This window comes from Rutidosis leptorrhynchoides, chromosome 7, assembly GCF_046630445.1.
Source record: "Rutidosis leptorrhynchoides isolate AG116_Rl617_1_P2 chromosome 7, CSIRO_AGI_Rlap_v1, whole genome shotgun sequence".
NCBI classification, from domain to species: domain Eukaryota; kingdom Viridiplantae; phylum Streptophyta; class Magnoliopsida; order Asterales; family Asteraceae; genus Rutidosis; species Rutidosis leptorrhynchoides.
In genome coordinates this window covers 295,079,238-295,151,326 of record NC_092339.1, presented here as the reverse complement: position 1 = coordinate 295,151,326, position 72,089 = coordinate 295,079,238, and the positions used below count along the sequence as shown (strand labels likewise).

The window sequence follows — 72,089 nt, the reverse complement described above, 5'->3', positions numbered from 1 at the left end:
CATTAAATTTATACTAGCACCAAAATCTGCTAATGCTTCTATTGAACTAAGACTACCCAGAAAACATGGAATTGTGAAACTTCCTGGATCAGATAGTTTTTCTGGTATCTTATTCAACAGTACTGCTGAACAATTAGCATTCATAGTAACAGCCGAGATTTCTTCCATTTTCTTTCTATTCGTGATCAGATCTTTCAAGAATTTAGCATATCTAGGCATTCCTGAAATCACATCAATGAAAGGAAGATTTACATTTATCTGTTTAAACATATCCAAGAATTTGGATTGCTCGGCTTCAAGTTTCTCTTTTTTCATTTTACTCGGGTAAGGAAGTGGTGGTTGGTATGGTTTAACATAAGGTTTATCCTTAACTTTGTTATCTTCATTAACCTTCTCAACTACAGGTTCTTTTTCCTTATCTTGATCAGGTTGTGGTTCTTGTGGAGTAGGAATAGCTTCATCAGAAGTTACAGGTATTTCAGGTGGTTTAAGTGTTGTACCACTTCTTATGGTAATGGCTTTAGCTGTTTCATTCCGGGGGTTAGCATTTGTATCACTAGGTAGACTTCCCGGTTTTCTTTCACCTATTAATCTTGCTAGGTTACTTACTTCTTGTTCCAGATTTTGAATAGAAGCTTGTTGATTTCTAAATGCTTGAGCATTTTGTTCATTGGTTTGTTTTTGAGATGTGAAAAACTGCGTTTGAGTTTCAACTAGCTTCGTCATCATATCTTCTAAATTTGGCTTTTTATCATCGGTTTGTTGTGGTGGTTTGTTTTGAAAATTAGGTCTTTGCTGATTGTAAGTATTGTTGGATACTTGTTGATTGCTAGGACCTTGTTGGTTGTTGTATGGAATATTTCGGTTATAGTTCTGATTTTGATTGTAAATAGGTCTTGGCGGTTGATAATTATTCTGATAATTATTTCCAGGCCTTTGGTTTATGTATGAAATATTCTCTCTTTATTCCATTGTTAATTCAATACTGAGACAATCTTTTGTCAAATGTGGTCCTCCACACTGCTCACAACTAATTCGTATTGAGTGAATATCCTTAGTCATCTTTTCCATTCATCTCTCGACAGCATCTATCTTTGCGGAAATGGAATCTAAGTCATGGCTAGAATCGGCTCTAGCTGCTTTAGATGATCTAACGATATCTTTTTCTTGGTGCCACTCATGTGAGTGGGAAGCAGTGTTATCAATAATTTTGTAAGCATCAGTTTCGGTTTTCTTCATAATAGAACCACCAGCTGCTATATCGATGTCTTTCCTTGTAGTGATGTCGCATCCTTGGTAGAATATTTGTACTATTTGACAGGTGTCTAAACCATGTTGCGGACATCCTCTTAATAACTTTCCAAATCTTGTCCACGCCTCATATAGAGTTTCATTTGGCTTCTGTGTGAACGTAACAATTTCTCCTTGAAGTCTTACGGCTTTAGATGCAGGAAAGAATTGTTTAAGAAATTTTTCAACTAAAACGTCCCATGTATCAATCGCCCCTTCAGGTAACGATTCCAACCAATCTTTGGCTTCTCCCTTTAAAGTCCAGGGAAATAACATGAGATATATATGTTCATCCTCAACTTCTCTTATTTTAAATAGAGTACAGATCCTATTAAAGGTACGAAGATGTTCATTTGAATCTTCCTTTGGCGCACCACTAAATTGGCATTGATTAGTCACCATGTGTAGAATTTGTCCTTTGATTTCATAATCTGGCGCATTAATGTCTGGATGAGTAATTACGTGACCTTGGCCAGTGTGTTTAGCTCTCATTCGGTCTTCCATACTTAATGGTTCTGTTACTTCCATAATTGAATTTGTTGAATCGGAATCACTAGAGGATTCTGATTTAATGGTTCGTTCCTCAACAATCTCTGTTTGAATGATTGGTGGTTCCGGAGGAAAATTTAATGGTTCAGGATCTATGAATCGTCCCTGAATATTCTCCGGATTCTCAATTGTGAGGTCGGGTTCAAAAAATGGATTATCAACGGCGACAATATTAGTTAGATGTCTTGATCTAGTTACAGGTGGTGAACGTACAAAAGGTGATGAACGTCTTGCTCGGTGCATTCACTGAATATCCTATTAGTTTTTAAAAGGAAAGAAAAATTATAATAAGTTATCCAATCAATAGACTTTTCTGATTTTGCCCACGTTTCGAATAGCCAAAAGATGCAGCAGAGGGGCAGGATTAATAACCCGGTCCACGTACAAATCCAACTATTACTACGAACCAGAAAATTTTGATGTCTATCAATTTAACTACTTAAAATAAATTTTCGTAATTTTAAGAAATTTAGATAAGAAGTAGAATAAAAATCTATGTCCTAAAAACTAGAATAGCGAGAAATAAGAAAGAAAAAGAGTGCGTCGAAAAAAAAATCGAAAAAGAAAAATAAGAAAGAAAAATAAAAGGCGACGGAAAAATAAAAGAAACTTATAAAACTTAAAAACACTTGACTAACCCAACCTTATCACTACAACTAACTTAAAATTATAATCGCAAATTGAGATTACTAATTGGAATGATAATTGATACATAGGTAAAAGGCGTCTAAAAATATTAAGGCTTATAGGAAAAACTATATTCCAAATGGCAATATCTTAAAAAGGTACTAAAACTTAAAAAGGCGTCGCAAAATTCTAAAGCACCTAAATCTTAGTCTAAAGAAAAAGCACTTAAAGGATTTTACGGCAAAGCCTAAAAATCGAGAAGTAAAAATAACTATGGCAAAAACTATGTTTAAAACTAAATATGAGCTAAAAATACAAATATTACGCTAAAACGATTAAAAAGGGACAAAATATAAAAATATACAAAAAGTTGTAAAAAGTACAATTTTTATAAAAATATTATTTTTATATTATTTATTTAATAAAACTATTAATTTTAAACTTTAAATAAACTAATTAAACATAAAAATACAAATTAAATATAAAAACTAAACTTAAATTATATAATATATAACCCTAATTAGGGTTTAAATATATTAATAATAATAATTACCCGTAATTAATGCAGGCTGCAGTCAACTGTGGCGTGTCAGACGGGCTCATGCGATCGCATGTGCCCTAAGCTACCCGACCATGCGATCGCATGGGCTAGGGTTTCGGGCCACAGAATGGGCTGCTACAGTACCGGGCTCGAGTTTATATATTTCTTTTTTTTTGCTGTAAAATATATTTATAAAATATATTTATAAAATAAATTAAATAAAACTTATATTTTTACAAACTAAAGAAACTTTATAAAACTTAAATATTTACCAAACTCTTAAAAATATTTATATTTTTGTTTTTCTTTTAATATTTTTGAATATTTAAAACGTATTTTTACAAAAGCGTATTTTTTTTTTATATATATATTCGATTTGCGCTTCCGACTTTTAAGCTAGATTGGGTCCCCGGCAGCGGCGCCAAAAATACTTGATGTTAAAGCTAAGGGGTATAAAATACTATTAAATTTTACAAGGAAATACTATTAAATACGATACAATTTTACACAAGATATTTATTTATTTATAGAATGGATATACTTAAACCTTGCTACAACACTTATAGGCAGTGTACCTAATCGTACAGTAGTGTAGTTTTTAGTAAGTCCGGTTCGTTCCACAGGGAAAATCTTTAAACAAAGCTTAACGCTATATTAGTTTACTTTTATAAAAATACAAATGTATATATAAGTAATATTATTATTATTATAAAGGGGGGTTTTTACCGTTTAATGACCGGTTTGTCGATTTTAAAAACTTTAGTTGCAGTTAAAACAAAATATTAAATATTAAATAAATAAAAGACTTAATTAAAAGCGTAAAGTAAATAACGATAATGAAATTGCGAATAATAAAAGTGCGATAAAATAAACTTGTGATAATTAAAAAGTACGATAATTAAAAGTGCAATTAAATACAATAATAAAAATGCGATAATTAAAAGTGCAATTAAATACAATAATAAAAATTCGATAATTAGAAGTGCAATTAAATATAAAATAAAGGAAATTAAATATGAAATAAAAGAATTATGCTTATTTAAACTTCCATAATCATGATGTTTGACGTGTTGATTTTAGTTTTATGCCCATGGGTTAATTGTCCTTTGTCCTGGATTATTTAATATGTCCTTCTGGTTTTTCTCCAGAACAGTCTATCAGTCATAAATATAAAGTGCGAGTGTCCTCGTCAAATTATCCTTATACCCGAAGTTTAAATATTCCAACTAATTGGGGACTTAAACTGTAACAAGATTTTAATACTTTGTTTAATAATTACACCAGGATGTCGACTGAGTGTAACCCAAGGTTTTAATACTTTGTTATCAATTATGCCAATTGTCCTTGTACATAATTTCACCCCTGTTTTAATAATTCTAGTGGCTATTAATCCATTCCCGTGTCCGGTTAAATGAACGATTATTTGTACATATAAATACCCCGCCCATCGTGTCCGATCGAGTGTAAATGGTTATTTATAGGGACGCCCAATTTTAAATCTTTATATTAACATTAACAAACTATCATTTAGTTAAACAAATATAAAGCCCATTAATAGCCCATAGTCTAATTTCCACAAGTGTCGTTCTTTTGTCCAAACCCCAATTATGGTACAAAGCCCAATTACCCAATTTTAGTAATTAGCCCAACATCATGATTACTTCGGATTAAATAAGCATAATAATAACTTAGCTACGAGACATTAAATTAAAAAGGTTGAACATAACTTACAATGATTAAAAATAGCGTAGCGTTACACGGACAGAATTTTGACTTACACCCTTACAACATTCGCTAACATACCCATATTATTAGAATTATAATTAAAATTAAAATTAAAATATAAATTATAAATATAAATATTACGTATGAATGGAGAAGAGAAAGATATGTTTTTATGGTGCACCAAACTGCGAATTTATAGGAGATGTGGCCTAACTTTTCATGCCATGCGATCGCATGGACTTTCTTCTTCCTGGCCATGCGATCGCATGGCCAGCTGGGAGAGCTCACATGTTGCTTGTTTCCTTGTGCCGACGTTTTATAAATATAATATAATATATATATTAATTTTAAGAATTAATTATATATTATATTATATTCATATGCATAGTTGACTTGTAATTTTTAGTCCGTTGCGTAGAGCGTTGAGAGTTGACTCTGGTCCCGGTTCCGGATTTTCGAACGTCCTTGCGTACAATTTAATATCTTGTACTTTGCGTTTTGAATCTTGTACTCTTGTAATTTTGAGACGTTTCTTATCAATAATTGGAACCTCATTGATTGTATTTTGTACTTTTGAGCTTTTTGGTCGTTTGCGTCTTCAATTCGTCGAATCTGTCTTTTGTCTTCACCTTTTATTATTTAAACGAATATCACTTGTAAATAGAACAGTTGCAACTAAAAGCTTGTCTTTCTTGAGGAATAATGCTATGAAATATATGTTCGTTTTTAGCATTATCACAATATATGGGAAGTATCAATCAATTTTCTTTCTTGCTGACATAAATACGAAATAATTGAAAGTTGAGAGTGATAGGATACAGATTTTTGTTAGTATTATAAGAATAATGGATTCCTATGTCGATAATTGAATCAGGAAAAAGGAAGACAAAGCATATGCAATCATTTAAATATATTTGTCCTATGTGTTTATAAGTATTATATATATTTACTGTTATTTCCTTTTATTAAAAATAACTTTCAACATATAATATCTATTACTTTTATATATGTATTCAAATATACATATGATAATAACTATTATAGAAATCATTTATACATAGATTTATTTTAGTAACAACTTATTTTGTATAATATTTTACATTTTTAATTTTACTGAGTTATTAATATTTTATAATTTTTAATACTTATATTTATAATTTTATATATATATCCATATATTTAATTGTTTACAAACAATTGTTCGTGAGTCGTCGAGTACAGTCAAAGGTAATTGAATTCGTAAAAATCAGTTCGAAAATTTTGAGACTCTACATTAGATGCTATTCTTATTTTGTCGAAACCATATAAAGATTAAGTTTAAATTTGGTCGGAAATTCCTGGGTCGTCACAGTACCTACCCGTTAAAGAAATTTCGTCCCGAAATTTGAGTGAGGTGGTCATGGTTAACAATAAAAATATTTTCATGACGAATATGAATTGATAAATAGAGTTTTATCATTATTGATTAATATAGATAAAACGATTTGATTATGTGAAACGTACGAGTGAAGCTGTCACAAAAGATTGAGATAGAGATTTAACTTTTGACGTAGTCATGGTGGATTTTCGGAATTCTAGGAATTTAAGGAAATCTTCTATTCAGAAAGAAAATGTAATCGCACGATTTATTAGTAATTTGTTGGAATTACTGAAGAACTAAAATATCAAAGGAAATATTTCCTTGATATTCTTAGAGCTTAAGTAGAATGAAAGAGTTGTGTAACATGGCACATGATGACGTTATGATCTGTGAATCATCATGTTTCAGTAGAACTTTCAGCATGACTTACTGTAATATAATCACGTTGGCCAAGTGCATTATATTATACTAACTCATGCTTCAGTTCCCAACACTTCTCCACAATTCATTCATAATTTATACATATATTTTACAGAAGTTTCCAATATAATGGAATACTAAAAACACGAAGAGGTAGATAATTTTGGACAAGAATATTTATGAAAATATCCTCAGAAATATCGAAGATATTTATGATGATATTTTGGAGTTTCTAAGTTCGAAAGTTGATGAAGAAAAATTTTTCGCAAGATTTTAACACGACTTCGGAACAAAATATTCTCTAAAGATTTCATCGAATCCAGAATTACCTAGATTCTTTGAATATATAGGGTTTGGTTCTTGTATTTGTTCTTGGTCTCCTTCATGGTTAGCTCAATTCGTTTTTCAGTACCAAATTTTCTATCGAGCGTTCCCAACACTCCATTCTTCATCATCAAATTCTTGGTCATTAAGACCATTTACTACATGCTGCTTCGTCAGCATTTTCAAAGTTACCGAATCTAAATCATTGATTATCAAACTGAGGGGTTTCAAGAGAATTGTGTTTTTAGATGATTAAACGCTGATGGTAATATGGTGAAATATAAAAGGTTCCCCGGTAACGACGGCGAAAGGACAATGTGTATATATCGAGGTTATAATAAGACTAGTCTTTTTGAGAAGTCGAGGTTAACTTGCTGGAGCTGTGACAAAATTGGCTACTTTGAAAAGGAATCGTAAAGTTGTTTTTGCTAATAAATGGTAAAGGATTCAACACGGGTACGTGTTAAACTATGAATTTGGGTTCGAGAGTTTTTCAGGTGCATAAATCTTTTCTTCCGTAGATGAAGTGCGGCTGGTTCATCCTCCCGATCGAGGTCTTTTCAAAAATCATGAAAAGATTTGAACGCAGATTGGAATCGTCAAGATACAAATGAGGTTTAAGATGAAATCAAGTGGCAAACTTGAAGAAATGTTTAGTTTCATATGTTATAATCAATATTTCAATTCATTTTAATTGTCCAATATTATTAGTCCACAGTTAACAGTCCAATAATTCATATATAGTTTAATATATAATATTTGAATTAATTAATACGTATCGTGACCCATGTACCGGTCTCAGTATTGATCACGACTCAAACTATATATATATTTTGGAATCAACCTCAACCCTGTATAGCTAACTCCGTCATTTGCATATAGAGTGTCTATGGTTATTCCAAGATATATGTATAGATGGGTCAATAGAATATGTCGAAACCTTGTATACGTGTCCCGTTATTTAAAGTGCATAAAATAAATACAGAAATTAAATGACGATAAATAAAATTGCGAGAATGTAAATTGCGAGAATCTAAATTGCGATAATTAAATTGCGATAAATAAAATGTAACCAGTTAGCTAGGAACAGTTAGCTAGGAACAGTTAGCGTGGATTCTTAACAATATTTCAATTAGTTAGTTCATTTGTTTCTAACAAATTTTACTTTGTCCGATGTTTTCTTCATTATGCCACTTGTTGGATTTTGATAGGTCAAAATCCAAATATGAAATTGAACGAAAATGGATTCTGTGGTGAACGGATACGTATATCTATGGATACAAGTAGAATAGTGACTGACTATTGAATCAGAGTCGAAGAATGTACAGTACAACTTATTAATGTGAAATCTAAATATTTCTCGGGTATTACCTACCCGTTAAAATATTTTCACCATTAACAGTTTGTACAAACGAATTTTTAATTACAATCTTTATGAAAATATACTTGCATATATATTTTCTTCAGATGTAATCATGGATTTAATGAGTTAATATGATATTAATCTCATTTGATTTACTGTTAGAACAAGAATATATAATCTCTAAAACAATAGAGATTACATAATCGTCATGTATAACAAAGGTAATTGATATAGAACGATATGTAGAACGAAGATAGTCAGTGTAGAACAATATGTAGAACGGAGATCATATTTGAAGTACGGATGGTGATATTGAGGCGTGTGATGTTGAGGCTGGTATTATTGGTGATACTGATGCCGATGCTGGTGGTACTGCTGGTGCCGGTGATGTTGCTGAAGCTGGTAGGTTTTGCACCATATTTTCCAAAGCTACAACTCGCGCGCGAAGTTCGTTGACTTCATATATTATTCCGGGATGAGTGTCGGTTGGAACGAGCGGATAAATAAGATTTAGAATTTTAGATAGAAGATAATCATGACGAGCTACCCTGGAGATGAGGCTAAAATGGTGTTTCGGATAGGTTCACCGGTAAGTGATTCAGGTTCTTCGCCGAGGGTGCAGGTTGGTGGAAGGGATCGCCTTCTTCGCGTCTCCATTGGTTAAGTCGACTACGAACCCATCCGATGAATTGGTTGGTCCATTCCGGTCATACTGCTTTCGAAGCTTGAGTGGGACTCAATATCAGAATCCGAGGGGCTTGAACTAGTGGTAAGTTCCATTTTGCTCGGTTAGATAAAGAGTTTTTGGTATGAAATGAATTTCGGATATCGGATGATATTCTAATTACGTAGAATATGTATATATAGTACAGAAGATCTCGTAGATTATGGAGAGAATTAAGGAAACATGTCAGATAAAGTCTACAGTAACAGATACGCTAAGATATGAATTAGCAGATACGCTAAGATATGAATTTATTTGTACACTATCTATCAAATAAGTGCAGGAAGTCGAGTCTAGACTTATGAATGATTAGCAGGTAATTTTTCCAGTAGGAATGATATACAATACTTATAATATATAACTAAGGTCGAAGTCCAGACTTGCTAATGCATCCTAACAACTATCAGTTAGACACACTAATGCAAGACCTAGTTCGCTAGGACCAATGCTCTGATACCAACTGAAAGGACCCGTCCTAATCCTCCTGGACGAAGTCATCAACATTTGGTCCCATTGCGATGATCGACTCCAAATAATGTCCTTAAAATGAGCAAATGCACAGCGAAAGTCTTAATTCATACCTGAGAATAAACATGCTTAAAAGTGTCAACCAAAAGGTTGGTGAGTTCATAGGTTTATCATAACAATCATTTCAATATCTTAATAGACCACAAGATTTCATATACATAAATGTTTTAATAATAATATTCTAAGTGGTTGAGCACTTGGTAACCATACTTAACATTTAATCAACGTCGCATATTCCCTTTATTATGAAATCTCACTACACCGTACCAAGTATAGTCACCGAAACGAAGTAATGTGCAACCGTTTGAAAGGACCCGTTCATATACATTATAAACGATTCACAATAGTTGATTACATCGCGAGGTATTTGACCTCTATATGATACATTTTACAAACATTGCATTCGTTTTTAAAAGACAAACTTTCTTTACAACGAAATTTGACGGCATGCACACCATTTGATAATACATCTAACTATAATTGACATAATTATAATCTTGATGAACTCAATGACTCGAATGCAACGTCTTTCAAAATATGCCATGAATGACTCCAAGTAATATCCTTAAAATGAGCTAATGCACAGCGGAAGATTTCTTTAATACCTGAGAATAAACATGCTTTAAAGTATCAACCAAAAGGTTGGTGAGTTCATAGGTTTATCATAACAATCATTTCAATATATTAATAGACCACAAGATTTCTGTTTATAAATATATGTACACTCGCAAGTGTATAAAAGTATTCTATAAGTTGTAGGCACCCGGTAACAAGCCTTAACGTTCATGTTTTACCCTCTGAAGCACACTAGATCAGGTGTGTTTAAAATAACTTCGAAGTACTAAAGCATCCCATAGTTAGGATGGGGTTTGTCAGGCCCAATAGATCTATCTTTAGGATTCGTGCCTACCGTACATAGACAAGTAGTTTAATGTTACCAAGCTAAGGGTATATTTCTGGTTTAAACCCACATAGAATTAGTTTTAGTACTTGTGCCTATTTCGTAAAACATTTATAAAACAGCGCATGTATTCTCAGCCCAAAAATATATATAAAAGGGAGCAAATGAAACTCACCATACTGTATTTCATAGTAAAAATACATATAACGTCATTTAACAAGTGCAAGGTTGGCCTCGGATTCACGAACCTATATTAATTATATATATTTATATGTTGGTCAATATTTGTCTAACAATTTTTGGTCAAGTCATAGTGTACCACAATCCTAATGCTCGAGACTAATATGCAAAAGTCAACAAAAGTCAACTTGACCCAAAATGACTTCTAAAATTTATACGTGTTTATTATATAACTTAACTATAGTCGTTTTATATATTTAAATTTATTTATTAGATTTTATAATAATAAAAGTCATTTATTAATAAAAATTTATATTAACGTTTATATATGATAAAATATACTTTTATATATCTTAAGTAGTAAAATTTATAAAGTTCACTTAATATCGTAAAACTATAGTGGTAAGTATTATTAATGTAATTATATTACGCGTGGTGAAAAATATCTTTGTATCCCCTATTTATTTGATAAAATAATATTGATCATAATAATAATAAGTAAAAGTTGTATTATTTTGTAATAATAATTATTATTATTCTATAAAAAAAATAACAATATTTATATTTACTAAAAATGGTATTATGATAAAATGATAATACTAACATAATAGTAATAATGATATTTTATAATAACAATGATATTTCTATTAAAATAATAACGACGATAGTAATAATAATCATTTTAACAATAATACTAAAATTCAGTTGACTATAACTTCTAATCTGTTCATCGAAACCATTCGATATCTAAATGAAAAGTTCTTAATTTTTTGCTAGCTTTCCAATGACATGCATATCATATACCCTATCTCAGTAGCATATGTATCTAATTCAGGATTCAACAAACCTATCTAAGGACAATATCGAATGTACAATCATGCATAATCCTATATACTCGAGCACCAGTCAGGGATACACTATTGATATATAAAAGTTAAGTTATGAGTGCTCACGTATCAATATTGAGATTCAACATTGCAGGAAAGTACGTAGACGCAACGGAGATGATAAACACTAGATTGACCTCACGAGCATACCCATAAACCATACCCATCACCTCCATAGCTATAACCCATAATTTCCTTAGCTTCGACTCATTTAAAAAAAACTATTTTGAAATCACTCGGACATCACCCCGTCGTAATATTTTATGTATACTAATAATATCTTGAAATAATACAGAGCATATATATATATATATATATATATATATATATATATATATATATATATATATATATATATATATATATATATATATATATATATATATATATATATATATATATATATATATATATATATAAATCGATTGAGAGAGTTTTAGAGAAATATATTTTCAAGTTTCTATGAAATAATGAAACCTATTGAATTCTATTTATAATAGATTTTTGAATTATTAAAGTGAATTATTAAAGTATGAATTATTAAAGTGAATTATTAAAGTATGAATTATTAAAATATGAATTATTAAAGTGAATTATTAAAGTATGAATTATTAAAGTGAATTATTAAAGTTAAAGTAAAGTAAAAGTAAAATAAATGTAAAGTTAAAGTATAGTAAAAGTATAAAAACTATGTATGTATAATATGCATATAAATATATATAATATTAATTTAAATCGTTATATATATTTAATAAAATAAAATATAAATATCGTTATATTTATTATACTGGTTAAGTAATGAGTTGTCAAAAGTGATTCTAGATATTTATAAAAGTTATATACGTTTTAATAATAAAGTTCTTTTTAAACTGAAAACGTTTTTGTACGTTTGAAAATAGATTAATAGAATATTATGGAAACCAATTCTCCACTAGCTTTTGTCTAACTTTCGTAAATGACACTTTTTATTTTTATTTATAAATAGCTTTACAAATTATTCCGAATATCGTTAAGAGGAATAGATTTTCTCAAATCATAGTGGACCTCTCAACAGAGACTTGTAATCATAATTCAATATTTCTGATAATTCAATCATTTAATATATTTTATTTAATTTCATCGATAATCATATTGAAACAAATACGTTCATATAAAGCATTATATATTTAAATACTTTGTTGACATTTTCAATTTATAACATATATACATATACATACATATTCATATATGTTCATTTAATGGTTCGTGAATCATTGGAATTTGGTCGAGGTTTAAATGAATGTATAAACATAGTTTAAAATCCATGAGATTTAACTTAACAAACATTGCTTATCGTGTCAGAATAATATAAAGATAAAGTTTAAATTTAGTCGAAAATTTCCGGGTCGTCACAGTACCTACCCGTTAAAGAAATTTCGTCCCCGAAATTTGATAGAGGTGGTTATGGCTAACAATGAGAATGTTATTATGACGTAACGATTATGAAGTTTTATCATGTCTAAGAAGTATGGATAAAATAATTCGATTACTATAAGCGTATGAGGGAAGTTATCGTAAATGAAGGAAATAAGATTATAGTGATTCATCATATCTTTTGACATCATCACAATTGACCTCCGAATTTAAAGAAAATCTTTGTAATCTATGTTGGATTTGATGCTTCGGTGATTAAGGAGATTATGATTCTCTTCGAATTAATACGATATTCCATCTTGATTTCTCTGTCGGGTATTTCACTATAAATCCACCTCCTTCGTTTCCTTACAACTCACACCTTCTATTCTTTCTCCCTCAACTCATATTTTAAAGTATTTGTCAATATGCTTCATCCAGTACTGATTCTTGATATACTCCTCACTTTCATATCTGTCGTTCTTCTTTTTCATCTGCCTCCGGAAGAATCTATTTACTTCTACTATACTCTCAGTTTTATAGTGTTTTTAGTTCTTCCGTGTCTTTGTATTGCTATACGCATTGATATATACGATTTATAATTTTTGGGTGGTTGTTGGGTTTTATATCTTCCCTTATATTTCAAAGCCCCTGCTTTTGTCTTCTATAATCATTGACATCCACAGTTAATGCTCCCTTCTATTTGCTGCGATTTATACTCCAATTTCTATTTTGGAGTTTTATCCTTTCGTTTCTTCTTCTTGCGATTAAGCAACGTTTGTAATGGTCCAGTATTCGCAGATATGAATTTCAGAATGAATATAGTTAATGTTCTAAGAAGGAAATGGTAATGGCACGATCTTGATTTGTTAATTTACCAGAATTCCCTGAAAATACCGAATCATCAAGAAAATATATTCTTGATATTTTTAGAGATTAAATAGAATACAAGAGTCGTGTAACATGGAACATGATGACGGCATGGTCTGTGAATCGTCATGTCCCATTAGAAACTCAGCATGACTTACTGTAATATAATCACGTTGATCAAGTGTCATTATATTATACTAACTCATGCTTCAGTTCCCAACACTACTTCAAAACATTCATAATTTAAACTCGAAAGTTTATAGAATATAGAAACTAATAGTTTCTTATATGATGTAACACTGATAGCGCAAAGAGATAAATGACTTCAGATAAGATTAGTTGTGAAAATATCTTCAGGAATATCGCGGATATTTATAATGAAAGATATGATAATATCTTAGAATTTTTAATATTGATGGATGATGATGAAGTTTTTTCTGTAAAGGTTTAGAATAAAGAGTAAGGTATTCGTTAATGACTTTAGCAGGCACTGAATCATTTGGATTCTTTGAAGGCAGATTTAGTCTTTGTGATTTGTCCACAGCCTCCTTCATAGTCTGTTCAATCCGTTTTCCAGTTCCAAACCTTCTCTTTTTCTCAGCTTTACCACCTTACTATTCTTTGTCATCAAACTTTTTAGTGTAAAGATCGTTTACAGTTTTTGATGCTTCGTCAGCATTTCAAGAACTAGTTTGCAGTTCAAAATATTTTTCAGAACTTCACATTCAAAGTATGTAAGTCCAGGAGATAGACATTTTACGTACACATATAATTGTTGGCGTAGACATGCTGCGAGATTTCAAAATACTGGTAACTGTTTTCCGATGATTCGTATGACAATTCTCGTTACAAGATGCGAATGAGTAAATGATGTGATTTCAATAAATATAATGATTTTTCGAAAAGTCAAAGATAAGTGAAGTTGTTGGTAAGTTTATTGCTAAGGTGGCGAGATATGAAAGGTCCCCAGTAACGATGACAAAAGGGCAGCGTATCTATCAAGGTTATAATAAGACTAGTCCGACTGAAAAGTCAAAGTTGACTTGCTGGAGCTGTGACAAAACTGTCTACTTTGAAAAGGAATTGAAAAGTCATTTTAGCTAATAAATGCCAAAGGGTCTGACACGGATACGCGTCGAAATATGACTTTGGCTTCGAGAGCTTTTTAGGTACATAAATGTGGGTAATATGTGGTTGGATCATCATCTCGATTGTTCATTGTTTGAAGTGTCTTCGAAAACTTCGGAGAGTTTGAACACAGTTTGTAATCGTTAATATACATATGATGTTACACAGTTTTGAAGTCAAAGTATAGCTTTGAAAGATGTAAGAATCTAAGAGTGATGTCTTCTGTTAAATCATGACTTGGATTTTGATTTGTCAAAATCAGAATGCGTAATCAAATTTGGGTGAGAATGGCTGTTTTGATTACTATACAAGAATGTATATTGTTGTGAGATTTTGGGAGTATAGTTGATGATTTGCTTAATCAGATTCGAAAAATGTAACATATTAATTGTGAATTTATATATCTCTCGGGTATTACCTACCCGTTAAAAAAAATTTCACAATTAATATTTTGTACAACAGAATTTTATTACAGTCTTTATGAAAATATATATGTGCATATTTTCTTCAGATGTAACATAGATTTAATGAGTTAATATTAAATTAAACTCATTTGATTTACGGTTGAAACTAGAACTGAATAATCCCTAAAGACTTTAGAAATTACATAACTTTTACGGAGTATTTATTCAATAAAATTGAAATTATGAATTAATACTTCGTTATTTGTTGGTGTTTGTAACCCTTGCACCATATTCTCTAAAGCCACTACTCGAACACGAAGCGCATTGACTTCTTCTATTACACCGGGGTGATTGTCGGTTCGAACGAGCGGATAAATAAAATCTAGAATTTGATGTAGTATATAATCGTGACGAGATACTCCGGAAATGAGAGAGAAAATGGTGTTTCAGACCGATTCACTGGTAAGTGCTTCAGGTTCATCGCCAAGAGGGCAATGTGGTGGATGGAAGGGATCACCTTCTTCTTGTCTCCAATTATTGAAGAGGCTACGAACCTATCCCCAATTCATCCAGAATAGATGATGGCTAATTGGTTGATCCATTCCGGTCACACTACTCTCGGAGCTTGAGTGGGATTCCATATCGGAATTCGAGGGACTTGAACTAATGACGAATTCCATTTCGTTCGAGTGAATAAAGGATTTTTCGATATGAAATGATTTTTCGGCTATCGGGTGGTATTCTAATTACATAGAATATCTATATATATAGCGCAAAAGATTTCGTAGATTACGGAGGAATTTACGGGATATGTCAGGCAAAGTTTACAGTAACAGATACGCTAAGATATGGATTAGCAGATACGCTAAGATATGAATTTTGTCTATACACTATTCATGAAATCAATGCAGTAAGACGTGTCTAGACTAAGAATGATAAGCAGGCAATTTCCGACAAAAATTATAAGCAAAACTTTTGACATGCAGAAACGGTCGAAGTCCAGGCTCACTAATGCATCCTAACAACTATCAGTTAGACACACTAATGCAGACCTGGTTCGCTAAGACCACCGCTCTGATACCAACTGAAAGGACCCGTTCATATACATTATAAACGATTCACAATAGTTGATTACATCGCGAGGTATTTGACCTCTATATGATACATTTTACAAACATTGCATTCGTTTTTAAAAGACAAACTTTCTTTACAACGAAAGTTGACGGCATGCACACCATTTGATAATACATCCAACTATAATTGACATAATAATAATCTTGATGAACTCAATGACTCGAATGCAACATCTTTCAAAATATGCCATGAATGACTCCAAGTAATATCCTTAAAATGAGCTAATGCATAGCGGAAGATTTCTTTAATACCTGAGAATAAACATGCTTTAAAGTATCAACCAAAAGGTTGGTGAGTTCATAGGTTTATCATAACAATCATTTCAATATATTAATAGACCACAAGATTTCCGTTTATAAATATATGTACACTCGCAAGTGTATAAAAGTATTCTATAAGTTGTAGGCACCCGGTAACAAGCCTTAACGTTCATGTTTTACCCTCTGAAGTACACTAGATCAGGTGTGTTTAAAATAACTTCGAAGTACTAAAGAATCCCATAGTCAGGATGGGGTTTGTCAGGCCCAATAGATCTATCTTTAGGATTCGCGCCTACCGTACATAGACAAGTAGTTTAATGTTACCAAGCTAAGGGTATATTTCTGGTTTAAACCCACATAGAATTAGTTTTAGTACTTGTGCCTATTTCGTAAAACATTTATAAAACAGCGCATGTATTCTCAGCCCAAAAATATATATAAAAGGGAGCAAATGAAACTCACCATATTGTATTTCGTAGTAAAAATACATATAACGTCATTTAACAAGTGCAAGGTTGGCCTCGGATTCACGAACCTATATTAATTATATATATTTATATGTTGGTCAATATTTGTCTAACAATTTTTGGTCAAGTCATAGTGTACCACAATCCTAATGCTCGAGACTAATATGCAAAAGTCAACAAAAGTCAACTTGACCCAAAATGACTTCTAAAATTTATACGTGTTTATTATATAACTTAACTATAGTCGTTTTATATATTTAAATATATTTATTAGATTTTATAATAATAAAAGTCATTTATTAATAAAAATTTATATTAATGTTTATATATGATAAAATATACTTTTATATATCTTAAGTAGTAAAATTTATAAAGTTCACTTAATATCGTAAAACTATAGTGGTAAGTATTATTAATGTAATTATATTACGCGTGGTGAAAAATATCTTTGTATCCCCTATTTATTTGATAAAATAATATTGATCATAATAATAATAAGTAAAAGTTGTATTATTTTGTAATAATAATTATTATTATTCTATAAAAAAATTAACAATATTTATATTTACTAAAAATGGTATTATGATAAAATGATAATACTAACATAATAGTAATAATGATATTTTATAATAACAATGATATTTCTATTAAAATAATAACGACGATAGTAATAATAATCATTTTAACAATAATACTAAAATTCAGTTGACTACAACTTCTAATCCGTTCATCGAAACCATTCGATATATAAATGAAAAGTTCTTAATTTTTCGCTAGCTTTCCAATGACATGCATATCATATACCCTATCTCAGTAGCATATGTATCTAATTCAGGATTCAACAAACCTATCTAAGGAAAATATCGAATGTACAATCATGCATAATCCTATATACTCGAGCACTAGTCAGGGATACACTATTGATATATAAAAGTTAAGTTATGAGTGCTCACGTATCAATATTGAGATTCAATATTGCAGGAAAGTAGGTAGACGCAACGGAGATGATAAACACTAGATTGACCTCACGAGCATACCCATAAACCATACCCATCACCTCCATAGCTATAACCCATAATTTCCTTAGCTTCGACTCATTTAAAAAAAACTATTTTGAAATCACTCGGACATCACCACGTCGTAATATTTTATGTATACTAATAATATCTTGAAATAATACAGAGCATATATATATATATATATATATATATATATAAAATCGATTGAGAGAGTTTTAGAGAAATATATTTTCAAGTTTCTATGAAATAATGAAACCTATTGAATTCTATTTATAATAGATTTTTAAATTATTAAAGTGAATTATTAAAGTATGAATTATTAAAGTGAATTATTAAAGTATGAATTATTAAAGTGAATTATTAAAGTATGAATTATTAAAGTATGAATTATTAAAGTGAATTATTAAAGTATGAATTATTAAAGTGAATTATTGAAGTTAAAGTAAAGTAAAAGTAAAGTAAAGGTAAAGTTAAAGTATAGTAAAAGTATAAAAACTATGTATGTATAATACGCATATAAATATATATAATATTAATTTAAATCGTTATATATATTTAATGAAATAAAATATAAATATCGTTATATTTATTATATTGGTTAAGTAATGAGTTGTCAAAAGTGATTCTAGATATTTATAAAAGTTATATACGTTTTAATAATAAAGTTCTTTTTAAACTGAAAACGTTTTTGTACGTTTGAAAATAGATTAATAGAATATTATGGAAACCAATTCTCCACTAGCTTTTGTCTAACTTTCGTAAATGACACTTTTTATTTTTATTTATAAATAGCTTTACAAATTATTCCGAATATCGTTAAGAGGAATAGATTTTCTCAAATCATAGTGGACCTCTCAACAGAGACTTGTAATCATAATTCAATGTTTCTGATAATTCAATCATTTAATATATTTTATTTAATTTCATCGATAATCATATTGAAACAAATACGTTCATATAAAGCATTATATGTTTAAATATTTTGTTGACATTTTCAATTTATAACATATATACATATACATACATATTCATATATGTTCATTTAATGGTTCGTGAATCATTGGATTTTGGTCGAGGTTTAAATGAATGTATAAACATAGTTTAAAATCCTTGAGATTTAACTTAACAAACATTGCTTATCGTGTCAGAATAATATAAAGATAAAGTTTAAATTTAGTCAAAAATTTCCAGGTCATCACACCATTGAATACTGGTCGTCCAGTCCGGTTGGGGTTGTCAGGCCCGATAGATCTATCAACAGGATTCGCGTTTACAATACCCATGTAAATAGTAGTTACCAAGCTACAGGGAAATATGCCAGTGGTACAACTCAACGTAGAATATATTTTTAAGCACTTGTGTCTATTTCGTAAATATTTATAAAAGCAGCGCATGTATTCTCAGCCCAAAAATATATATTGCAAAAACAATTAAAAAGGGAACAAATGAAACTCACCTAATGTATTTTGTAATAAAAATACATATGACGATATTAAACAAGTGTAAGGTTGGCCTTGAGTTCACGAACCTATATCAAGTATATATATTAACACGTATAATATTAATCAACTAAGTTTATAATGTATTAAGATTAACTTTTACATATATAATCATATTACTATCTATATTGTGTAAGATATTTATATATTATGTATCATCTAATAAAAATAATATTTTGTTAAAAATACAAAACTATGTAATATTAGTATAGGTATGTAATAATTATATTTTATATAAATAATATTTGTTGTATTCATAATAATAATAATAATAATAATAATAATAATAATAATAATAATAATAATAATAATAATAATAATAATAATAATAATAATAATAATAATAATAATAATAATAGTGTTGATGAAAATAAAATGATAATTTTTAGTAAATATGATAATTTTACTAATAATGTTATTTTTAACAATAAGGATACTTTTAATAATAATAATAACAATAATAATAATAATAATAATAATGATAATAATAATAATAATGATGAAAATAATGACAATAATAAAATTTGAATGACTACCTCAAAGGTTTTCTTTAAAAAAAATATCTATTTGGCCAAGCCAAGGCTCGAACCCGCGACTTCTCGATTAACCACACAACACCCAGCCGTCCACTCTGCCTTGCTTTTTTCTGATTTAATCCCAGCCTAAATCTATTAAACCCGTAATTACCTGTTCCCCTTTTTATTTTTTTATTTTTATTTTTTACTGACGTAAACAGATGAGCTTTGTGGTCTCGGTCCATTCTGTAGCAGGAGCCCAAGAGAAACTCTAATAGTATGTGGCCCAACAGGCCCACGATGCAACCCTTAAAATCAAACCGTAGCCCAAAGTAAACAAAATAACACGGTTTCCTTGTTTCCTGTATTCGTTAATCTGGCATAGAAACCCTACCACATATTATCAATCATTCATTTATTTTTTTATAATCGTTTCTTTTCTTTAACATCACTCATCATGATCCCTCTTTATTAGCTTCGATGATCATCACCTTTATCTATATCATCGATTTTATAATTGCTGAACAAACCCAAAAAAAAATAAAAAAAAATACAGCAGCAGGGTTTTATCATCATCGTATTTATACACGATTCACAAATTTTCATCTTCAAGATCTACATCGTGATATCTTACTCGCTGTTTCCTAGCTTATTCTTCGAGGGAGATGAGTGAATGTTGATCATAAACTCTCGGTTTACAGTAGTAACAAATAAAGAGGGGTTGCAACAACAATAGATAAGGTTTCGGTTGTTGGAGCAGGAAATAAACTGAATTGAATCAGCAGTGTGGGACAGAAATAGAAATAAAATCTTTTGTTTTTAACGTAAACATAATATTGGACAGCTCATTCCACTTACTGCCTTTTTATAAAGCCAAACATTTGGGTACCCACATGTACTAACTACGGTTCTAATGATGGTGGTCGTTGGAATTAAATAGCAACCAACTGAATACAAGTGGTTGTGGCTCCATGATTTGTTACGAGTAAACAGAAACAAAATCTAATGGCGATTACCGATGGTGATTTTAGCGATTGTAACAAATAAGAACAAGACGTGGGTTAGAGATGGTGGTTGTGAACAGTAAACAGGAAGACAACAGGTTATAACACTGGTGTCGGTGGTGGTTGGTTGCAAGCTTGAAATAGAAAATAAAAAGCTCAAGTGGTGGTTCTCGAATGGTGATTTAAAGAGTGGTGTGAAGGTGTTGATGGTGGTGTTGTGGTGGTTCTCAGTTGAAGATGGTGGTGAGGGTGATGCGAGGGTGATAGTTGTTAAGGTGAGATTATGGTGGGAATTGAGGGTGTCGATGATGGTTGGTTTACGGTTGGTTTGTTACACCGAAGATGGTGATGTTGGTGAATGATAAACTAGAAAACCAAAGACAGTGAGGTGATGGTTTGATGATCGAAACATGAAAGGAATTAGTAACAGAAATATAGATGGAGATGGTGTTGGAAATGGTGTTATTGATCTCGGACAAGAAAAACGGTTAACAACAACATTTCAAATGGGTTTGTTGTAGTAGAAAAATGAGTTCTCGAACGATAGTCTTAGTCATGGGTGATGGTTTTATTACAGTTCTTGATGGGTCACGAATATGGTGATAAGATGGTGGGTCTTCCATTGATGATGATGATCGTAAAGCTAGGAAAGGTGATGGGTTTAAGGTGGAGGTTGTAGTGATGGTTAGAGGTGGAGATGAGGAGGAGAGTGGCGGACAAGGGTGGTGCTAGGAGATGTATATGGTTGTCGATAATGTGTGTAGGAGGTGGGTTGCCAAAGAGTAATGTGATCAATCAATGTTATGGTGATATTTCAATCTTATATGTATACTTATATATAAATATAATTACCTAAGATTTGGTGGAAACAAGAATAAAAGAAAAACAGTAAATGACACAGTAAATGACATATAAATCAAGAATAAAAGAAAAACAGTAAATGACACAGTAAATGACATAGAAATTGAAAGGGAAATGAAACAGAAAGTTGAAGTTGTTGATCTTCTATAACTCTATGTATGTGTCAATATATGGGAAGTATCAATCAATTTTCTTTCTTGCTGACATAAATACGAAATAATTGAAAGTTGAGAGTGATAGGATACAGATTTTTGTTAGTATTATAAGAATAATGGATTCCTATGTCGATAATTGAATTAGGAAAAAGGAAGACAAAGCCTATGCAATCATTTAAATATATTTATCCTATGTGTTTATAAGTATTATATATATTTACTGTTATTTCCTTTTATTAAAAATAACTTTCAACATATAATATCTATTACTTTTATATATGTATTAAAATATACATATGATAATAACTATTATAGACATCATTTATACATAGATTTATTTTAGTAACAACTTATTTTGTATAATATTTTACATTTTTAATTTTACTGAGTTATTAATATTTTATAATTTTTAATACTTATATTTATAATTTTATATATATATCCATATATTTAATTGTTTACAAACAATTGTTCGTAAGTCGTCGAGTACAGTCAAAGGTAATTGAATTCGTAAAAATCAGTTCGAAAATTTTGAGACTCTACATTAGATGCTATTCTTATTCTATCGAAACCATATAAAGATTAAGTTTAAATTTGGTCGGAAATTCCTGGGTCGTCACACAATATGATTCTTGAAACAAATTTTCAAACGTGGTTTAATCTTAGTTACTAAAAAAAGATGAAATCCACTTTTAGTTTTCAAAAACAAGCAAAAGAAAGCTTTGTTTGAAATTCTGGAGAAAGTCAAAGTTAGTAAGCTACACAATTTCTGTGTATTTTCATTTCCAGTTTTTGATGAAAGTTAATTTTCTAAACTTATTTTGTTTGAAATGTGTAAAGTTGATTATTTTAGGATTTATGTCATTAATATTAACTTTTGGTCAATATTACATTGCCAAAATATGCATACCTATTGGTGCAGCTGATACATTGTTAGTTTGTTACCATGACCTAAAAAGATAAAGTTGTGAAATAAAGAGCCCATTGTGTGATACGAGAACCGTAGATCATTAGCTAGTGCAGCTTTGGTCTATTTCTTTTTAGTAATAAAAGTGTCGGTTGTCGTTTTATTATCCAATTTCATACCCTTCCTTCCCCATCTGTTCTAATAGCATTACAATTCTACTGCTTTTTGTAGGTTGGTGTGTAAATTCTTTGATCTGTTTTGAGCATCCTTATGTCAAATGGTAATTTCATACTGTACCATTGCGTTTATTTCTTGAAGTTATTGTGCATTTGGTTCCTTTCGATTCTTTTTAATAATTACTGATTGGTGGCTATGGTATGGTATATGTGTTTGTAGAGTATAGTTATAAAGGTTATGCTATTTAAGAATCTTTAATTTTGTTACCTAATGTGCGATATTGCTAATTGATATTAACACAAGTAGAAAAAAAGAAAGCAAAAAGGGTTTGTTGGTAAGAAATTTGTGTGTGCGTGAGTAGTACGTTAGTGGTAAATATATAATGTTGTTGTTTATGTTTCTTTTTTCATCTGACCGAGGCAACGTGTAATGAGTGGTGTATCTTTTTTACCTGTTTCAATCGCGACAATTTTGTTTAGCATGAATTGTCTTTTCATAGTTAATTGTTTAATTGTTGTGTGCAGGTGTAAAAGTCACTGCTTTTTTTAAGACCGTTTGCAAGCGTCCACCTCTGTTGTGGAGGAACATCGATTAGCATTATGTAAGTTTCCTGTTGTTGCTGAAACCAAAGGCACATCACAATTACTTATTTTGCTTACTGATAAAATAGATGTCACGACATGTTATTTTATGTTTTGCATATTACATACCGCATTAACAATATATGCGTTATTTAAGTAACTGGGCTGAATTTTCCACCTGCCCTCATACGCTCACATTCATCCATATGGTATCTAATAAGCTGCTCAATTCCTCCTTGAAACTATAAATGGGTACACGGATGGATATATGTTCTAAGAAAATTGTTACTATGCTTCACGGTGATAATACTGATATGGTACATATATTTTTGTCTAAATATATGTATCACATAACTTAAACTTATCTTTTTATTGTTTGAAAAATGACTTGCAGGCATCTGTGCTCACACATGTATTATCCCCAACTCCTAACGACGATAGTTTTTTTATTAGTAAACAAGCAGCTAAGCCATTAATATACAACTTTTCAGTTGTGAACATATACATCTTCACATGACGAAAAACACGAAAACAGTAATTTAATTGCCACAATTACAGTTGTTATGTGATTCTGCAAGTTTCTCACCCTATACATGACCATAACTTTTACCTAAACATAAATCATTAAAAGAAGCTCAAAAATGAACGTGGTTAGTATCTTTCGTTCTTGCTGATCACTCCTTATATAAAGACAGATTTATTGATTACGTTTAACACTGATTAGGAATTGAACCATGAACTGTCCAACAAATGTTGGGTGATACACTTTTTGTACATGCTGGGTTTTCATATCAACTTAGAAACTTGAAGGTCAGATTATAAGTTACAGACTTTATCTTATTTTCTTACGTAACCAATTTATAATCGTCAATATTTTATACTTTGTATTTATTTTGGTGACAGTCAATTACGTCAGGTTTAACTCACCTATTTGGTATTCAGATAACATTTAGAGGTATGTTACGCTTAACTATGAATTTACGTTCGTTTAATTATTTGTTGTGAAATTATATTTCATACATATTAGTTGTTGGATGAAATACTTAATGTAAATAGTTTTGTTAGTATTCTATTTAATGTATTTCGTTTTAGATTTGACGATGATGGGCTCGTGGAGTTTTTGTGAGTATGTTGCAAGGAAAAAGATGCAACAGATATTGCAAAGGTAAATTATTGAAAAGGTATGGAAATTATGTTATTTTAGGTAAATTGTTGTATAGTAACAATATCAATTATAAGTTTTTTTTTCTTTCTTTTTGCTCAGGAGGATTTCACAGGTTCGAGCACTTAAAAAGCTTATGAATTTATGTATCTTTGAATGATTAGGTATCTTTGAATTTATGTAGCTCGCTATGGTATCTGCTACTTGAATTAGGAAATGTTCTTCCAATAAAGACAAGTCTAATATTGTTTGCTTTTCAGACAGGTTATCGAGATGTATAGTTTATTTGGAATTTGATTTTTTTATGCATTTCAAGTGTTCGATGAAATGAAATAACTACCGTAAACACTAGAATGTAGCTACTTTATGCTTCATGTTATGGGATATGATAATGAAGTACTCATAAATGGATTTCAATTGAATTTATATTGAATGTGATTATAATTGAGTGTAGGTACATAGAGATCCCGAGACTGGAAGGCTTTTAAATTTGGTGTTTGTTTGGGCTCATGAAGGAACAGAACTGAAGGTCGATGTGCCTGTTGTCGTTAAAGGCGAAGATGTTTGCCCTGGTCTTAAGAAAGGTTTGTATCCTTTATTGTTAATCATGTTTTATTATTATTGTTAATCATGTTTTGAATTCGATGTATCCATTTGCATTGGTAGGTCTCACAATATACATAATTGTTCAAATAGCAAGAGTATCTAACATTTGTGGCATGTCGGATTTTGCTGATTATCAATTGATTTCTTTCTTATTCTTATCATTCTTTAGTACTCATCAGCCATCAACCATATGGTGAGAATGTTGGCCAAGTTATGAACTTAAGACATGCGTTTATTTTTAAATCACCATTAACGCAATGTAATTGTAATCATTAAGATCTTTCTTTATATCATGAATATGTTGTTGCAATATAATCTTTCCATTGCTAATAATTTTAGCTTAAAATGAATTGTTGCAGGAAAGACATGGGAACCTAAGAAGCAATGTTGATATCATTTAATGAGCTACCTGATAGAAGATAGCATAGTAGCATCTTTAATAGACATCAGGTGGTATGTGTTCTTATTTTTGAATATATTATGATCATTGATGGCATCTGAAATCAACCCTAAATAGCTATTTACTGGTTGTTCAACCGGCCAGGATACAATCAGATTATGCAAGCTAATGCGATAGCGGTAAGCAATTTAATTGCTTATTGCTTTCTTTGTTCAATTTAAACTATCATGTATTTCATGTTTGACTTTTTTTTTAAATTTTTTATTATTGAAAGATATGAGGTAAAACTAACATTTAATGGGTTATTGTTAAAGGTATTCATGTTGTGATGCCTTGGGTGAAAAGTATTAATGGACTTTCTTACAGAAGTTTGACCTCATCTATACTATGTTTCAGTCAAAGGTAAAACTTTTGTTCAAAGATTTTTAGATATTTTTATTGTATTTGTAGTGTTACTTAATGGTGGCAATTTTGATCCATTTACTTTCGAGTGGGTCAATTGTTGCAAATTTGATGAAAGTGAATATTTTGCTTATTTATGGTTGGCAAACTACTGTTTCTTGCCTGCTTTCAGTTAGTACAAATTCGTAGCTTGAATGTGCTTTTCTTGTAGCAGCCGAAGATGTTGAAAAGTTGCACATATATTGTGTGCATGATGAATTAGCTAGGTTAAACAAGGTATGATATTTTTTCAATCTTTTATATTGGTTGTTGAAATTTGTAACACAATTTAATTTTGTGCCAACTCGCATATCCAGTAAGACTCACAGTGATATTTTGGTCAGGTGAATTAGGTAGCAGTGTTAATGACTAAGGTATGCTTGAATATGATGTCTATGTATATCCATATTGTTTTGTTTCCAAGTCCATTTTAAAAAGAGGTACGTCTCTTTGACGTGTTTTGGTAAAATATAGTGATTTGGACAAAAACAACGAACAAGCTTCTAACGTAAGTTGACCTTTTAAAACAATAAAGTCAATTAACAGTGAGCAATTTAATTTGACTGAACTTATAAACTAATGATACTATCTGATTTTAATTAACATGTTAAGGTATTTCGATACTTTCTGTTCTCATAACATCGAGACTTTTGGGATAATAACTAATCTTTTTTTCAAATTGCAACTCTGATGATGTTTGATCTAGCTAAGGATTATTGATCATGGCGTTATTAGGTATTCCTACTCATCATGGGAAGCTTGGTTAGTAGTGATGGGAAAATAGTCACCACGGGCAATCTACAAAGCGGAAACAAACATCCGTTTGACAACCATTTCCCGATCCGTATGAAACCGTGAGGATGCTAACAAATAAGCTATACCAAATCCAACCTAAATCAGTCCCAATTTAGTACCAAATCAGCTAATAACAATAATCGAGCACACACAATACACACGAGAATTTTTACGTGGAAAACCTCTCAAAATCGAGAGTAAAAACCACGGGGCTCGTAAGCCACTTAAATTCCACTATCATCAACAAAGAGAACAATACAATAGGTCTCCTCTAGATCATATAGAGGTATACAACATCATCATACTCTTGAACTACAACAATCAACAAGTATATGAACAACCTAAAAGAGAAAAGAGGAATTATCTCACCCAAAAATCTGCTCTCTGTTCCAGCAGCAAGAACACGACCTACAGACCTTATTAGACGAATTCAACGGTTGAAAATGTTGGCACTGATGTCAGGAAGACACAGTCCAAAAACTGTGAAGATTCAACGGTCGGATCTCCGGGGATCGAAGGTTTTCTGGCCTGCTGTCACTGTAGACGGAAATTGGGGTTTTGACTCTTTTTCTTGATCTCTCTTGCACTCTTGAAAATGAGAAAGTAGCTACACTTGTTTCAAATTAAAGATGCCCTCTAATGGTTGACCAAGTCAAACAATCAATTGGGCCTAATTTGTTGGGCTTGGGCTAACCACATAATTGGAAACCAAATAAAAAACCCAACAAATCTCCCCCTTTCCAATTATGAGAAAGGGATCGCCATCCCGGCGATTGAGCAACAAACCTTGAGCTTCTCACTTGATAAAGCCTTTGTGAACATGTCGGAACCATTATCATCGGTATGAACTTTATCAAGTTCAAACAAACCATCTTCAAGACGTTCTCTAATCCAATGATACCGCACATCAATATGTTTTGTCCGCTTATGATACATAGAATTTCTAGCCAAATGAATCGCACTCTCATTATCACAAACAACCACATATTTTGATTTCTTAAACCCAAGGTCTTGTAGAAATCTTTTCATCCACAAAAGTTCTTTGCACACTTCTGTTGCTGCCATATACTCAGCCTCGGTTGTAGACAATGCAACACACTTTTGCAACCTTGATTGCCATGAAACCGCTCCCCCTGCGAAGGTCATCAAATATCCAGAAGTGGACCTCATGTTATCTTTGTTTCCTGCCATATCTGAGTCTGTATAACCAACGATCATCGGCTCTCCTTTTCCAAACGTGATACCCAACTTAGAAGTACCTCTTAAGTATCTCAGAATCCATTTAACAGCTTCCCAATACTTCTTACCCGGATTTGACATAAACCGACTAACAACACCTACCGCATGAGCTATATCAGGCCTAGTACACACCATAGCATACATCAAGCTACCAACCGCTGAAGCATATGGAACTTTGTCCATCTCCTCAACATCCTCCTTTGAAGTAGGGAAATCTCTATCTGTTAGCTTAAAGTTGGTAGTAAGAGGGGAACTAACCACTTTAGCATTCTTCATGTTGAACCTACTAAGCACCTTTTCAATGTATTGCTCTTGTGATATATGTAACATCTTAGCACCTCTATCTCTAGAAATACGAATGCCAAGAATCTATTTTGCTGGCCCTAAGTCTTTCATAGCAAAAGACTTGCTCAATTCTCGCTTCAACTGCGCAATTCTTTTAGTATTTTTACCAACAATCAACATATCATCAACGTATAACAACAATATGATGAAATCATCATCACCAAACCTCTGAAAGAAAACACAATGATCTGAAGTTGTCTTTCGGTAGCCTTGCTTTCCTATAACCGACTCAAACTTCTTATACCACTGTCTCGGTGCTTGCTTCAACCCATATAGACTTTTCTGAAGTCTACAAACATAATTTTCTTTACCCTTAACCCGAAAACCTTCAGGTTGCATCATGTAGATTTCCTTATCCAAATCACCGTGAAGAAAAGCAGTCTTGACATCCATCTGTTAAACCTCAAGATCAAGACTAGTAGCTAACCCAAGAACCACTCGAATAGATCCCATCTTCACGACCGGAGAGAAAATCTCATCAAAATCAATACCCTTTTTCTGGCTGAATCCTTTAACGACTAACCTAGCTTTGTACCTTGGTTGTGAAGTAAGCTCATCTGTCTTCACTTTGAATACCCATTTGTTTCTCAAAGCTCTTTTGCCTTTAGGTAACTTCACCAGGTCATAAGTATTGTTCTCATACAAAGAATTCATCTCATCTTGCATAGCTTCACCCCACTCTTTCTTATGCTCATCTTTCATTGCTTCTGAATAACATTCTGGCTCTCCCCCATCAGTAACTAATACATACTCATTAGCAGAATATCTAACAGAAGGATGATGGTCTCGGGAAGACCGCCTAAGTGGGACAAATGGGGGCACATCTGGTACTGGAATCTCTACCTGCTCCGGAGCATCACCAACATCAGTACCATTTCATCATTATGAACATCATCTCCAACATGTTGTGGAGTAACTGGATCCAAATCAACAAGATCAGTACTAGGTTGAGGAACTGAATCTGTCTTCTCAACATCTTTTAACATCTGATCTTCTGTAAAAACAACATCTCGGCTTCGTACAAGTTTCTTCTGAACTGGATCATATAACCTGTACCCAAAATCATCTTCACCATAGCCGAGGAATTCACATGGCTTAGTCTTCATATCAAGCTTTGACCTTTCATCTTTGGGAACATGAACAAATGCTTTACATCCAAAGACTCGTAAATGACAGTAAGAAACATCTTTGCCGCTCCAAACCCTGTTAGGAACATCAAAACGCAAAGATACACAAGGGGTTAGATTAATAATATGAACTGCCGTATTTAAAGCCTCACCCCAAAAGGAATCGGACAACCCTGCATGTGAAAGCAAACATCTAACTCTCTCAACCAAAGTTCTGTTCATCCTCTCTGCTAAGCCATTCAACTGAGGTGTCTTTGGTGGAGTCTTTTGATGCCGAATACCATTCTCCTTACAATAAGCATCAAATCTGCCAATGTATTCACCGCCATTATCAGTCCGAATACACTTGAGTTTCTTCCCCGTTTGCCTTTCAACTAGTGTATGAAATTCCTTAAACTTTTCAAATACTTGATCCTTTGACTTTAAGGTATAAACCCACACCTTCCTGGAATGATCATCGATGAATGTAACAAAGTAGGAACATCCACCAAGTGTCCTAGTCTTCATAGGCCCACAAACATCCGAATGAACTAGATCAAGTATGTTCTCCATTCGAAAAGGAGAATGACTCTTAAACGCAACTCTGGTCTGTTTCCCTGCCAAACAGTGAGAACACTTACTCAAATCAATACCACTAACACCCAACAACACATTCTTCTTGAACAAGATAGACATCCCCTTTTCACTCATGTGGCCAAGTCTTTTATGCCACAACTCAGTAGAATCAACATTGTCCACTGCGTTAACAATGTTCTGGATGATCTTCGGATGCGTGATGTATAATCTTGAGTCTTTCTTGCCTCTTCCCACTATCATAGAACCAAGAGTTAGTTTCCAAATACCATTACCAAAACCGTTATAATAACCATCATCATCAAGAATGCCTGTTGAAATAACATTAAGTCTCATATCCGGAACATGTTTTACATTATGCAAAACTAACTCCATTCCCGTGTCAAATTTCAAACAAACATCTCTAATACCAACGATCTTTGATAACCCGGCATTACCCATCCTAGCAAATCCATAGTCACCTGGAGTGTAAGATGAGAAGTGATCTCTACAAATTGCAACATGACATGTAGCACCACTATCAACAATCCAACTCGTGTCATCATGAGTGAGTTGATCATATCATAATCAATACAAACAAAGAACTCATCTGTGATAGCGTTAACTTCAACCTTATCATCATCACCACCATCACTTTTCTTTTGTTTATTCTTGTCATATGCCTTTTTCTTCTCATTCTTCAACTTTGGACAATACCACTTTGTGTGCCCCTTTTCATGACAATTATAACACTCAACATTAGCAAATTTGCCTTTGCGTGAGCTGCTACCATGATTGCCTCTTTTACCCTGACCTCTACTATGACTTCTCCCCCGCGTTTCTGTGACCAAGATATCTGACTGTGAAGAGGAACCTTGTGACTTTCTTCTCATCTCTTCATTCAAAATACTACCCTTAGCCAATTCCATGGTGATAGTACCATTCGGTGCAGAGTTGGACAAAGATGTCCTAAAAGTCTCCCAAGAGTCTGGTAATGTACCAAGTAACCAGAGACCCTGAATCTCATCCTCAAACTTGATACCCATACCTGCAATCTGATTTATAATACCCTGATATGCATTTAGGTGATCTGTAATAGGAGTCCCATCATGATACTTCAAAGCCATCATCTGCTTAATTAAGAACAACTTGTTATTCCCAGTCTTTCGTTCATATAACTGCTCAAGCTTTTTCCATAAGGCTTTAGCATCATTCTCCTCGCTAATATGGTTCACAACATTATCATCAACCCACTGCCGAATATACCCACATACCTGTCTATGCAAAAATTTTCATTGAGCTTCAGACTTACCATCAGGCATACCCTCAGTAAAAACAGGTAAATAATAATCTTTCACATAAAGAAGATCCTCCATTTTACCTTTCCAAACATGATAATTTGAACCATTTAAACTAATCATTTTACTTGTATTAGCTTCCATCTTTCACACAAGTCAAATCAAATAACCTAGCTCTTGATACCAATTTGATGGGAAAATAGTCACCACGGGCAATCTACAAAAGCGGAAACAAACATCCGTTTGACAACCATTTCCCGACCCGTATGAAACCGTGAGGATGCTAACAAATAAGCTATACCAAATCCAACCTAAATCAGTCCCAATTTAGTACCAAATCAGCTAATAACAATAATCGAGCACACACAATACACACGAGAATTTTTACGTGGAAAACCTCTCAAAATCGAGAGTAAAAACCACGGGGCTCGTAAGCCACTTAAATTCCACTATCATCAACAAAGAGAACAATACAATAGGTCTTCTCTAGATCATATAGAGGTATACAACATCATCATACTCTTGAACTACAACAATCAACAAGTATATGAACAACCTAAAAGAGAAAAGAGGAATTATCTCACCCAAAAATCTGCTCTCTGTTCCAGCAGCAAGAACACGATCTACAGACCTTATTAGACGAATTCAACGGTTGAAAATGTTGGCACTGATGTCAGGAAGACACAGTCCAAAAATTGTGAAGATTCAACGGTCGGATCTCCGGGGATCGAAGGTTTTCTGACCTGCTGTCACTGTAGACGGGAATTGGGGTTTTGACTCTTTTTCTTGATCTCTCTTGCACTCTTGAAAATGAGAAAGTAGCTGCACTTGTTTCAAATTAAAGATGCCCTCTAATGGTTGACCAAGTCAAACAACCAATTGGGCCTAATTTGTTGGGCTTGGGCTAACCACATAATTGGAAACCAAATAAAAAACCCAACAAGTAGTTTAAGCTTATCATATTTACTTTTAAATACATAACAGTTGTTTTCGTATGAGTAAAGTATTTGAATTATTAGAAATGACATTTATATTTATAAGTCTTTTTGGCATAAATGAAAGATTATTTTATCATTTATGTTAAACTTATTGTTTTGATGATTAGGTCTTATACCATCAAAAGTCCTTTGATTATTAGAAGTTGAAGTTTATATAAAGCATGAGGCCATGATTTGTTCTTCAATGAGTTTGGTATCTAAAAGTGTACAACAATAAAAATGGATTCAACTTGGTTTATGAGTGAGTTAGAAGGATCAAGGAGTGGCCAAGATGATTTTGAAGTGATAGTGTGACTACAGTCAATTATTAGAAGCCTCACAGTTATTTTTTATTTTTATTTTTTTGGCAAAAAACTGAATTATATATTAAAAAAATTTCACAAAAAGTGAAAATTAGAAATACATCCAGCATACAAGGTTTAATAGCCAAAACCACAACAAAAAGGCTTATGGACAAACCCATAAAAACCCATTACACATTGCCAACATAACATGAAACAAAACATACATCTAAAAAATTGAAAATAAAAGACACAGCAGCTTCACTTGATCCTGCTTACTGAACAAACCAAAGACCACGACAGCATATTCCAAACATATAATTGCAAGCTTTCGACTTTGACAGCATTCACCAACCATTGAAAAACTTAAGCTTAAAATGACCCACCACACACACCCAACTTATAAACGAACCGTTAAAAAACAAATCGAAACTAGCTAGCCAAATAAACCAAAACGAATCCGGACCAATCAACCTCCACGCATTTTGGCATTAAAACCCAACCCATGAAAACAATCAAGAGAGAAATCAATAACGGACGCCGGCATAACCCACTCAAAGATCTACCATGAAAATAAACCCGACCAAACGTTACACCTTACTATATAATTGAGATAATAATGTTGTTATTATAAGTGGTAACTTAACACACTAATACTGAAGAATGAAGAGTATGGTGAAGCCAATTTTGGAAGTTTCTTTAACTTTAAAAACCAATAATGTTTGCGGATGAGTTCCCGTGCAACGCACGGGCTCACAAATATAGTTAACAATAAATTGGCAAGTCATTTTTTACTTATTTTTATTTAAATGGCGGTATTAAGATCACTTGCGTGGGTCATTAGACACTCACCCGATTATATCCATGAAGTCACAAATCATGCTCATTTTTTACACTCGTTAGGAGGAAATCTCAAAATATTGCAACAAAGGAAAACCCCAAGAGAACCTTACTAGATATTGGTAAAACCATCATTTGCAAATAACAATGCATTATGAAGATCCTCAATTGAAGCTTGAACTCGAGAACTCTCAAAACCTCTCGAAACCTCTTGGATACTTAAGAAAAGATAGTAACCACCCAGCTTTAACTTATTTTGTTGCTACGTCAAATTTCACTAATTTAAATTTAATTGTTTCCATTTGATCACATATAATTTACCTGAGTGCAATTTTGTATCAAAATGGGATGAATCAATTGTTTTAACACTCTCGTGGCTCCGTGAATAATACCCTAATTGATTTGGAAACTGTTTAAAGGGCGGTTAAAGACTAATCGGGACGAATGATACGGGATCAATATAGGAAAAAAGATAGCTAGCTATAAACATTTAAAAATTTGATTTAAGCCATTTTTATATAAGTAATATACTTCCCCATCCCAAATCTATAGGCAAATATTTTATTTTGTAATGTTACAAATTAATTGATTTCTTCCATAAATGGATAAGAATAATGTGATAAAAGTCTTTTATGTTCCTACTTTATTCATGTATGACAAAAAGATAGATAAAAAATAAGGGGTAAAACTAGAAAGTAAACAAAAAGATACATGTGATAGATACTTTTTCAAGTATATGTACCATCTTTAGGGGAAAGATGTACTACCATTTTTATGTAACTAAACCATATAGGGTATTTTTATTTGGACAAGTGATGTTTTTTTTTTTTGGACCCTTTGCCAACAATCATCAGCAAATAGCTAATGATTGTTGACAATTTGATTGATACTAGTGAAATGATCCGTGGAATCACGGATTTATTTAAACAATATAATTTAATGACATGTTTTCGCTATTAAGTGAATGTAAATGTTAAAGTCATTTATTTTAATGACCCGTGGAATCGCGGATTCCGACTAATAAACTTGTCGTTGTTTTTACATATATATAGAGACATGTATTTTCGCATACATATGTAACATAATTAAAGAGAATCCATACTTAGATGTTAATAATATAATATAATTATTATAATAAAAATTAATAAATAAATAAATAAATATTAATAAAAATAATAATAATAATAATAATAATAATAATAATAATAATAATAATAATAATAATAATAATAATAATAATAATAATAATAATAATAATAATAATAATAATAATAAAGTTTGCTCAAAGTTGAGTATTTATATTTTTAATAATAATTATTAGTAGTAACAAATGCCTTTTGAATTTTTTTAGAGGAATAAAATACAATTATTATATAAATGTTGTACAATATGCTTTAAACATTTGTAAATGGGTGTTCAGTAGAAGATTGTATGATTTGTTTTAAAGTTTGTACATATGGTTATGTGAGTGTTTAATCATAAGGTTGTACATAATGCTTCAAATATTATAAATATGGTCATAGGGTATAACACCCCCCCAAATTACCATCTGACGGCGTGTTAATTCCGGTCCCACAGTTAACAGTTATGCCCTCTATATGAGACGTTTAAAGCAATCGCATTTAATTTTATTCAAAAATTAACTTTCAAAAAAAACATAAGTCAAAAATCCCAAAATAGAAACACTGTTGTGATCGTAACCACAAGCCAACAGTATTTAAACAGTATAAAAGTTTTAAATGCGAAAGTAAATAATGTTCTTTAAAACAAATGCTGACTCCACGGCCAGTCATGCAGCAAACACAGCGAAATCATACCTCTTAAGGACCTGAGAATAACAACACGCAAAAACAGGTCAACAAATAATGTTGGTGAATCTACAGGTTTAAAGTAATGTAACAGTATCTGAAAAACAGTTATCAGAAAAATAGTTTAGTTTCCTTGACCACGAGATTCTATCGTCTGCATAAACCGAGCACCTGAATACTAGCAATGACCCGAGTATAGAAACCACTATACCCGACCTTACCTCGTAAAATGTTATACACTTGTTCAAATGTATTTAATGTTCAAAGTAAATGCACCTCTATTTTTATAGCGGGTGAGGTTGTCAACCTAACGGATCCGTCTATCTAAATTGTGCTTACACCGATGGTGTTAAAACTATTCAAGCTAGAGGCTTTTTGAACAAACTCATTATGCATATGTGTAGTACTCATGTCAATATAAAAGTATTTGAAAATGTAAATATAACAGCGTGTATTCTCATCCCTGAAAACATGTAAAAAGCGGGACTGTAGACTCACCTTTGAATAAGCTCGGAATGAAAAACAAACGACTTGTACGGTTTACAGCTGAGTAAGACAACCTAAGTATACGTATGTAGGTTGGTCAATATATGTATCTTAAATAAGTGTGGTTTCATAGTGTACGTTTTCTTATTGCTCGACTCGACGCGTTTTAAAGTAAAAGTCAACTATATCATGCAAGTCAAACAAAGTCAACCGAAGTCAAACCAAAAGTCAAACTTGGTCAAAGTAGTCAACTAAAGTCAACATCAGTAGGTTCATGCCAAATATTGGTCAACATGTCAAACCTAAGTCAAACAATACGTTTTAGGTCATGAATGATCATTTTCACAATTTCAATTTATCGTCATGCACAAAGTTTATGAACACGTAGCATACATAGCACATTATCTCATAGTAAAAAATTCAAGTAAATATGACAAACTCCAGATCAAAAATATACTTAAAATTGATTCCAAAAAGTCCGGCCAGTGACTCATACGACAATTAAAAGTCAGGAATCAGAAGGGATACATTTGGGGTTTGCCAGGTCAGTTTCTGACCGCGCACTGATTTCATTTTGCCTATAACCGGAGTTAGGAACATGAAATTGATACAATACCAGTGGCCATAGTTCAAGGACAAATCAAAGTAACACATATCAAAAATCTAGCAATGTTTGTTTAGCCAATTTGTACAGTTTATTCGTGCAAGTTGAACATTCAGTTTTCAGATCAAATCAGAATTCACATAAAGTATGGCTCTATTGTGCCCAATGCATAAGGTTTCAGAGATTGACATAAACTAACAATAAGTCACATATAATGTTAAGTTTCATTTCCCAGAAGCATACATGCTCAAACAATTCACATAATCCACAGAGTACAAAACCGTGATCAATTTACAGATTCGATTCTCATTTAGTTAGTCACATTCGCATGCAATTATCCGAAGTTCTAAATACAATTAGCCTATGATATCCACATGAAAGATGAATTAATTTTTGTCTACTTTTCAAATATGCAAATCTTTAATCACAGAAGTTAACACATTCTATCATACAAGGTTATTTTCATGCAAGTGCTGTATAAAACTACATTTACACTAATTCTAGCATATCTCGGGCTATACATAAGCAAAGGACATGATATCCTAGTCTAACTTGAGTGTTTATAAATTATCTTTCCAGTGGTATAAGTCTCACATGCCAATTAGTTTTCTATCAATACCAGATTTCTGATCAAGCAACAAAAACACAACGATAATTCAAATCGACATAACTTAATCATACGGAAACGAAATCAAGCGAATCCAAAGCCTAAACTCAATAGTTTTTCGCAAGGAATGTGATTATGACATAATAATTAACATTTAAAAAACTTAATTTTTCTGATCAAACAAATACAAATTCGTTTTTAAACCCTAGCGCATCAAACAAACAAAATAACGATAACGATTAACACGTACGCATATAGACTTGAGCAATTGACAACATAACTATGAAACTTTAATAAAATTCAGATTTTAAGAATTAGGGTTCATGCAAATATACCTTAGATCAACAATCAAAGCACACCAATACGAAGAGGATAACGCGAATTGCAACTTTTGTTCTTGAGGTTTAATCAAAAATTGAGTTTGCATGTGTGTGTGTGTGAGTTGAGCGACGGCCAAAAGAGGGAGAGGAGAAGATCGACTGGTGCAGATTTTGTGTGAGGGTTTTATCTAATTTAGGTTTAACCTTCTAATTTATACCAAGCCATAAATACACAATTAACACATAAGTCCCTAAAGTTATCAAAAATTAAACATAAAAGGGGGTGGGGAGGGGGGTTCGGCCGAATGGGGCCCTCATGGGGTTCCCGGGCTCTCGTTTTGCAATCCCGTATAATCGTGGTCCGTTTTAAGTGCCGTTTAGTCGTACCGAAGGCCCGGAATGCTAACCCGATCGTTAAACGCAACCAATTGTTTAATTTAATAAAAACCCAATAAATTAAATATTTTAAAAAGTTAATAATTAATAAAATTAATTATTAAAATAAACCAGAGCGTTTCGTTGCTCAAAAAGCTATTATCAAAATCGTATCGTTTTTATCGTATTTCATTATCCGAAATATTTATTCGAATTAATATCAACTCATATTAATTATTAAAACCCTCCGAAGATCAAGTACGCATTTAATACACGTAAACACATAAAAGTTAAATAATCGCCGTTAAATAAACTAACGGAAGGTTAACAAAAGTAACGGAAAAATCAGGTTTGTTACAGTGGTCGTGGTCGTAATGGTTACGGTGGTCGTGGTCGTGGACAAAGAAATAATAATCCACAAAATTATAAATTTCAGCTACCATACAATCCCACAAATCATAATGTTGAAGGAAGGTCTTCAAAGAATATTGAAGATTCTTGTTATCGATGTGGTAAAATTGGACACTGGTCTAAGAACTGTCGAACAAATCAATATTCTGTTAATCAATATCAAGAATCCCTAAAGGGAAAAGGAAAAGAGCCAAACCTTGTCGATGACCTTGATACAAAAATCACTGAGCCAACAAGTGACTACTTTAATGAATAAATTTTCTATTATATGTCCATATCAAATAAATGGATGTAGATTTACGATCTATACCATATCTACTTTACTATATGTTTCCTTATTATGTACTTTCGTTTATAACATATTTTGAATGTAATATATTGATGAATTATGTACTCATTATTTGTTTCTCATATTTTGAAGTTCATGATGTACACTACTGGAGTGCAAAATCAGTCAAACGGTGGGGATCTTTGTATTGCAGACAGTGGTACCACACACACTATACTCAAATCTAAAAAATATTTCACTGATTTTAAAGCAACAGAAGGAACGCTACATACTATATCAGGTCCTGCGAATTTAATAAAAGGAATGGGAAAGGCAAAATTCATGTTACCAAATGATACACATTTTCTGATAAAAAATGCCTTATTTTCTCCCATGTCAAAGAGAAATTTGTTAAGCTTCTCTGACATATATCAAAATGGATATGATTATCAGTCAGTGACTACAGAAAATGATAAATACTTAAGTATCACTGACAAGAAGCATGTGATTAAAAAACTACCAAGACTTAGTTCTGGTTTACATAATACATATATAAATGTACCAGAAGCACACATGGTAGTTAATGAAAAGGCATGTGATCCTGTAATGATCAATCTATGGCATGAAAGATTAGGCCACCCAAGATCAACAATGATGAAAAGAATAATTCAAAATACACATGGACATCCATTGACGGATCAAAAGATCCCTCATGATGCACTTATCCCATGTACATCATGCTCACTTGGAAAATTGATAATAAGACCATCACCTCCTAAGGTTGAAAAAGAATCACCATTGTTTCTTGAAAGAATTCAAGGTGATATATGTGGACCAATTCATCCACCATGTGAACCATCTAGATATTTCATAGTCCTAATAGACGCATCTAGTAGATGGTCTCATGTGTGTCTATTATCAAGTCGAAACATGACATTTGCAAAATTTCTTGCTCAAATTATTAAATTGGGAGCACATTTCCTTGATTATACTATTAAAAGGGTGAGATTGGATAATGCTGGTGAGTTTACATCTCAAGCATTTAATGATTTTTGCATGTCTATTGGGATTGTTGTTGAACATCCTGTTGCCCATGTGCATACACAAAATGGTTTAGCCGAATCACTAATCAAACGATTGCAATTAATAGCTAGACCATTGATAATGAGAACAAAACTCCCAGTACCTGTATGGGGTCATGCAATTTTACATGCTGCATCATTAATTCGCATTAGACCAAGTGCAAGTCATACATATTCTCCCTTGCAACTTGCTTTTGGCCATCAGCCAAATATTTCCCACCTTAGAACATTTGGTTGTGCGGTTTATGTTCCTATCGCACTACCACAACGCACTAAAATGGGTCCTCAAAGAAGGATGGGAATATATGTTAGAAATGAAACATCTTCAATCATAAGATATATTGAACCCATGACGGGTGATGTTTTTACAGCACGTTTTGCTGATTGTCACTTTAATGAAACATTGTTCCATAGATTAGGGGGAGAAATAAAAAATAAAGAAAATGATGTTTCATGCTGTGAACCTCAATTAATGTATCTTGATCCTCGCACAAAAGAATGCGAGATCGAAGTTCAAAAAATAATGCATATGCAAGAACTTGCGAATAAATTGCCTGATGCATTTACAGATACAAAAAGAGTGACTAAATTATATATACCAGCAGCAAATGTTCCAGGTCGAATTGAAATTCCAAAAGCTGGCAACAATGTCACTCTTGAGTCTTTGCCACGCCAGAAACGTGAAAGACCAATTGGTTCCAAAGATAAAAATCCTCGAAAAAGAAAATCAACTGATAATGAGGTAAAGAGGCAAACCTTGTCGATGACCTTGATACAAAAATCACTGAGCCAACAAGTGACTACTTTAATGAATAAATTTTCTATTATATGTCCATATCAAATAAATGGATGTAGATTTACGATCTATACCATATCTACTTTACTATATGTTTCCTTATTATGTACTTTCGTTTATAACATATTTTGAATGTAATATATTGATGAATTATGTACTCATTATTTGTTTCTCATATTTTAAAGTTCATGATGTACACTACTGGAGTGCAAAATCAGTCAAACGGTGGGGATCTTTGTATTGCAGACAGTGGTACCACACACACTATACTCAAATCTAAAAAATATTTCACTGATTTTAAAGCAACAGAAGGAACGGTACATACTATATCAGGTCCTGCGGATTTAATAAAAGGAATGGGAAAGGCAAAATTCATGTTACCAAATGGTACACATTTTCTGATAAAAAATGCCTTTTTTCTCCCATGTCAAAGAGAAATTTGTTAAGCTTCTCTGACATATACCAAAATAGATATGATTATCAGTCAGTGACTACAGAAAATGATAAATACTTAAGTATCACTGACAAGAAGCATGTGATTGAAAAACTACCAAGACTTAGTTCTGGTTTACATTATACATATATAAATGTACCAGAAGCACACATGATAGTTAATGAAAAGGCATGTGATCCTGTAATGATCAATCTGTGGCATGAAAGATTAGGCCACCCAAGATCAACAATGATGAAAAGAATAATTCAAAATACACATGGACATCCATTGACGGATCAAAAGATCCCTCATGATGCACTTATCCCATGTACATCATGCTCACTTAGAAAATTGATAATAAGGCCATCACCTCTTAAGGTTGAAAAAGAATCACCATTATTTCTTGAAAGAATTCAAGGTGATATATGTGGACCAATTCATCCACCATGTGGACCATCTAGATATTTCATGGTCCTAATAGACGCATCTAGTAGATGGTCTCATGTGTGTCTATTATCAAGTCGAAACATGGCATTTGCAAAATTTCTTGCTCAAATTATTAAATTGGGAGCACATTTCCTTGATTATACTATTAAAAGGGTGAGATTGGATAATGCTGGTGAGTTTACATCTCAAGCATTTAATGATTTTTGCATATCTACTAGGATTGTTGTTGAACATCCTGTTGCTCATATGCATACACAAAATGGTTTAGCCGAATCACTAATCAAACAATTGCAATTAATAGCAAGACCATTGATAATGAGAACAAAACTCCCAGTAGCTGTATGGGGTCATGCAATTTTACATGCTGCATCATTAATTCGCATTAGACCAAGTGTAAGTCATACATATTCTCCCTTGCAACTTGCTTTTGGCCATCAGCCAAATATTTTCCACCTTAGAACATTTGGTTATGCGGTTTATGTTCATATCGCACTACCACAACGTACTAAAATGGGTCCTCAAAGAAGGATGGGAATATATGTCGGATATGAAACATCTTCAATCATAAGATATATTGAACCCATGACGAGTGATGTTTTTACAGCACGTTTTGCTGATTGTCACTTTAATGAAACATTGTTCCCTAGATTAGGGGGGAGAAATAAAAAAATAAAGAAAATGATGTTTCATGGTGTGAACCTCAATTAATGTATCTTGATCCTCGCACAAAAGAATGCGAGATCGAAGTTCAAAAAATAATGCACATGCAAGAACTTGCGAATAAATTGCCTGATGCATTTACAGATACAAAAAGAGTGACTAAATCATATATACCAGCAGCAAATGTTCCAGCTCGAATTGAAATTCCAAAAGCTGGCAACAATGTCACTCTTGAGTCTTTGCCACGCCAAAAACGTGGAAGACCAATTGGTTCCAAAGATAAAAATCCTCGAAAAAGAAAATAACTGATAATGAGGTAAAAGAAAGTGTTCAAGAAGAACCACAAATTAATACTCCTTCTGCAGAGGAGATTTATGATGTCAATACGGAATTTTCAATTAATTATGCACATTCAAAAATATTATGGAACCGAAATGAAATGAAATGAAAAATCTTGATGAGATATTTTCATATAATGTTGCATATGACATCATGAATGATGATGATGATGATCCAGAACCAAAATCTGTCATGGAATGTCAAAATAGACATGATTGGGATCATTGGAAAGGAGCAATACGAGCTGAATTTGAATCGCTCAATAAAAGAAAAGTTTTTGGATCTATCGTTATCACACCTAAATATGTGAAACCAGTGGAATATAGATGGGTTTTTGTGCGAAAAAGAAATGAAAAAAATGAAGTTATAAGGTATAAAGCTAGATTTGTAGCTCAAGGTTTTTCTCAAAGACCGGGAATTGATTATGATGAAACTTATTCCCCTGTTATGGATACAATTACTTTTAGATACTTAATCAGCCTGGCAGTTTCTAAAAATTTAGAAATGCATCTCATGAATGTTGTTACTGCTTATCTATATGGATCACTCGATATATATATATATATATATATATATATATATATATATATATATATATATATATATATATATATATATATATATATATATATATATATATATATATATGAAGATACCTGAAGGATTTAAGGTATCAGAAGCAACCAATGCAAAACCCAAAGAAATGTACTCAATCAAGTTACAAAGGTCTTTATATGGGTTGAAACAATCGGGTCGCATGTGGTATAAACGATTAAGTGATTACTTGATAAGTAAAGGGTATATCAATAATCTTATTTGCCCATGTGTATTCATTAAGAAAACAACATCTGGATATGTGATCATAGCCGTTTATGTTGATGATCTTAACATCATAGGTACAAATAAAGATATCCATGAAGCCATTCAACTTCTAAAGAAAGAATTTGAAATGAAAGATCTCGGAAAAACCAAGTATTGCCTTGGTTTGAAGATTGAGCATATGCCTAATGGTTTACTTGTACATCAAACAACTTATACGGAAAAGATTTTAAAACGTTTCAATATGGACAAGGCAAAACCATTAAGTACTCCTATGGTTGTTAGATCACTTAATGTTGACACTGATCCATTTCGTCCCTGTGAAGATCATGAAGATATCCTGGGACCAGAAGTACCATATCTTAGTGCAATTGGAGCTCTTATGTATCTTACAAATTGTATAAGACCTGACATTTCTTTTGCAGTTAATTTGTTGGCAAGGTTCAGCTCAGCTCCTACCAAAAGACACTGGAATGGGATCAAACACATATTTCGATACCTTCGAGGAACTACTGATTTAGGATTATTTTATTCTAACGAATCAAAACAAGATTTGGTTGGTTATGCAGATGCAGGTTATTTATCTGATCGACATAAAGCTAAATCTCAAAATGGATATGTATTCCTAAATGGAGATACTGCAATATCACGGCGTTCTCAAAAACAAACACTTGTTGCAACATCATCAAATCATGCCGAAGTGATTGCATTACATGAAGCTACTCGGAAATGTTTTTGGTTGAGATCAATGACACAACTCATTACTGATTCTTGTGGACTAGAACGCGAGATAAGTCCAACAACTATCTATGAAGATAATACAGCTTGCATAGCACAGATGAAAGAAGGGTATATCAAAAGTGATCGAACAAAACACATACCTCCTAAATTCTTCTCATACACTCAAGATCTCATTAAGGACAACCAGATTGAAATGAGATATGTTCAATCCAGCAAAAACTCTGCTGATCTTTTCACCAAAGCACTCCCAACTGCTATTTTCAGAACACACGTTCACAATATTGGTATGAGGCATGTTCAAAAGATGTAACAGATCAGTGATGTCTACTTGAGGGGGGGTCAATTCTATGCTGCACTCTTTTTCCCTTAGCTAAAGTTTTTTCCCACTGGGTTTTCTTTAGCAAGGTTTTTAACGAGGCAGTACTAGTTGATCTCTAATAAATTGTCATCCAAAGGGGAGTGTTATGATACTAAAAGTTAAAAAACATGTAGATGACAATTTAATAATTCATACGCATGCATATGAATAGAACTTTGCATAGTAAAATTTGTAATATAAATACATCATCTGTGTTAGCCATGTATGATACAATGATATAGAAAATTTTATTCTTCTCTCTTTTATCTCTGCTCATATATATTTATAAGAAGACTTGTTGCTAAGATCAGCCATAAAGGTAGTTATAAGCCTACTGAATTATAACACAAACAAAATAATTAAATCAACCGTCACATTTGAGTGGGACCCACATTTTTTGAAGCTTTCACACGCTTCAATAAAAAATGAAGGGTCCAAATGGTAGGACTCAACCATATAAGGTTCAAATAGGAGATTGGGATATGTGAAAGATTAAAAATCTTATACGGACGCATGTCTTATCATAGAAATAGATGGTTTGTCATCTTCATTTTAAAAATATGTTTTTTTTATAAATAATAGTAGTAAAGTAGTAACTAAATAACTATATGTATAAGAGGTGATCCTTACAAACTATTTTTTATCAATGTAACACTTAATTAACTATTTTACTTTTAATTATACTTACAATAATAATATAAGTTCAACTTTCTAGATTAATCTAGGGGCATAACTGTGAGTTTATGAGACAAAAATGTATATGGATCAAAAAGTGATTTTGAGGATCACCTCCATGTATGCTATGATGTCATTATAGATTATTTAACTATATGGCTCAATGGCATTGAGATGGGAAACTGCATTTTTATTTATCCTGTACAGAAAGCGCGATTATTTTTACTCAATAGACGCAATATGAAAACACTTGAAATCAATGAATTAATGTTTATGTGATTATATGAATGTAAGTGTGTGTATGTATTTGTGATTGTACAGTATTCATATATGTATATCTTATAAGTATATGCAACTGTAAATCTGTTTATAGATCAAGATGATGAAGATGATGTTGTATGAATCTCAAATTATCAAAGTGTTACAAGTCATAGAGGTTAATTCAATTACCAGGTAGATAGGTTTGTTATGTGTATGTAATTGTGGTGTGAGGGAATTGGTAACTAATAAGGCTAAAAGCTTGTGTAAACTATAAGAGGATGATGGATTTATACCTCATACACCACCTCTTTACAATAACTTAACATCTACAACACACATCATAATTTGGACTTAACAATTTCCCCTTGATGTGTGTTATACATCTATGTGATCTTTAACTCTAGGGATATTTAAACGTCTTACACTTCCCCACCCCTCATAATGGTGTAGTTAATAGGTGTAGTTATTGACTTGAAATGTAAACGAAGAAACTTCTTCTTTTGGAAGATTATTCGTTGTTGAATATGAGTGATCACAATGCACACCATCTTTTGGTCTTGACGATGTTTCTCTCCTTGGTGGTGCATTGTTCAAATATGTCAGGGTGTAGGAAAGAGCTTGTTTGAAGATTTTCTTTAGCTCCCCCTTGAATGATAAATTTTCTCGCTCGCCCTTAATCTAACATAGGGGAGTTCTAGGTGTTATGAAGATTTGACGTTGAAGAAGATTTGGTGCGGAAGTTTGAGGAGTGGTTTTTTCAGTTTGATTTGTCATATTTTCTGATGTACAATTTGTAGGTTCGATCGATGTGATTCATTGATCTTGCATTCCATCGAGGTTTGATGTCGGTTTGAAAGAGTTTTAGTCCAGCTAGATTTGTGGATCATGGTTTAAAGGAAATTAACTCTTTTGATGAGTACCTGAGTGATTTTAAAGGTGTTTTAACAAACGATGTTTTGCATGAGTAGACGGATAATTTATCTGAACTGGATTGCTTCAGTTTATGAGGAAATCATCCGTATTGATCACAAAATCCAGTGAATTTCCCATCTTTCCAATAAGTAGGTTGTAGAAATGGTTGATTGAGTTTGCTTCGGTAATGGGAATAGATTCATTGTCCGTGAGAAACAAATTTGAGAGGTTGATTAACCTTGGGGATTTCTGTTGAAGGAACATTCTTCTCAACCGTAGGAAAAGAATCGATTCTAAAATTTGTGGCTCGTTGTACTCCGGGAATTCAACTTGTATACCCATCGACACCATTGTTGGTTTTAGAGTCGGTTTCGATTTAATATCTAACTCATGTTGGATATCAGAAATGTGTTTTTCAAAGTCATGAATTAATTTTCGATTAAGATTTGAACGTGATCAAAATCAGTGCGAAGTTGTAGAAAGGTCTTAGAATCAAGCACACGTTCGGACTTGAGATGATTATTTTCAGCTTGAAGAGTCTGAATTGCCTGAGCTTAAACATCGTTTTCTATTTTGAGCTGATTATTTTCTTATCGTAGCTTCTTATTTTGTTCTTCAAGCGCCCAGAGTTGAATAGATTTAACTGTGAGTTGACATTCCAGCTGAAACATACACTCTAGCTCATATTCGGAATCATGCTCATGTTTTTGTTTCATGGGCGATGTTGTCGAAACCGGTGAACATAAACTTTGTTTTGACGTCATCGAATCATTCGATTCTTTGTTGAGTCGTTTCAAGAACAAATCTACGTCTTTAAAAAACTGTACATCTTTTCCATTAGCATCTTTAAACAATCTGCATTCTCGTTAGCAAAATCTAGTAATGAAGGTATCACGGAAGAAAACTCATCATTTGAAGTCGTTTGTTGGAAACCGTATTCGTTTTTGATCTTGTTGCTAGAAACCGAACTTGAAATTCTACAATTATTAGTAATTCCCAAAGGTACATGGAATTCTTAAAATTTGTGAAAATTTTTAACGAGAATCGTTAAATTTTGTTGCTTCATTACAAGGGAACTGAAAAGTTAACAAACTGTTAACACATCTCTTGGATCATTGAAATTAGGCTTGACCAGATTTGAAATGGGCTTTAATAACAAATAAGTTTATCTTTGATTCTATTTATTTTAAAATGAAATTGAGCCTAATGTTTTATAATTTGGGCCTTAACTCAAATAGACCCAATTTGATATCTAATACTGTCTGCATACGTATATTGTGTCCGCCTTCTTCCAAAAACACGTCTTCTTCCCCAAATCACCTCATGAACCCTAATTCTTCACTCAACAAATCATTCGTACAATAAATTATTTCGATCGTGATAAAATCAATTCAATCGAGCAAGTACTCTGTACGAACGACTGAAGGCTTATGAAATAGTTTGAACGAACGAATGAAGGGATAACTTGAAACTTACGGATTGAATTAATTCATACGAACGAACAAAGGATGATTTTAATTCGTACGAGTGTATGATTTGGTTCGTACGAGGGAGTTTGTTACAATTCCGGTGACGGTTACAATTCCGGCAATATTTTTTTTCGATCGGCCTCCGACAAACCTGGAAATCCAATTTTTTGATAGAATTTGTACTGAAAAATGATTCAGGTAGCTTACTGCACTCTCCTTTAATGTTTATGAATGATTTTAAGTACTAAAAACAAGTTCAATTCTTTAAAAAAAAAAAAAAAAATGAAGAACAGGTAGTGCGCTTCTTTTTGAATAAAATTCGAAAACTGTGATCTTAGTGGTTTTCAGATGATTTTATACACGAAAGTTGATTAGAATCCAAAACCGAATGCTCGATAATTGATTGCAGATCTTGTAGAAGCCTAGAACGTGTTAATCAAAACGTTGACTGAGTATTGTTCAAGTTTGACTTGAAGATCTGAAACGTTTGGATGAATCTCAATACAAATCGAATTCAGTGATTTTCAGATATTGTAGCAATGAAAAATGAAGAATAAAGGTATGTTTTTGATGATTTTCAACACGAATTTTGATCTGTATCGTCCGACATATGTTGATTATGCTCTGATACCAATTGAAAACACTTGAAATCAATGAATTCGTGTTTATGTGATTATATGAATGTATGCGTGTGTATGTATTTGTGATTTTACAGTAACCGTACATGAATATCTTATAAGTATATGCAATTGTATGTATGAATCTGTTTATAGATCAGGATGATGAAGATGATGTTGTATGAATCTCGGATTATCAAAGTGTTACAATTCATAGAGGTTAGCGTTACAAGGTAGAGATGTTTGTTAATAAGGGCAAAAGCTTGTGTAAGCTATATGAGAGGATGGTGTATTTATACCTCATACACCACCTCTTTACAATTACTTAACATCTGCAACACACATCATAATTTGTACTTGACACAATTTAATCGGGGTATTCTTCGAAAGTTTATGATCATTTGTTTGACAACTTCAAAATGTGTTTTAAGGACGTTTAAACTGCAGTGCTTGTGAAAAGATGATGACATAATCACTACACCATCTTGTGATGGCTAAGTATACACGAATGCTTACCTATAAATAATTAAGATGCTAAGAACCAAAAAATTTAAGTCGAAACAATTTCACAATGTACATCTCCACATTTTAATTTGAGAGTTACTAGAAACAATTTCAAAATGCTCATCAAAAAACATCATCTCCAAATTTGAATTTGAGAGTTAAGAAAACTTTATTCTCAATATGAAGCTGGTTACTTCACATTATATGTTCAGTTTGAAGTTTGAACGGTACCGAAAAAGATTAATCCCAGACTACATAAATAAAGAACTTGCATGCTTTTATAGATTTATAGATCGGTGCCCGTAGGTCTACATAAAGAGAAGCAGTGGATAAAGGTATAGTATAGTATTAGTAAATAAATGGAAACTTTTAAAAGAACATATGTATCAGTAGACTACAAAAGATTGTGCATGCAACTCATCAGTTGGTTACAAGTACAAATATGTGTCTGCTAACGTGCTAAGGTCACTAGCTACATTAAATTCTTATATATATTTACCTATGCCTAATAATCAATATTGTTAGTAGAGCATCAAAACCCGAATGGCGATTTTCTCCTACTTCCACCTTCTCCATATTCCTCATTCCATTTTCTGAGTTCGTTCATACTTGGTGCATCATAAGCAACAGATGGACCCACCTATTGATTTAAAATGTTAATAAGATAAAACGAGGCAATCTTTGTATTTCAGAAAAAATGAATATAAAAAATAACTAGATTTAGGTTGGGAAGGCTGTATAAAGGGTATGGGTATGTCGTAGTACAAATTGGAACTGGTGGGTTGACCCACAAACGTTATTTGTCGATCTTTAATAGAGGCTTGCAAATAAATAGTGTGTACACCACAACATTTAAAAATAGGCTTTAAAATAATAATCTAAATTCTCTATAAAATAATTTAGACTTGATTTGACCCATTTGATATAAAACACAACTGAATTTCTACATAAGTAAATGGATCGAAATGCCACGTTGAAATGACAAATAAAGGGAACAACAAAAAAGTCTACCTTGGCTTTAGATTGAATAAAATCATCCAAATTAAGCAGTCTTAATGCTGGAGTCGTGTCGTGTATTTGTCCCTGCAAAAACATTGCTTATATGTTACAAACACTTATTGATATAAACGATATTAAAAGAATCATGGTATCAGCACATTTTCAACTAACTCGTCATACATAAAAAGAAGTACGAAAAGAAGCTTACTTTCTTTTCTTCATCTAACATTTCTTGAACAGGTCTGTAAGCCGCAGCAATACAAAGATTCTACACCCAAAAAAAAAAAATTACAATAAATAAAAAACCATATAAAGTTTAATCAGTCGCCAATGAAGGAATACCTTTAAATCACTTCCTGAATATCCTTCTGTTGCATTTGCAAGACTTCTTACATCAAAATCGGGTTTTATATTCTCTTTATCAAGTAACACTTTTAGTATATTTAATCTATTTTCAGCATCCGGCAAGTCCACATATATCCTAAAAATCGATTGCATAAAAATATTAAACCATTATGTTAATAAATAAATTACTTATCAATAATAAACACTAGTGATAGATTCAAACTATGTTTTCAATAAAAATCCATACTCCTTCCTTCACGATCTAATAGTCTATTCCTTTTTGAAAAGTCTCAAATTAATAGTCCACTCCAATAAATAGGTAAAAATAACGAGGTGAAGTTTATTTATATCATTACTTTATGCACATAAAATAAAAAAGTTTAGTAAAAAAGTGAAGGGCAAAATTGTAATGTTAACAAAAAGTACGGTGCGATAATGCTAACTAAATTGAGACGCAGGTAGGAGTATTCTTTAATACGTATTATTTTACCTTCTAGGCATTCGACGGATTACGGCATCATCAAGATCAAACGGTCGATTTGTGGCACCAAGTACGAGAATCCTCTGATTATCTTTAGATCTTAATCCATCCCAAGCTGCCATAAACTCGTTCTTCATTCGTCTCGTAGCCTCATGCTCATGTCCTCCACGGGCACCAAGCAAACTGTCAACCTAATTAACATCCACCAAAAAAAAACTTTAACTAAAATCGAGAATAATCGAAGATTGAAAAGAATCAGAACTAACAGTACAGTATTGAAATAAGCTACTCACCTCATCAACGAAAATAATTACAGGAGCCAACTTGTTGGCGAATGAGAAGAGTCCCCTTACAAATTTTTCATCCTCACCATACCACTGAAAAAATAACAATATAGTCAAGAAACTAGTAAAAATACAATTTGTACACACGAAAAGGAATATCATGTGTGTGATACAAGCACAATGTGTACTCCAAGCAATGATTTGATACAAATTATTGAATTACTGAAAAGTTCCATTGTAATCATTCTATACAATCACGTGTTTAGCAATTATGTCTTACGTTGAAAATGGAACAGAGTACACACGTTTTTTTAGAAAGTGATTACGTGGTGCTAATTATAAATTCAGAATCAGATATAGTCGCTTGTAACTAAGGTTGTAAAAGTTGCGAATCGGGGACGAGTCGGTCGAGTCTGGGACGAGTTAGGAGTTGACCAACGTTGACCTTTAGTAATAAATAAATTAATATATAAGAAAATGCTGCACATTAACTAATGTGCACAAATTAATACAGAACCAAAGAGCTACAGAACTAACTAATGTGCACAAATTTACACTTGTGCACAATGGTGCACATTAAAAAAGTTTTGTATTTGTGCACAAAAATACACTTATGCACAATGGTGCACATTTAAAAAGTTCTGTATTAAACTTTTGACTATATATATATGGCACAAAATCTAATTCTTAAAAATTTAAATTTTTAGTTAACTTTGACTTTGACCGACTCAGACCCGACTTTGACTCTACTTTTTAGCGTTGACCGAATTTCAAAGTGTTTTTGGGCGAGTCGAGACAGGGCTAGTCCCCAAACCGACATGTGGCAGACTCCGTCTACTTTTACAACAGTGGTAAGAAAAGCTGTACAAGTGGTGCTTGGGTCTAACAAGTATGTTGGTTGAAATTGTAATTGTGAGATGTTTAGTATCTAACAATCCATCTCTTGTTATAAAAAAACTAACTAAAACGATCATGATGACAATCTTTGTAAAATAAGAAAATGTTTCCTACAAAAAGACCGTAAACATGCCTAGAAATGGTTTGAAAAACTTTCTTAAATTAAGTTTACAAACCCCTTAAAAAGGTAGATTTATATACGTCAAAGTAACTATTACAACAACATAAACAACAACAAATCCCAATACCACACGAGTGGTGTATGGGGTCAAAGTAACAATTATTAGCCATAATTGACAAATTGACAGCTAAGTATCAGATACTGATTATTGAAGTAGCAAAAACGGATAATTAGTACCTTTGATGTAAGTGTAGCACTCGTTACGCTGATAAAGTTGGCTCTTGCTTCATTAGCAAGCGCCTTTGCAAGAAGCGTTTTCCCAGTTCCAGGAGGCCCAAAAAGCAATATCCCTTTGCAAGGCTAACAAATGCCAACTTCCGTTAGTCGTTACAAAACAAGTGTATAAATTACAACGGTCAAATAACGCGCTTATACAACAACAACAACAACAACAACAATACCCAATCCCGCGCCTGCGAGGTATGGGGAGGTAAGATGTAGACAATCCTTCCTCTACCCTAAACTAGAAGAGAAGTCGTTTCTGTTACCACGAGTCGAGAGAATTCTCCACCCACGGGAAAGGAAATAACGCGCTTATCTTAAAAGAAAAAAAAAGTACCCGCAATAGATTTCCTCGAGAAAAAAGTTCCGGTCTTTTCATCGGAAGAATGGCCAATTCATGTAACGCTGTCTTCACATCTTCAAGAGCGCCGATGTCATCAAATTTTATGCCGATTTCACCAGGCGAAACGACAGCTGAAATAAACTCGCTCTCGTACTGACCCTCAGCAAGGTTCTGAAAATAGTCCGAGTTATAGGCGTTTACAGTTTGCATTACTGACCCTCACCATGTGGAAGAAGATGGACTTAGTGGGGTAATAATAGATCACCCAAATTGACCCGTTTATAAGTAAATGGGTCAAAACTATAAGAATAACATGTTTTAGACGTTTAACGAAAACAGAAGTATACCATAAGTGACTTTCAAGTTTCAACCCGACACCATTCCAGTTCTAGATACTCATTAATTTACACATTCACCCCGTTTATAACAGGTGACCCAAATTGACCCCTGGGTAAGTAAATGGGTCAAAACTGTCATAGCCCAAATAAAAAAGAACTGGCCTCAAGGTTTTGTGCAGGCTTCTTGGGGAAGACTGATTCCTTTTCCATGATCCTCTTAATTGCAATTTCAAGGCTTTATGTTGAAATACAATTAGTCAGTTAATATGATTCTAAAGCTAATTTGACTATATTCACTTCTCGTATCGACTTTGCGGTCACCACATCTGGGATGGGACCCACAAATCAAGAATGACTAGACATTAATTAAAACTATCAATACCTTTCACGTGGCAAATTCAATCTATCTGACTTTATAGAAGGGACATCACAGGTGGATAAGTAATGATTTTTAGCCCATCCAACTATATTCTCGGCTTCTGTAAAATAAGAAAATATATATATATATATATATATATATATATATATATATATATATATATATAGGGGCAGGATCAATGGGGAAGTAACCAATCGGGGGGAAGCAAATTTTTTATTTTTTTTTGAATTTTTATTTTCCGGCATCAAGATTACACGAAAATATGAACATTTAGAAGAGACACTTCGTGATGAATGTTATTATGTAGGCGGGAAAACGATCGACAAAAATAACATTCAAGATAATATTGTTCGTGAAGAATATGAACGTTTTTTTTTCCCATGTTTTGTGAAGTAAAATTTAGCCCGATTTAGAGTTTAGGGTTTAGGGGAATAAACCCAAAACACCAAACCCTAAACCCTAAACTCTAAACCGTTCGTGTTAAAAACTCAATCTAAATCCTAAATCTAAACCCTAAATCTAAACCCTAAACCCTAATATCTAAACCCTATAAACCCTAATATCTAAACCCTAATATCTAAACCCCAATAGCTAAAACTTCAACATACGCTCGAAAAACACAATAATTGTTATATATTACTTCTTCGAGCGTTTTCCCGCCAAAATAAAAACATTTATCAAAAAGTGTATCTACTAAATGTTCATATTTTCATCCGATCTATAATGTTTGTGAACAAAGTTTTTTCAAAAAACGAAAAAAAAAAAAGTTTTTGCTTCCCCCCGCTTCCCCCCGATTGGTTACTTCCCTCTTGATCATACCACTATATATATATATATATATATATATATATATATATATATATATATATATATATATATATATATATATATAGGCATGATCAGTGGGGAAGTAACCAATCGGGGGGAAGCAAAAAAAAAAAAAAATTCGTTTTTTGAAAAAATTTTGTTCACGAACATTATAGATTGGATGAAAATATGAACATTTAGAAAAGACACTTCGTGATGAATGTTATTATTTTGGCGGGAAAACGATCGACAAAAATAACATTCAAGATAATATTGTTCATGAAGAATGTTAACGTTTTTTTTCTTCATGTTTTGTGAAGTAAAATTTAGCCCGATTTAGAGTTTAGGGTTTAGGGTTTGTTGTTTTGGGTTTATTCCATAAACCCAAAACACCAAACCCTAAACCCTAAACTCTAAACCGTTCGTGTTAAAAACTCAATCTAAATCCTAAATCTAAACCCTAAATTTAAACCTTAAACCCTAATATCTAAACCCTATAAACCCTAATATCTCAACCCTAATATTCAAACCTTAATATCTAAAACCTCAAAATACGCTCGAAAAACACGATAATTGTTATATATTACTTCTTCGAGCGTTTTTCCGCGAAAATAAAAACATTTATCACAAAGTGTCTTTATTAAATGTTCATATTTTCATCCAATCTATAATGTTCGTGAACAAAAATTTTTCAAAAAACGAAAAAAAAAAAATAAAAAAAAAAATTTGCTTCCCCCGCTTCCCCCCGAATGGTTACTTCCCTGTTGATCCTACCACTATATATATATCAAATGGTGTTGAGGATGGTACATTTGATATAATGAATTGAGAATTGAAGTGGTTGAAGTAAATTATTTTTATTTTAAAATTTTGACAAACATATAGATTGGGTGAAAATATGAATATTTGAAGAAGACACTTTGTGATGAATGTTATTATTTTGACGAGAAAACGTTTGAAGAATAACATTCATTACATTTTTTTAAATAACTTTTTTTTAATTGTTCATTTATTGATTCACGGTATAACAACACGTACCACCTTTTTCTTTTACAAAGAGGTCATTTATCCCAAACCGGAACTTAAGCAATCAGTATTTAGCAAAGTAGAAAATGGTAATTAAGTATGATAAAGCGAGAATTTCAAACGTAAGTCATTTATATGGTAATAACGGGAACTTACGCTTTGTTGTTAGTATAACTTCATCAGTGTTTACATGCAAGAGGTCCACGCAAGATAGTTCATTTTCCTCAACAACCTGATACAGATAAGTAATTTCAACAAATATGCACAAAAACATCTAAATGTATTAATGAATTTAAGGAACTGTAAAGACTATAAAAGATATCTATCTACCTTATGCAATATATTTATATTATTCCGGGACATAACAATCCGTCTATCTTCATCAATTTGTTTATTAAATACTCGTAGGTGATCTTCCTCCTGATGGACAAAATACAACAAAAAAAAAAAAAATAATAAAATAAAAATAAAAAAAAAATAAAATAAAAGACATTGAAAAGATTTAAATTTAACGAGCATTGCTACTAAATGATGATGTCAGCTTCGGTTTCTTAGCTTGTTGAAATGAATAAATACCTTCGGAGGATCCAGAGATATAATATTAGTGAATATCTTCGTAGCCTGTTGACAAAAAAGATAAAATGACAATTAAACAGATCAAAATGGGTGGGTCGGATGGGGTGAGTAGCAGTCAAAATGGGTGACTTGTAAACAAGTAAACAGGTCAGGCAGGGTTGAGACAAGAAGTTTTTTTGGACATCTGTTTAAATTTTATATATAATATAAATAAATTATTGGGGAGGTTCTCAAATAAAGTGATTTAGGATAGGAAGTTGTAAACATTAAAATTGACCTTATAAGTTTGCCTGTTTTACTTCTTGGGGAGGTTTTAAAATTTTACCCGTTTAACCAGTTGCATATACGTAAAACTCAAATCAACCCATTATTAAGTAAAAGAGGTGAAATTTTGCCTCTAAACACACCCACGATGCAATTAAACTTACGAGTAACTCGTTCTCTTTTGATCTGATACCGAATTCTTTTTGCCCACATATCAATACAAACGGCCCTGATATTTGGTCAAACATAAACTGAAGCCTGATCACAAATTCTTTGTGTTTTCGCTCAGAAACAACTCGTGACAACCATAAAGATAAGTCTGGGAAATAAACAATAAGAGGTTGCACAGACCGCAGCACCTGCAATCATAATCATCATAATAAATAATATGATACGCGTTTTTGTTTTTATTTCTTTAACAATTTTATACTGAAAACATATAGGAGCTACAAAAGTTCGTATTCAACCTCGGATAAAGTGTTCTTAGCGATATAACCATCTTCAGCTGCAGCATAATCATGCAAGATATCCTGCACTACAATATGTGTAGTATAACTGTCATTTGCCATAAAATTTAGTTCTCTTTAAATTTTACCTTTTTTTTTTTTTTTGGGTAAAGTACCCGGTGAATAATATTAACAAATTAGTGGTTGAAATTCAAATCAATAGTTGAAATTTTCAAATCAATGGTCCATTTTGAAGAGAGACAATTATAATATCATTATCCAAATAATCAATATTTTAACAAAAGAGACATAATTATGACTTTCCTTTTACACAAAAAAAAATAAAGAAATCAAGAAGAAAGAAGATAGGGCGATTTTTTATAGATGAGAAAGTTACGATGAATCCAGTATACTGATGGATTTGCAGATTGCTCGTCTTTCATGTTCTCCTTCTCGTCTTCTTCACTATCAAAAATAACTGCCGCATATTCACCATTGATCTCATAAATCTCCCCGCGTGAATACATTTTTAAGAGTCTGATGAAGACAAAGAAATATTAGCAAAACTAAATTAAAACCAATATTAGACAAACTGAGAGAATAGTTTAGCAACTACAGTACATACTTAATCACAGATTTGTGTGACCAAGAGCATAGTCAAATGGTTTAAGATTCAGCTAGAACATTCAAGAACAAATAAGTAACATTTTCAACCATAGTCAAATGGTCGTAAAAGTTCTAGTTGGTTGGGACCTAGTGGGGACAAGTGGAGGACTAGTCGGCCATTGACCAATTTGACTTAAAAAAATTTCTATATATAAGTAAAGTTCATATTCAAGAAAAGACACTATTACTGTAAATAGAAAACATAGCTTCTCTAACCATATTTTATAACTTATATAAATATATAAACAAGTAACTATAGCAAATAGCCGTTTACAAAAAGTAAATATATCAAATAAAGTAATTATAACACAGCTATGTATCAAAACTACTAATTAATGAAAGAAAAAAGATCATAACCTGTTAACTCCTTCCACCAGTACAGTATATCCACCATATTTGACAGGATCACCTGGTTTTTCAAAAAAAAAAAAAAAAAAAAAAAAAAAAATATATATATATATATATATATATATATATATATATATATATATATATATATATATATATATATATGGGTAGGATCAATGGGGAAGTAATCAATCGGGGAAGCAAAAAAAAAAAAAATCGTTTTTTGAAAAAACTTTGTTCACGAACATTATAGATTGGATGGAAATATGAACATTTAGAAAAGACACTTCGTGATGAATGTTATTATTTTGGCGGGAAAACGATCGACAAAAATAACATTCAATATAATATTTTTTTTTTATTTTTTTTTTTTACGAGGAACCCCACTATGGGCCAGAGCACATTGGCCCCCCCACCGCAGGTAAACCCCGGGTAAACGGCAAGCCAGCCCTCCACCGCTACCAGGTAAGGCATTCTCCAGTTTGGTCATTAAATGCGGGCACCCCTTAGGACTGAACCCGAGACCTCCCCTTCACTGAAAGTGCTGGTGGCCACTCAGGCTAGGCCTGGATTGGTTCATTCAATATAATATTGTTCGTGAAGAATGTTAACGTTTTTTTTTTCTTCATGTTTTGTGAAGTAAAATTTAGCCCGATTTAGAGTTTAGGGTTTAGGGTTTAGGGTTTGGTGTTTTGGGTTTATTCCATAAACCCAAAACACCAAACCCTAAACCCTAAACTAAAAACCGTTCGTGTTAAAAACTCAATCTAAATCCTAAATCTAAACCCTAAATCTAAACCCTAAACCCTAAATTTCTAAACCCTAATATCTAAACCCTATAAACCCTAATATCTAAACCCTAATATTCAAACCATAATATCTAAAACCTCAAAATACGCTCGAAAAACACGATAATTGTTATATATTACTTCTTCGAGCGTTTTCCCGCCAAAATAAAAACATTTATCACAAAGTGTCTTTATTAAATGTTCATATTTTCATCCAATCTATAATGTTCGTGAACAAAATTTTTTCAAAAAACAAAAAAAAAAAAAAAAATTTGCTTCCCCCCGCTTCCCCTCGAATGGTTACTTAGGCTTATGCATGCATGCATGCATGCATGTATGTATGTATGTATGTATGTATGTATGTGGGTATTCATGTATGTATTTATATTTATGTATGTATGTATGCTTATATTTGTTTATGTATATCTTCGCATCGTTCGGTGCATCTTGGGGCTATTATGGCTGAGGACGACCTCCGTTGCCCTTGAGCTTAGGTGGTTTCCTTTTATTCATGTGGTTTCGGGGATGTCTACCGTAAAGGTGCATGGGTGGTGCTTGGTCTGTTAGGGTGGTTGGCTCTTTGCTTGCGCAACAACTTCCACCTGGAATGCCTTCCGAGTTCTGTTCCCAATGCCATTCGGCTCTATTAATTGAGGCAACGTCAAGCGTCGTCCTTTTGGCGATTTGACTGCCTCGTAGAGCCTAAATCGAAATCCCAACTAACTTTGAAACCCATGAAAATTTGATCCTACCATTTTCATGGTTTTTATTTTTTTATTTAATTTTTTTATTTTTTCTCTTAAATTTCCTACTTTTTGGCCGGAGGTCCACTCGGAAGCAATCTCCTTATCTGTCGAATAGAGAGAGGGATGACTTTCTCTACTTTTGTGAGTGGTTTTCACTCTGGGTGGAGAAATGACTTGTTTCTATTCTCGGATAGGGGAATGATTGTCTACATCTCACCTCCCTCATACACCACTCATGTGGTATTGAGTTTGTTGTTGTTGTTATATATATATATATATATATATATATATATATATATATATATATATATATATATATATATATATATATATTGTGTGTTTCAAATTAATAAAATATACCTTTCTTAAATGGCTTCTCTGCTTCCTCATAGGCAATGTCTCCAACAACAGCGATGTTCTGTTAAAAGTGAAAGTGAATAATAAGAGATACCAAACACTCGGTAAAATCAAACTGGTACTTTTGTTGATAACTGAAATTTTTCAAAACATATGATAAATAATATGAGTAATACAAGTACACATCTACATACACAATTTACTAAGGCACGGTTTATCTACTTTGCAAAATACACATCCAAACACTCATTAAATTTACTACAACAATGGTTGTTGGGTGCAAACCCAATCCCACATTGGTTGGGGATAAATGTCAAGATCAATATATAAGCTCATGAGTGTCTCTCTCTACTACCAATTGGTTTTAGAGTAATGTGGGAGCTCATGGTTTATATGTTTGGTGCTTGTTGGGCTATAACCGGTCCTTTCAGTGGTATCAGAGCGGGTTAGCCTAGAATTATGTGGATTAATCGCCCCAGTTAGACAACGATAATGGATCATTGTGTGTGCCTTATATCAAAAGATCTCCCTGATTTGGCCTTGGTCAGGTTGAGAGTTGCGGGTAATGGCCGGCGATATAAGATGAATGGATCATGTGCGGAATATCGTTGAAGGGGAGGCCTGGTGATGTGGTCTTCGGTTTGAGGGGAGGATTGTTGGGTGCAAACCCAATCACACATTGGTTGGGGATAAATGTCAAGATCAATATATAAGCTCATGAGTGTCTCTCTCTACTACCAATTGGTTTTAGAGTAATGTGGGAGCTCATGGCTTATATGTTTGGTGCTTGTTGGGCTATAACCGGTCCTTTCAATGGTTACTAACTACTTTTCAAACTTATTGTTATAAAGACTAAACTTCAAAAAAATTGAAACAAATGGAAATACATACACTTGCAGAATCTGCAGGTGCCCGAACCTCATAGATTGCCTCTTCAATTTCTGATTCGGAATAAATATCTTCATCATATTCGGAAGTAATATCTTCATTTGATTCATCTTTACCAAATTCCTACAATAAAAAAAAAAAAAAAAAAAAAAAGTTAGAGAAGCATGAGTTGAGAAAATGATTCAAAAAATTCGTTAGAATAAACTTACATAAAGAGATAGAACACTACTGTCAAGAATCAATAAAGGAACTTTTAAATCCCGTGCAAGCGCTCTAGCAAATCTCTCTTGATAAAGCTCAGTGCCTGCATCATCAGTCATATTCGACCCATTTGGCCCATTTCATTGTTATCTAAGATTTCAAACTTGCCCATATAGTATATAACCCAAATGGTTTCATTGTCTATACCTGGTACGCTCTGAAGCAATATTCTCCCGCGTGAAGAATCTAGTCGTGAGCCATACGTGGTAGTACACTTGTTGTGTTTCAAATGAGAAGCAACACATTCCACTACAACATTCTTCGAATTTTCACTAAAACAAAAATAAATTAAACACGACAGTTTACAAATATGACATCAAAAAGTTAAGCGGTGTAACACAAAAGGGTTGATACTTACTCTACATAATACGGAAACGTGTCCCACGAAACCGTTTGTTTCTCCCATGGAATAATTCTTCTTAAAAACTTGTTTTTGAGTCGTTGCCTTTTCGTTAAAAAAGGTGATTCTTTCTTTTTACTTTCGAAAGCCAACTTCTCGTTTATTAGCAAGTCTTTTTTATCTTGCTCTCCTAATCGAGCATGTGCGTCGTTATAATTCACATCTTTGATATTTTCAGTACTATAACCCTCTGAACTATAAAATCTAAAAGAGACAATAGAATTTGCGTATGATCTCGCAAGATATCTAGTAGAGTTAGAGCCACAAAACTTCGAAGAATTAGGCACGTCACGTCTAAAAAAACCATTCCCAAAAAAGTGATTAGTTGCAAAAGATCGATAACGGGAACGATTTAAACCACTTAATAACTTGTACGATTGAAACATGAGATCCCATCTTTTATTCTTGCACTTTAGTCCAACTGAATTCATTGGAGCCACTCACACTTTGTATATGGGTCGCCTGACCCAGATACGCTTATTGACCCGGCTTGATTCCTGAACAAGCGAAAAACAAGCAACACAAACATTATATGCTACCTACTATACATATTAATATGTTTAAATGCAACAACATGATGAAAAAACACAGTGAATGTACTACATTAAGGGGGTGTTTGGGTTTACATCTAGATTATACTACTGGATCATAATGTTTGGATAAAACAGGTGTTGCTTTATTATGATGGATAATCAGCTTCATATCAGCTGCCACAAAATATATATTAACTAAGGATAAACAGAAATTAGCTGTTATCAGCTTTTATTCTTCTAATCTAATTTGCAGGGTCCAGGGTTGTCTCAACAATTTGAAGGCCCTGGGCGAAAACGAAAATAGACCCCTTATACACGTTAAATTTTCTATTACATACAAAAAGATAATACTTAAAATAATCAATACGAAAAAAGTTTTCAAGACATATTTATCAAAGTGTTTTATTCTGAAATATTTTATTCTCTAACAGTTCTTTTATATAATCTAATTGAATACTTTGACATATATTCAAAATTTTGGGTCTTTCTAAATTTTTGGGTCTTTCTAAATTTTTGGGCCGTATGCGGTTACCCATCTTGCCTATGCCCGGAAGGCGGAAACGCCTCTGCAAGGTTCCAAAACTCGGAAAAACTCGGCAAGTACTCGGTTAAAAGTTCGGACCAAGTACCCAGTCAAAACTCGATCAACGAGGGATTACTCAGAAAATCGGTCAAAACTCGGTCAAAATAGTTCAAAGTCAAACTTGATCAGCATCCGATTACTCCGAGTACTCTCCGAATTGCCGATTATTCCATAAAAAGTCCCAACAGAGTAGCAATTTTTGGTTAATTTGGTTGACTTTTACCAATCCTCCACTATATAATTCGCAATCACTATTCATTATTAGGGACAACATTTGACCAAAACTAGTTGTGGAGCCCTCGCTTCGCGCCGGGGGCTCCATTTTAAATGCGAGTTAAAAAAAAAGTCTTGATCTATTTTGTAAAAAAGAATTTTTTTCGACATAACATTGAAGGGTTGTTCCTTTTGTGAAAGTTGCTTCTTTTAGCGTTCGGGTTTTATTTTAAAAAAAAAAAGTTAGTAAAGTGGGGGTTCGATTTGTATTTTAATAAAAGTTAGTGGGCTAACTTTGTGAAATTTGAAAAAAATTTACGTATAAAGTGGGGGTTCGATTTGTATTTTAATAAAAGTTAGGGGGTTAAGTTTGTGAAAATTGAATATTAGTAAAAAAAAAGTTAGTAAAGTGGGGGTTCGATTTGTATTTTAATAAAAGGTAGGGGGTTAAGCTTGTGAAATTTGTGAAAAAATATACGTAAAAAGTGGGGGTTCGATTTGTGCGTTAATAAAAGTTAGGGTGTTAAGTTTGTGGAAATTGAAAAAGGAATAGTACTATTCATTTTCACTTTACCGTTTAGATATAGGTATATAATATATACAAAACCTAAATAAAAACCTTCCTAACCCTGCCGTTTAAAAAAAAAAAAAAAAAAAAGAGAGAAAACCTTAAACCTTCCTAGCCCTTCAAGTCGATCACAATAAATAACACACCCATTTATCCAAAACATATGAAAACTCAGATTGGATTAATTCAAATCCATGCAAGAATTTATTTTTATTACATACTCCGTATTACAGAATGGGTTCACCGTAAAACAATAACACACATGTCATGTCAACTTCACATATAACAAATTTACAAAATAAAAAAAAAAAATTTGCCTTTAGAAAAAACAAAATAAAAATACAATATAAAAAACTAGAAAGCTATATAATCTTTCTTGGGACATTATATTAGGAGTACTAGTTAACATGGCACTGACATCCCAAAATAAAAATAAAAAAAAAAATGTGCAAACAACAATCACGAATTTTAAATCCAAATAAAAAACAAACATTTACTTGGTGTGTTATTAATGCAGGCGAAGAAAATATATACTCTAATAACCCCAACTCGATCAGTTATTGTTATTGCTTCGTAAACAGACAGAGATAGACAGAGGGATGGTGTGGGGAGTTTATTAAGGGGGTAATGGGTTGTGGCCTCAGGGGGCAAAGCAATTGGTATAACGCTTATGATCAAATTAATATAAGACGATAGAACAGTACGTAAACATACCTTATTACGATCGAGAGCTCTGATTATTTTCAGTATACGTCGTCTAAACAAGATGGTGACCAATAATTAAGGGGTGTGGGGTTTATATATGCTTTTTTTTTAAAGGCGGGATTTATATATGGTAACTATCCTAACTAGATTACAAATCTAATTTTTAATTAATTACCTATTTTAGTTATTATAGTTTAAGTTTATATGAGTATCTAATATAATGGTTAGAACTAAATTGATATTGCAGATGTATGAGTTTTATATTATAAAAATAATGCTTAATGTGTATATCCAAATTATATGGATTTTTTGATTCAAAATTGAAGTTTCAAACGTTAACTAAAATAACAAAAGAAGGCCGTTATTAGAAATATTGAATAATTTTTTTTTGAAAAACCACACTTTTATTGAAATACACATGCTCCAATTTACAAAAAATTTACCTCTAGAGTTTAGCCAACTATACGGAATTAAACAAACATAATCAAAAATGACGTTTTTCTTCAATGCACAAAATGTTTTTCCTGTATCTCCATACATGCCAAATCGTGGGCGCGAAGATGATGAACATTCTAACTTTAACTGCTACTGTAGCTCGCCAGCCATTAAACCAATCCATGAAGTCTCCCCACTCTAAGAATTGCGGAACATCAATATCGATCCATCGAGCCACTCTTCTCCATATTTAATGCGCTATCACACACTCAAATAAAGACATGTTGTAGTGATTAAATCATGTTGCAGCCTGATACACAATTAATGTGATTAATCTCCAAACCTCGGTGAGATAGATGTAAACGGGTCGGTAATCTATCCCGAGTCACCCTCCAAAGGAAAATGTTAATCTCCCGCGGTAACTCTCTAGTCCAAATCGTACTCGACTCCGTAGTAGGAAGTGTTTCCTTATCAATATAACTCCTCGTTGCACTGACTAAATACTTACCTTCCTCTTCAAACTCCCATTGCCATTTATCCATAGAGTTGGAAAGTGATATCAAAACACATAAAAGACTAACTACTAAAACTACTAATTAAAATTGAAATGTAAGAGATGTAATTGTATGAATTTTATTATTACAAATGAGAAATCAAAGCCCTATTCATAGAATTTCTGGACGTGTAGGTCGTGTATGGAGGCTGTGTGGAGTGGGAGGCCGAGCACACGGGCCGTGTGGAGAGGCCGTGTGTCTGGTAACCCGGTAACCCGTATAGAGACTCCGTGTAACTGTTAGCCCGTGTTGATCCATGGCAGGCCGTGTAGGCCATTTGGGCAGGTCGTGTTACCTGGTCTCCCTAGGTCGTTTTTGCGGATATCCTAGATCGTAATTTGGTTTGTGGGTTCGTAACTTGTTTTTCACCGTTTAAGCTCTAGATTCTTCGTTTTAAGCTTGTTTTCTTCGATTTTTCTTGCATCGCCTTTGTAATTACTTAATCTACAAAATAGAGCAAATAAATGCCTAAATTTGCGATGACTTTTGTAACTTTATTATTTTTGGGCTTAATATCGAGGGTAAAAACGTGACTTTTTAGACAATATCACCAACTATCGAGTAATGAAGATAGCAAAAACAACGCCTCTAGCTCATCCTCGAATTTAACCCCAAAAAATTTCAACAGGGTTGAAATCAAGTTAAACTCGTTAACGTGATCCATCACACAGGAACTCTCCATCATCCTGCACTAACCAATTGTCGTATCAAGAAAACAAATTATTCAAAGCAGAGCATTTTTCACACATGTTAGATAACACCACAATCAATCACGTAGTTGTGATTTCACCGACAATATTGTAAGCAACATTCCGAGAAAGTCGAACAACCCCTATGACTTGCCTATCGAACAAATCCCACACACCTTGCTCTATATCTTCCAGTTTAACCCCCAATAACGGTTGATAAAGCTTCTTTTGATGATAACATCTTTGATTTGCTTCTTCCAAAAGCTAAAATCGGTCCCATCGATTTGATCAATTTGCACATCACTTTTATCCGCCATTGTTCCCGTAAGCGCGTACCCTACGCTCTGATTTCACTTGTTAGGAATAATGAGTGTGCCCTAACAAGACTTGATAACACTATGTTATAAAACCCACTGACAATAAACGGATCAAACTAACTAAACACGAAGAAATAATGCAAGAACGTAAATGCACAAGAATATATCGTGGTTATATGCAATCAATGTGATTGCTTTAGTCCACGGTCAGCCAAAGAGATTTCTTTATTAAAATTCGTAGGTATAATTTACATGTTACATATAGGGTTTGTTGAAGGAGAATGTGTAACGACCCTGGAATTTACAACTTTTATTTATTAATAATTATTATTATTAATACGTGTGATTAAACGAATGTATGATATTACATTTACATGTTGCCTTAATTGTCCGTACTTGACTTTTTATGGCCCGGAACGTCTCTGCGACACACGAAACTTCACGAATAATATATTTAAATATTATTTGCATTCATGATTAAGTTTTATTAATCATTTTAATTAACTAAAGCTATTAGTTAGTTACTTGGGCTTAACTTGGACTTTTATTGGATTACTTGCAACTTGGGCTTTAATTAGTTTAATGGACTCATGAACATGGGCTTATAAGCCCACCCTACATCTAAATGGTTTCACTAGCCCACTTCTTCCATGTGTAAGTATCATTTAGGTTGAAACTAGTTAGTTAAAGGCTTTTAGAATCTTGTTACAACCTAATCCCCATGCATGGCAAACAAATACCCATCTTTTTAAACTTTAACATGCCATTACCTTGTGGACTAATCCCTCCCCCCCTAGGAACCCCAAAACCGTCGGCCTCATGGCAAGGGTGGGGGAGTTTTGTTTCATTTTATGTATTACTTACTCACTCTCATTCTCTCATTCAAAACACACTTCAAACTTACTTTCATTTTCTCTCCTTTCTCTCTAACTTTTGTAAGTAACTTGAAGCATTCTTCTCTCTTTTTTTCTTAAACAAAACCGAATTCTATATCCATCATCATCATTCTTTTGTTACTTGCTACTTGTCTTTGATTACTTGTCTTATTGTTGTTTAGTTATTTACATGTTATTACTTACTTACTTACTTGTCTTTCTTTACATGTTTCAAGAATCAACTTCTTAGTTTGATTTTTCATTTATATCTTGTATTTAACAAGAACATCAAGAACATAATCTCTCTAGTTATGTTCTACATATTTTGTTTCAAAGAATCAAAGTTCATAGTTGTATAAACTCTTTACTTGTAGTTCTTGAAGTAACTTTGAAGTTACTTCACTTAAAGATCAACTTGGGTTGAATCTTTAAAAGTAAGAGCAACTATGAATCATCTTCTTGTTTAGATTAGCTTTCTACTTTATTTATTTCAAAGATTTAAAGTTTATAATCTTTAATTTTTGTTACTTGTGTTCTTGTTTGTTGTATGTTACTAGAATACCACCTTCATGGTTGGTTTAGGCTTATCATTCATTTTCTTTATTTCTTATTGATTAGTTGCTTACTACACATTTGAACAAGGACATGAAACCAACAAGAGCTTACACTTTGGTGCAAGTATCATGGATCCAACACTTGGTTGTGATCTTTCTTAGTGTTCATGAACTTGTTCATAAACTTACATGTAACCTTGGTTCATCAAACACTTACAACACTTGCACTTGAGTTATGATGGACAAACCTTGGTCAAAATGATGTTAACACATCAACGAGTTGTACACTTGAAGCTATACGCATCAAGGATGAGAACCGTGATGAACATCAAGCACCGAGACAACCGGAACTCTCCAAAACCCACTGTTCTGTCCAAAACCTACTGACCTGATGCTTCTGGAACAGACCAGCAGACCTGGGCTGTTCTAACCTTGATTTTTAGATAGAACTTTTCGAGTAGATAACTTTTCATATAGGACTCGTCTTAATCCGAGTTACGGTTTAGGATTTACGGCCCTCCGATCGTTACCATGTCCTTTAACGTTGTGCAGAAATTTCTGACCTACTCGCACTTAGACCGTCGCCACGGTCAAACCAAGACGAGTTTGCTTCTGTAAATTTTACCACACTTAAGGGACTCATAGACGGAGCCATGACCACTGGTCTCACCTTAATTCAGTAAGGGTAGAGGCCGTGGTGACTGACCGAAGTCAGCCTTTGTTTTAAACGACTTTCATAAACGAGTCTTACTTGTTACCTTTTGTTTAATGATGATTGATGATGACCCTTATGACCTTAATTACGTACTTATAAACCTTTTGAGACGACTTATTGACTTAGTGCTATTTGACTTAGGTTGAGGACGTTTGGACCGTTACTTGCACACCACTTTCCGACTACTACCTTACCATTACTACTAATCATTGTGAGTTATAGCATTCCCTTTTTACTTTAACTTATTTTGGGAACTGAGAATGCATGCGGATTTTATGTTTTACATACTAGGCACGAGTACTTAAACTTATATATGTGTGGGTTATATAACGGCAGAAACATTCCCTTTAGCTCGGTAACGTTTAATCATTGGTTTTTGAACCGTGAACGCGAATCTTAGATATGGATCCATAGGGTTTGACATCCCCACTCGGGCTAGTAGCGCTAGCATTTAACGAGTGTTTAATACTTCGAGGTTATACGCACTTGCCAAGTGCACTTTAAGGGGGTACATTAAACGTTAAGTTAGTTACCGGGTGCCCACGGTTAAGCATATACTTTTACATACTTTTGAAACGCTCGTTGTAGCACTGAAATCTCGTGGCCTACTTACATTACTGTTATACTTAAACTATAGCTCACCAACCTTTGTGTTGACCTTTTTAAGCATGTATTTTCTCAGGTGCTTGAAGTCGCTTCCGCTATCTTACTAGTCGTGCTGTAGAACCCGCTGCCTAGAGTTGTTATCGCATGACTACTTATGTTGCATTCAAACTTTTTACTTATGAACTTATGTTATGTAACGACCATTATGGTCACGTACACTTATTTAATGCTTCTACTTAGCGAAGCATACTTTTGATTTGTAAAACAATTGACGTATGTTATGACGTCACTTTTATTTATGAATGTAAACTCTGTTTTGAAAACGCATATAGTACTTAACCTTGTAATGATCCTGTTGTTGATGGTCCGTACATGATGATTTAGTACGGGGCGTCACATTTGGTATCAGAGCATTGGTTGTAGGGAATTAGGATGCATTAGTGAGTCTAAGACCGACCCGAGTAGGATTCACTAATAGGGCTAATCTACAACTTGTCAGTTTACTTGTTTCCGCTGAACTTACTGCATGCTGCTGCTTACTGTTACTGCTATATGCCATATGCTACTACATGATTTCACTACTGCATGCTATTACTTGCTTTCGATTGCATGCTAGTTTCGTACGATTACTGATATTGCCATGCTACTTATTGTTATACATGATTTAAACTGTTGGCCTATTATTTGCTTGCTTTATGACATACTGACATGGAAAATTTATTTTTCCTTGTTCAGATGTCGGACGTTCCACCTGCTGACATCCCGAGCGGCTCAGGCCCCGTTGTTCCACCCACTGCTGCACCTGTTGCTGCTGCTGCTGCCGACATTCCGGCCCCGACACCCACTGGCGACCCCGGCGCCTCTAGTTCTGGAGCTAGCTCTAGTGTGCCTATCCCGGCGTCTTCTTCCAGACCCCTGAGGCAACTGGCTCGCATTGGTGGCATGGAGATCCCCGCGGAGTTCGGGGAAGGACCCTTCCGTAATCACTGGCGCACACCTTGCCGACGCACTGCCGACGGCCGCTTAGCCGTGATTACGCCAGGCCGACACCGACAGATGCTGGCCGCTTTCGGATACGTTGAGCCACCCGCGCCACCACCGCATGATTCAGACGACGGTTCTTCCACCGATGCTTCTTCAGACGACACCTCATCTGACGACTCCAGTGATGAGGAGGATCCCGCTGACCGACCGATTCAGGCACCTTCTACCCCGCCGAAGAAGCGGTATCGCTTCGCTGGCATAATTCCTGGTCGTACTGTCACTGACGCTTATGGTCGGCGTCGTAGGATCACTGCTCGTAAACGGCTGGTGCCGTACCCCGCCGACCCACTGATATTACCGTCCCCACCCAGAGCCGGACCATCCACTTCAGCACCACCGGCTCCACCTGCACCGCCAGCACCACCTGCCCCACCATCTTCCTCTAATGAGGAAATGAGGCGGGAGATTGAGATTCTCCAGACTCGAGTTACTGAGCTCGTGGAGCAGTTGGCTCATGTTTTGGACATCTTGTACCCACCATCGCCGTAGGACTTTGTACTAGATTCTGTATTGTAATCACTTTTGTAATTTCATATTTCACTTATGTAATGTACGAACTTATTGTAATGTATGAACTTATTATCATTAATGAATGGAATTTGTGTTGTTACTTTGTGCGCAAGTGTTCTATTTACGTTATCATCTCATGGTTTTGTGGTACTTATATATGCTTGCATTACTTAATCAACATGTGTTGTGCTGTTTCATGTTGGTTGTTATATACTATATTATTATTATTTGCATAATTGATTTTGACTCGAGTCAAAATGTTTGTATAGAACATCATGGCCAACGGGAGATCTATCCCCACCGCGGCACAAATTGAGGAAATGATTAACGAGCGAGTCGCTGCTGCACTAGCTGAAAGACAACCCCAAGCTCCACCACCACCGCCTGTCAATCCACCTGTCGTTCGAGATGGGTGTACTTACAAGGAATTCCAAAACTGCAAGCCACACTACTTCAGTGGCACTGAGGGACCCGTCGGTCTCACCAGATGGTTCGAAAAGTTGGAATCGGTATTCAGGGTTAGCAATTGTTCTGAGGCTAACAAAACGAAATTTGCATCTTGCACGCTGTCTGATGGCGCGCTCACATGGTGGAATACCATGGCCCAAGCGAAAGGAATTGATGAGGCGTATGCTACGCCTTGGGAAGAATTTAAATGTGCTATGATCGAGGAATACTGTCCGAGAACCGAGATTCAAAAGATGGAAATCGAATTTATGCAATTGAAAACTGTAGGGAACGACCTTAACAGCTACAACCGTAGGTTTTTGGAATTGGCTCTTATGTGTCCAACCATGGTCACCCCCGAATTTAAGCGTTTGGAGAAATACTTCTCGGGACTTCCTAAGTCCATCAAGGGTAATGTTACCTCATCCAAGCCACCAAGTGTTCCCGAAGCAATGCGCATGGCGCATACTCTCTTGAATCAAATCATCCTGGACGAGCCGGAGAAGGCTAAGTTTGAAACTATTAGTGGTGAAAAGAGGAAATGGGACAACAACCACAACAACAACAGGGGTAGGAACTATGATCAAAACCCGGCAAAACGACATGAAGGGTTCAGGCAAAACAACAACATGCACAACAACAACACCAACCCCAACAACAACAACCGCACCAATCCGAACTACAAAGGAACCCTACCACAATGCAATAGGTGCTACAAGCACCACACTGGGTATTGCAATGTTATCTGTGAGAAGTGCCAACGATCTGGACATGTTGGCAAGGATTGCAAGGTTACCACTTTGAATGTAAAGCCAAACCACAACAACAATGGGCCTAAGAAGTGTTATGAATGTGGAAAGACGGGCCATTTCAGAAACGAGTGTCCTAACAAGCGTAAGGATGGCGGACCACCGCGTGCTAGAGCCTTCAACGTTAATGCAAGGGACGCTCGCGACAACCCCGACTTGGTGACAGGTATATTCAAGATCAACAATCTTTTAGCTTCTGTCCTATTTGATACTGGTGCCGATAGGAGCTATGTGTGTAGACATTTTTGTGATAAGTTAGATTGGTCGTTAGTCCCTTTGAAGGAAAGTATGCTTGTCGAGGTCGCAAATGGAAAACTTGAAAAGGTTGACCATATTAGTCGTGGAGCTATTATCAACATAGCTGGTGCAGATTTCGAAATTGATTTGATACCTATCAAACTGGGAAGTTTTGACGCGATCGTCGGTATGGATTGGTTGAGCAAGATAAAGGCCGATGTTATCTGTGGAGATAAAGCACTTCGCATACCACAAGGAGATGGCGAACCACCGGTTATCTATGGAGAGAGATGTACCTCGAAGTTGAACCTCATTAGTTGCGTGAAAGCGCAAAAGATTATGAAGAAGGGACGCTTTGCTGTCCTAGCACATGTGAAAGCGGTAGAAACTGAGATGAAGAACGTTAACGACGTTCGAATTGTGAACGAATTTTCTGATGTCTTCCCAGAGGAATTGCCTGGATTACCGCCGCAGAGAGCAGTAGAGTTTCAGATTGACTTAGTGCCAGGAGCTGCACCTGTAGCTCGCGCACCTTATAGACTCGCACCTTCCGAGATGCAAGAATTACAGAGTCAACTACAAGAGCTATTAGATCGAGGGTTTATCCAACCAAGCTTCTCGCCTTGGGGCACACCGGTGTTGTTTGTGAAGAAGAAGGATGGATCCTTCCGTATGTGTATCGACTACCGTGAACTCAACAAATTGACTATCAAGAATCGATATCCTCTTCCACGAATTGATGATCTTTTTGATCAACTACAAGGATCGAGCGTTTATTCAAAGAT

At 33.4% G+C, this 72,089-nt stretch overlaps 1 protein-coding gene and 1 long non-coding RNA gene across 2 annotated transcripts; one reads left to right on the top strand and one right to left on the bottom strand.

Moving 5' to 3' along the window:
• Positions 1-47,554: 47,554 nt before the first annotated feature.
• On the top strand, positions 47,555-48,740 carry LOC139858845 (uncharacterized). Its single transcript, XR_011763097.1, has 3 exons — positions 47,555-47,945; positions 48,157-48,306; positions 48,521-48,740. It is a non-coding gene; the product is annotated as an uncharacterized lncRNA (long non-coding RNA).
• Positions 48,741-49,371: 631 nt separating this feature from the next.
• LOC139858030 (uncharacterized) lies at positions 49,372-57,127 on the bottom strand. The gene is made up of 17 exons (XM_071846882.1): positions 57,082-57,127; positions 56,854-56,993; positions 56,478-56,545; positions 56,175-56,369; positions 55,747-55,791; positions 55,501-55,590; positions 55,327-55,402; positions 53,341-53,437; positions 53,121-53,193; positions 52,615-52,791; positions 52,233-52,355; positions 50,987-51,070; positions 50,703-50,884; positions 50,210-50,348; positions 50,076-50,135; positions 49,880-49,951; positions 49,372-49,508 (listed from the first exon to the last, which is right to left on the bottom strand). Exons 2-17 carry the CDS (start codon positions 56,981-56,983, stop codon positions 49,401-49,403), a joined length of 1,719 nt encoding a protein of 572 aa, XP_071702983.1. The 5' UTR covers positions 56,984-56,993; positions 57,082-57,127; the 3' UTR covers positions 49,372-49,400.
• Between the last annotated feature and the right edge of the window lie 14,962 nt (positions 57,128-72,089).

Coding starts and splice junctions, on each gene's coding strand:
- LOC139858030 (XM_071846882.1), bottom strand. CDS start 56,983: ATGTATTCACGCGGGGAGATTTATGAGATCAATGGTGAATATGCGGCA. Junction 52,792..53,120: donor AGCCTGCACAAAACCTTGAG/GCCAGTTCTTTT, acceptor GACTATTTTCAG/AACCTTGCTGAGGGTCAGTA. Junction 50,349..50,702: donor ATCCGTCGAATGCCTAGAAG/GTAAAATAATAC, acceptor ATCGATTTTTAG/GATATATGTGGACTTGCCGG.